General features: G+C 38.2%; 5 protein-coding genes and 5 pseudogenes across 5 annotated transcripts; 4 read left to right on the forward strand and 6 right to left on the reverse strand.

Moving 5' to 3' along the window:
• The first annotated feature begins 6,390 nt into the window (after positions 1 to 6,390).
• Positions 6,391 to 7,011, forward strand: LOC148932151 (uncharacterized). Its single transcript, XM_089065011.1, has one exon. It carries the CDS (start codon positions 6,391 to 6,393, stop codon positions 7,009 to 7,011), a length of 621 nt encoding a protein of 206 aa, XP_088921137.1.
• Positions 7,012 to 7,398: 387 nt separating this feature from the next.
• LOC148932153 (G-type lectin S-receptor-like serine/threonine-protein kinase LECRK2) lies at positions 7,399 to 8,543 on the reverse strand. The gene has a single exon (XM_089064414.1). It carries the CDS (start codon positions 8,541 to 8,543, stop codon positions 7,509 to 7,511), a length of 1,035 nt encoding a protein of 344 aa, XP_088920540.1. The 3' UTR covers positions 7,399 to 7,508.
• Positions 7,399 to 9,910, reverse strand: LOC148932152 (G-type lectin S-receptor-like serine/threonine-protein kinase LECRK3). The gene has a single exon (XM_089064413.1). The coding sequence runs from the start codon at positions 9,852 to 9,854 to the stop codon at positions 8,667 to 8,669; it is 1,188 nt and encodes a 395-aa protein (XP_088920539.1). The 5' UTR covers positions 9,855 to 9,910; the 3' UTR covers positions 7,399 to 8,666.
• A 4,824-nt stretch (positions 9,911 to 14,734) lies between these two features.
• Positions 14,735 to 15,744, reverse strand: LOC148932154 (G-type lectin S-receptor-like serine/threonine-protein kinase LECRK1). The gene is made up of 2 exons (XM_089065012.1): positions 15,076 to 15,744; positions 14,735 to 14,749 (listed from the first exon to the last, which is right to left on the reverse strand). The coding sequence occupies exons 1-2, from the start codon at positions 15,742 to 15,744 to the stop codon at positions 14,735 to 14,737; spliced, it is 684 nt and encodes a 227-aa protein (XP_088921138.1).
• A 2,857-nt stretch (positions 15,745 to 18,601) lies between these two features.
• On the reverse strand, positions 18,602 to 21,159 carry LOC148932155 (G-type lectin S-receptor-like serine/threonine-protein kinase LECRK3; annotated as a pseudogene).
• A 1,814-nt stretch (positions 21,160 to 22,973) lies between these two features.
• On the forward strand, positions 22,974 to 25,277 carry LOC148932156 (G-type lectin S-receptor-like serine/threonine-protein kinase LECRK2). Its single transcript, XM_089064599.1, has one exon. The coding sequence runs from the start codon at positions 24,468 to 24,470 to the stop codon at positions 25,170 to 25,172; it is 705 nt and encodes a 234-aa protein (XP_088920725.1). The 5' UTR covers positions 22,974 to 24,467; the 3' UTR covers positions 25,173 to 25,277.
• Positions 25,278 to 30,156: 4,879 nt separating this feature from the next.
• On the forward strand, positions 30,157 to 40,102 carry LOC125206203 (uncharacterized; annotated as a pseudogene).
• Positions 40,103 to 42,541: 2,439 nt separating this feature from the next.
• Positions 42,542 to 45,109, reverse strand: LOC125192393 (G-type lectin S-receptor-like serine/threonine-protein kinase LECRK2; annotated as a pseudogene).
• Positions 45,110 to 46,590: 1,481 nt separating this feature from the next.
• On the forward strand, positions 46,591 to 46,902 carry LOC148932157 (calcium/calmodulin-regulated receptor-like kinase 2 pseudogene; annotated as a pseudogene).
• A 1,586-nt stretch (positions 46,903 to 48,488) lies between these two features.
• On the reverse strand, positions 48,489 to 51,126 carry LOC125192401 (G-type lectin S-receptor-like serine/threonine-protein kinase LECRK3; annotated as a pseudogene).
• Positions 51,127 to 57,800: the final 6,674 nt, after the last annotated feature.

A 57,800-nucleotide genomic window follows, 5' to 3' on the forward strand; every position in this document is an offset into this window, starting at 1 on the left:
TAAATTTACGTAACTCTCTCAATTTAAATTATTTTTTCGCAAAAAATATATCAAATTAAAGATAATTTAATAAGGATTCCAACGAGATCTCAATTGCATATGTACCGACGATGTTCGGGTGATGAAATTTGATAAATTATATTTCAATTTTTGTGCATGATGATAAGCAGCTTTTATCAACAAATGCAACAAAAAATCTCAATATATTGTAGGCAAAATCTCAATATTATGCATGTTCAATCTCAATAAAAATGTATTGATATTTTCTTGTCCTTGTATTGATATTCTAATGTCATATTGTTGATATTTGTAATACACAATGTTGATATAAAAAAACACCCACGAAAATTATCATATGATAACATAATGACGATATTACCCTTTTGTTGATATTTTGTCTACTATTTATTGAGATTTGTGAGCTTTAATCTCATCCACTCATTTTAAAATCCAAGGGTGGAGATTTAGTCTTGATTTTGGATTAGGGTGCTATAAGCATTAGAATAGGACCCTATCTATTATTATGTTAATAAAATTTTAATACATAATTTATATATTTAAAATTGAAAGTTAACTTTTTAATAATTTATATTATAAAATAACCAATGAAGTGTCGAATTAGACTCAAACAAATAGAACGATAGAAATTTTATCAGGTTTTTCCGGCCAGTCCATCGGGTTTTCGGGTCTGGCCCTAACGAGCTGCGGGTTAATCGGGTGCGGGCTAATCGGGCTGTAATTTTTTAGGGCTAGAAATTTTCAGCCCTAACCTTTTATATTCAGCGGGCTATTCAAGCCCGTTCACGAATTATGGACTACATTGACATCTCTAGTCATTTTAGTACTTGAGAATGTTTTAATTCTTTATTCTCTGGGCTTAGTTTATTAAAACCATGAGCTGTTTAAACTGAAGTATTGGGCCTGACTTCTATTAATATCTATTGGATTGTGTTTTATTTTCCTTTTGACGATGTGCACAGAAAACCTTCAATCAAACTATCCAACATAACTGATTTCAGCGTTGATTTTCCTGCAAATTTAGATGGGATCTTTTGTCACTCGCAATCTGTAAAGACAAATTTCTTGGAAGATATTATGAAATTTGGAGAATCAAAAATGCAAAAAAATCTATGGAAGAAGATGAATAAATTGCCATGTATGGGAGAAAATTGGACACGAGGGGAGAAAAGAGGGAAATATCTTTAATGACTATATTTTGGAAGAGTTGAGTACAAATTACAATACATTGCGATATTATAAGCTAGAAAAAACAGCTAAACTAACTCCTAAACAATTAAATTTTGAAAACAAAGTTCTGTTGTAAGTGATTAATAATGTATCTCATGATTCTTATCTATAAATAAGGAATATCCTATTATCCTACTTGATCCAAACAAGCAAAACAAAGTCACGTAATCATATCTCAAAGAAGGGAAAAATGGTTTATACAATATCACAACCAAAATCACAACACCAAGCATCTCAAATATATCAAAAACTATACTATAGAATCAATTTCACCAATAAAATCCATTATAGCTAACAAAACAACAAAACATCAGTCAAAATTGAACAATTTGTAATAAACCCTAATTTACAAAATTGGGAGAAATCTACACAAAATATGCAGTAAATACCGAATTAAGGGATAAATATTGAAAGATTGAAGAAAACTTACTGTAATATGTTGGAAATCGGCGAGAATCGCCGGAAAAATCGCCTGCCCCTTTCTCTCCTGTGCATAGGGGTGTGCATTCGGGTTTCGGTTCGGTTTGGGCGAAAAACCGAACCGAACCCGAAAAACCGAATTTAGGGTAAAACTAAAACCGAACCGAAACCGAAAACCGAAAAACCGAAAACCGAACTTAAAAACCCGAATTAAACCGAAAAACCGAAATTGTTTTGAATTTCAACCAAAAACCGAAAAACCGAAATTGTATGGAAAAACCGAAAAAACCGAAAAAGAAAAGAAATCATCAAACCCTAACATAATTAACATCCATCAACCAAAATTAGCATCCATCAACCAATAAAATGTGAATATTTAAGTCATAACAACAAATACAACCAAAATAAAATTTCAAACCAAGTGTTCACTCTTTAATGGAGTAGTATCTTCCAAGTTTCAAATATTCTATCGGATAATTTAGAAAATAAGGATGGCTGGAAGGAGACGAGATGTCGGGTGGAGGGCGCCGGCGTGAAGACTCGGGTGGAGGGCGTCGGCGTCGGGTTTGGAGCACGGCTGGAGTGGAGGGGAGTCGGGCGAAGGGGCGCCGGCGTCGGATTTGGACTGTGGAGCACGATTGGAGGTCGGAGAAGATGGGTGGAGAAGAGATGGGCGACGGATGGAATTTGGAGATGGAGAAATCTGATTTTGGAGAAGAGGAGGCGTGATTTTGGAGAAGAGGATTAGGGTTGGAGCTTTAAATACCAAGTATTATATATATATTAAAATAAAATTCAGTTTTTCGGTTTTTCGGTTTGGTTTTTTACAAAACCGAACCGAACCGAAAAACCGAAATTTTTAAGATTTCAAAACCGAATCGAACCGAATTTCAAATTTCCGGTTTGGTTCGGTTCGGATATTCGGTTTTCGGTTTTTTTGCTCACCCCTACCTGTGCAGAATGAAGCTTCTGCCTCTGCTCGCGTCAGTTTAATTCGACGAAGAGACGCATGACGCTTATGCGTCTTCTAATTAAAAAAAAAATTCAAAAAAATTCAAAGACGCATGATCTCTATGCGTCTTACCCTAAAACGCATGACGCTCGTGCGTTTCATTAAAAGGAGACGCATGACAGTAATGCGTCTCTCCCAAACTCGAATTTAAAAAAAAGTACAGGACAAATATGGAATCTAAGTTTTACTCTAGAATTAAAAAAGAAATCTCCCATGGTTTTGGTCACTTCACATGTGACTGCCTGGGTGCGGAGGCTAGAGGCCGAAAAATCTACAATGGAGCTCAGATGAAGCAACAGGGAGGACGTAATAACTACCAGCCCCCTGTGGGCCAAGGAATGTCTCGCGAACTCCTGTAAACAATGCAGAGGATACCTTTGCAAATAACAAACCGACAGGCACACCGACGGGTCAGCGCCATGGCAAGACCCCCTTTGCTAGCAATCACGGCGGTGGTGCTAAGCCCGCCTCCAACATTGAAGTACATCCCTCACCAAACAGATTTGATGCCTTGAGGGATGAGGACCTGAAGGAGACGGAGGGAACCTCCAAGACGGAAATGGGTAGCCGTGTAGCTTCCAAAGGGGATAAACCTGAGACAAGTTGCTCTTTTGAAAACAGCTGAACATCGGGATCTTCATCCAGCAGCCGTGACTCTGAGACTGTTCAGGATAAACAAATCAAATCGCTCCAGAACGTGAGATTTACAGAGCTGCTACATGAAATGGAGACACATGTGGTGGACGATTGGGAAGCTCATGAAATCCCTGCAACCCCACCAAAGGAAACAACAAGTGGCAACTCTGAATCCTCCTCTAGTTCCTCTAACGGGTCTAGTTTTGTCTCTGACAGGAGCAAGGATGATAAGAAGACCTCAGAACCAGAGCATATAGTGACAACTGAACCACAGGCAGCTGAACCTCAGAAAGGCAAAGCTAAAGTGGATAAAAAGAAACAGGCGGGTCAAGCCATGAAGAAACCCAATAATGCGAAGGGCAATCACAGCTTCAAGAAAGCTGTCCCCTCACCACCAAATAAGAAGTGGAAGAAGAACGCCGGCGGACGTAAACCCAGATGATAGTCACAACCTGGAACGTTAGGGGTATGAAGTGCTAAAAAAGCAGCCTCCGGTTGTTGACTTCATAAAGAAAAACAAGATTGATGTTATAGGTCTGCTAGAAACAAAAATGGACCAGAGTAGCATGGATTCTTTCTTGCTTTCTTACTTCCCGGATTGGCACCATGCTAACAATCTAGCGGTTATCAACGGTAGGAGAATCTTTCTCATCTGGAATCCTCAAACAGCGGCAGTGAATGTTGCAAGTATAGAAGACCGAGTCATTCATACAAGGATCAGGTGCCTTCGTACTTTGAATGAATTTAATTTTTCTATTGTCTATGGCCTCTACACTAATGGCGATTGAGACTGTATTTGGGCCTCGGTCATTAAATTTTGTGGGCAGGTTGATCCTTTCCTCATTAGTGGAGATTTCAACTGTGTCATGGCGCCAGAAGAAAGAATAGGAGGCACTAGGCGTACTCCGAACAAGGAATCTAGAAATCTGGTCCAGATGTGCGCCCTCCTTGGTGTGAAGGACGTCATGGCGACTGGATGTGAGTTCACTTGGACAAATGGACGAGTCTTTAGCAAAATTGATCGAATCATAGTGAATGAGGGATGGCACAATGTGGGATATCTAATCAATGCCAAGTTTCCCCCTCCGGGAGCTAGGACAGACCATTCCCCTGCAATTGCCTCGCTGTTTGGCGAGCTAAGGTCCTTCCCTAAACCCTTAAAACTTTTCAATTATTGGCTAACAAATGCAGGGTTCGATCGTTTACTCAAAGAGAACTGGAGAATACCTGTAAGGGGGAGCATGCAATACGCGCTTATGGAGAGAGGCAAGGCTTTCAAGACCTCCCTCAAGGCTTTCAACTTCAAAGAATATAGTAATCTCTCCCACCAAGTCATGGACCTGACAAAGGAGCTGGAGGCTTTACAACTTGCAGCCGACAGAGACACCACCAACGTAGCTATTCAGAATCGTATCCGTGAGATCACACCTAAGTTGGTTCACTACAGTGACTCGGAGAAAGCTTTCTTTGCTCAGAAAGCAAGGCTCAAGCATAGGCTGCAAAGTGACAGAAATACGTCCTTCTTCCACTCTCTGGTGAAATGAAACAACACTAGAAACATGATAACTTTCCTATCTCGGGATGATGGGTCGATGAAAAAGGATCAGGTTGAGATCATTGAAAATTTCATCCAGTACTATAAAGGCCTTCTGGGAACGGAGAGTACTGTCCAGCCGCTGAGTGGAGATGTCTTTCATAGGGGATACTGCTTGAGCGACGCAGAGAATGAGGCCTTTTACATCAACATTGACAAGGCCCCGGGGCCAGATGGCTACACGTCGGCCTTTTACAGAAAGAATTGGGACTTCATTGGCCAAGACCTAGTAAATGCCGTCAAAGAATTCTTCAGGTCCGCCCAGCTTCTCAAAAGCATCAACTCTACCACTATCTCCCTCATTCCGAAAACAACTACTAATCCCAAAGTTAGTGACTACCGCCCGATAGCGTGCTGCAATGTGGCCTATAAAGTCATAATGAAGATTCTTTCCAAGAGAATGGAGCAGATTCTACCAAAATCCTTAGTCCTGCACAATCTGCCTTCACCAAAGGCAGGAGTATTATGGATTACATCTATCTGGCAGAAGAAATCATGCGGGGCTATGCAGTCAAGAGGGGCCAGCCGAGATGCACAGTGAAAATTGATCTTAGAAAGGCTTATGATACAGTAAATTGGAGCTTCCTCACGGACGTTCTGACTGGGCTTAATTTTCACCCAATTTTTGTACACTGGATTATGGAATGTGTTTCATCCCCGTCCTACACAGTAACTATTAATGGAAGCCACCACGGCTACTTCCGAGATAAGAGGGGACTTCGTCAAGGTGATCCTATTTCCCCCTCACTATTTAATCTCTGTATGGAATACCTTTCTCGCTTGCTTTCCATTCGTACTACCGGGGCCTATCATTTTCATAGTACATGCAATAGGTCTCGTATCACTCATCTTATTTTTGCAGATGACCTTATGCTTTTTGGCAGAGGAGATGTAGTTTCCACGCAGGCTTTAGTACAAGCCATGGCGGAGTTCTCAGCTTGCTCAGGATTGGAGGTCAACCAATCCAAATCTAACATGTTTATTGCAGGGGCGCTCCGTGTGCCAAAGGAAAATCTACTCCAGCTATTTGGTTTTCCCGAAGGGACACTGCCCATCAAGTACCTTGGAATCCCGCTCGCATCAAAGCGGCTTGTTGTGTCTGACTACGGAGTTCTTGTTGACAAGCTGACGGCGCTCGTCAAAAAATGGCCAGGTAAGACTCTGTCCTTTGCAGGCAGATTGGAATTAATTAGATCCGTTTTGCAGGGTGTTGAGTCCTTCTGGCTCCAAGCTTTTCCCGTCCCGCACACGGTCATCGACCTGGAGTGGCTCGGTCCTTCCTATGGGGAAATAAATATGCGCAAGTTGCTTGGAAAGAAGTGTGCCTACCAAAGGAGGAAGGAGGGCTCGTTCTCAGGGATCTTAAGACGTGGAATGTGACACGAAGAAGGACTCACTCTGGATAAGGTGGATACACGGAGAGTACTTACAAACAAGGACCCTTTGGGAGTGGACATCGCACAAGAACAATGACTCAACAATGATCAAGAAGCTGCTGAATATCCGTGACCAGCTGCTAGAAAATAATACAAGGCAGGAGATCATTCGGAAATGGGAAGTTTGGTTCGCTTCTAGTGGTGTCAGCGCAGCCTACGAGTTCTTTCGCCCAAAGGGGACTAGGCTGGCCTGGCCAACATATGTATGGAAAGACATTGTTCCGCCGAAACACTCCTTCATCACATGGTTGGCCCTACGTGGTCGTCTCACCACAAGAGACATATTGCTCTTCCTGAACTTGGATCGTACGTGTCAACTGTGTGGCTCCCTTGAAGAGTCAAATGAGCATCTCTTCTTCAAATGCACTAAGACATGGGCGGTTTGGGGCCAAATTATGCTCTGGCTGGGTACCGAGAGAAGATCTACAACAATTAAGAGCGTTTTTAAATGGGCAAGACGATACAAGAGAGGCTCGGCCATCATTCAGATCGCGAAACGGATAGCGCTAATGGCCAGGGTTTCTCATATCTGGAAATGGCGTAATGCTGTTATTTTTGATGGAAAAGCTTGGGACACGAACCGGGTGCTCTTTCAGATCAAAGAGGTTACGTATAGCTTGCTTTATTCTCGTTACAACCAAGCAGGTTGCTCTACATCTACGTGACCGAGGATTATGAAGACTCTCTTGGAATGTGTTCTTGTCTCCTTTAGATGGCGCATCACGAGTTACTCGTCAGGGTACTCTTTTTCCCCTTGGGGGGTTTTATCCCACGGGGTTTTTCCCTCAAGGGGTTTTAATGATGCCCGCCGCATTGGTTTAGATGGATAACTCATGGTGTTGTCGGTTTTCACACCTTCGGTGATGTACTAGCTTGTTATTGTTTTAGTTTGTCTTTTGACATGTTCCCTCGGGTATACCCGAGTATGTGATGTACAAAATCCTTTTGTTGATATATATTTGATTTAATTATCAAAAAAAAAAAAAAACAATTAAATTTTGATTCTCAATTTTAACAGACACCCACCCTCATTGCACTCACAACACATTACATTTCACTTATAATACATGACTCAATCAATTTATTAAAACTTGTTTCGAATCCAACAAGATCATTAGTTCATAAACAGAGAGAGCACACTCATAGTAAAGCTAGATTGAACTTAAGAAAAAGAAGTAAGACTAGGAGGTTCAGGAATGTCGACAATACCCTCCAACATTAGCAGAACGTTCTTCATTGTTGGACGTAGCGACGGCTCAGACTGCACACACCATATCCCTATCTTTGCCATCATCTCCACATCACTCTCATCCACCGTTTCATCCCCCACCAGACTCCCAATCTTCCCTTTTGCATAACAGTCGTAAACCCATTCCTCAAGAATTGCCTCATCCTCATTCTTGCTCGAATCAACACACTTCCTACAACATATGATCTCCAACAGCATCACTCCGAAGCTATACACATCAGCTTTCACTGTGATCGGCTGCTTTTGGAACCACTCTGGTGCAACATAGCCCTTAGTGCCTCTTATCCCAGTAATTGTATTAGTCTGATTTTGTTTCAGTAGCTTTGCCAGCCCAAAATCAGATATCTTTGCACGCCAGTTATCGTCCATTAGAATGTTCTGAGGTTTTATATCGCAGTGAATGATCTGCGTCTCGCACTCTTGGTGCAGATACAGTATCCCTCTCGATACATCTCGAGCGATATCCACCCGTTCCTCCCAGTTTGGTCGTTTCTCTTGATTGAAAAGTACGTTTGCAAGGGATCCGTTGCTCATATACTCAAACACCAATAGTTTGTTGTCTCCATCGAAGCAGTAACCTAAGAGCCGGACTAGGTTCCGGTGATACATCTTCCCAATCGTCTTCAGCTCAGTCTGGAACTCTATCTCTCCTTGTGCGAATTCCTTCTCCAACCTCTTCACCGCCACCATTTTCAGGCCATTCTGCATAACCCCTTTGAACACCGTGCCAGATGCTCCTCTCCCCACCTCTTCCTTGAAGCCGTTTGTTGCTTCGGACAGATGCTCGAATGTGAACACTTGCAGCGAAATGCCCTCGACAAAGCTAGCTCCATCTTCCTTACGGATCTTCATGTAGTCCTTCCGTCTCTGGCAAACAAAGATCACAGAAATTGACCACGCCAAGACGCCTATGGACATGAGAACAATTCCGATGATGAGGATGTCCATACGCCCCTCATTCTTGATGATTCTTTTACGGTCCGAATCGCCTCCAATGTCGGGTACCGTGTTTGTACCGAAGCGAATGAGAGCCGCCACGTTTGAGTCTTCTAGAGACCTTCTTCCATATCTTTACGGAAGCCTCTGCTTTTTGCATTGGCCGTCTTTATAGAAGGCTGCTTCACAGTTGCAGTCATCGAGGCATGCTTTGCTGCACTCTTCTTCACTCATGATCATTTGCAAGATCTCACACGTGCTATCCTCCCATACGGTGTTTTCGACTGTTCTCATATCGTACTTCAGTCTATTGTCTGTTTTGGAACATCCCTGCGCCGAGAAGTTTCTTTGACAGCCAGACTGAACAAAGACGAAACCAGGAAGACACTGACATTCTGGCGCACTATCTATCAGAATACAGAAGGCGTTGATTCCGCAGATACCTTTCGGAGCACACTCGTCCTCCGTGGAGGACCATCTCCTGGTCAAGTTGAGGTCAGCGAGGGAGAGAGAGTAGATGCGGAAGATTCCTCCAACGTCGAGCCTCATGAAATTGATGGATCCCTGCGTGAGTCCACCATTGGATATATTCTGCAGAGTCACTCTATCGTTGTGCAGCAGATAGAGTCGGCCGTCGCTGTCGAGGTTGAGAGAGACGTTACCATCCGTGTTTGTTTCTGATGCATAGTAACCGTAAGGCGTTGCGTCCGGCGTGTTGACAGGATACTGCACGAGGTTTCCATCATGTTGCATCTTCAGCCTGAAACTCCCTCTCCCATAGTCTGTCTCCGAGGCGCTGGAGACGATCTCTTCCCTCTCCAGGAGGCGCTGGCCGGGGAGGAGGGTGTCTGTCGGGTTGTCAAAGCTCTGCCAGATGATTCTGGACTCGGAATCATAGAGAACAAAGTTGCCATTGTCGAGCATTGATGCCGACGCGATGGTTGTGGAGGGGCTGATGACCTCTACATTTGGGCCTTGCCTCCGGCGCAATATTAGCGTGCCGTCGGTAGATAGTAGCAGGGAGATGACATCGTCAGGGACGGTTGGATTGGTGTCCCTATTTGCTGTCCAGACGACGGTTTTGTCGGGAAGAAAGATGCCGACAGCGTAGCCATTGACGTGTTGGGGGAAGAATCCGAAGGCGAAGACGCCGGAGGGGGAAAGCCAGGAGGAGTTGGAGGAGGGTGTGAGGGAAGAGCCTACGGTGATGTTGGATGATTTTCTTTGGGCTTCTGCTGCTGTAGAAACGAGGAGGAGAAACAAGATTGTGAGGGTGGACATTGCTGTTTTTCTGAGTATTGGTTTGAGGCTACTACTGACCATCTTATTTTAACCATTACTTTCATTTATGTATGAATAGTTATTATTGATTTTACTCTGAGAGTTGATTACTCAATGTCAATGCTTTATTTATGGGCTACACTCTCCCTCTGGTATATGTATGCCGTAGATCACGCGTTTTATTTGTATGATAGAAACATCCACTCTTGTGTCATGTCTATTACGTTGACTTAATTCTAATATGACAGAATAAGAGCTGTAAATTTCCATGAAAGCTTGGTCCTACTTATTCATGATAGTAGATGTCCACAACCGTATGAAATTGCATAGTAATTTAATTTTGGACATATCAAGATCTGAGTCAACTCCTCCAATACTGTCACCATCTAACGTAAGAGTATCTACCATAGCACAGACTGGCCAATAGCCCAGCACTAGCTAGGACTAACTAGAAACACATTATGTCACGTCACTATAACTTCCCACAGTCTGCCACGTCATTCGGATTTCCCACAGCCAAAGTGAGAATATGTGTAGTGTCAATAATGGTGTGGAATATGTCTCCCTCTCTCTCTATCGGGCTTAAACAAACACCCCCTCCCACGATTTTATTGGCAGGGGGTTCTACTATAATACCAGTGAATTTGTCCTTATAAAAATAGACTCTTTGTGCTATTTTGATTTACTCATGAAAAGCAATTCAATTTTATTTTAAAACACACATGTATAATTAATGGTGTGGGTCTCATTATCTACTAATTTAATTTATATTTTCCTTCCTTTTCTTAAAAATCTTGATATTCCCAAAATCTATTTTAAAACACACATCGTATAATTAATGGTGTGGGTCTCATTATCTACTAATTTAATTTATATTTTCCTTCCTTTTCTTAAAAACCTTGATATTCCCAAAATTTCTATTTTTATGGGACAAAGAAAAGTATATATATGTAATTGTGATTAATTGATAACTAAAAAATGAGAATTTAAGAACTTATTTCGCTAATTAATTAAAATTAATTGCTTTCAATATTATAAAATTCAACTGATATCTATGAATCAACGAATTATTATTACCAAGAAACTGGTATGTTTTGTGTTATCTAACTAGTAATATTTATAAATTAATAAACTGATAAGTTATCAAGAATTAATCACGATCCCTATATATAAAAATATATCATACTCTCTCTGTCAACGTAAAATAGAGCATATTTGCCATTTTTGGTTATCCACAAAAAATAGAGAATATTTAAAAAGGAAAGTTTTCAACAACTTCTTTCTTCCTTTTTTTCCTTCTCTCTTACTAATAATATGAACCACACATTCCACTAACACTACTTCTCTCTTACTTTACCAATTTCACATTAAAATCCATGTCATTCACGATGTGTCCTATTTTTCGTGGATGGAGGAAGTATGAAAAGTTACAAACGCAACACTTATAAACACATAAACATTTTACTAATCCAATACTTTTGAATTATTGAATTTACATAGATTACAAGAAAATTAAAATTATAGTGTAAGTGATGGTTTTTGCCGTGAAACCCTATAATTAGATTTTCTATTGGTTGCTCATTTTTAAATTTTGTGTACAATCCATAATTTCAAAATAAAGTTTACACTGCACATTTTTAAAGCAGCACTTTATTTAAAACAAAATGTTTTAAAATAGGAGCATATAAGTGAACAGGATCTCATTTTAAAGCTATCAACAAATTCACACATTACACATTTTACAAGTCGTAGTAGTAATAGGAGTGATTAATATTTGTTTTGAAAACGTTTTCTTCTTCCTCAACCACACGGTTGCTACATTTTCACCTTTGTTATTATCAATTCTTTAATTTCGTTTAGCCCCTCCTTCCCCTTTTAGTCATCTAAAACAATATCTTAGGGAGAATTGAAGATAATTTTTAGAATTTAAAAAAAAATTAAAAGTAGAAAAATCAAGAAAATGGAACTCTTCCCCCTCCTACTGCGTCCACCATTGGTAGTGTTTGTCATTAATCATTACATATCTTATTTAATTTTATTATATTAATAAATAGATTTCACATTCTATAAATTTATTTCAGTTATATATTACTCCCTCCGTCCCATTCAAAATGACCATCTTTCTCTTTTTGTTTGTCCTAATCAAGATGACTACTTTCCAATTTTGGAAATAACATCCTTTCTCTCCTCTCCTCATTAAGATATTCAACTACTTTTTTTCTCTCTACTTTATTCCACCTAACAACACTTCCTAAAATCTCGTACCACTCAATAATGTGGCCATCTTGAGTGGGACGAGGGAGTATTAAAAGATTAATAACTTTTCTGAATAAAGTTAGTCTTCTTTCACTTTTATAGCAATTTTTTTTGTTTTTATGAGGTTGATTTCTTTCTTTATTAACATTATTTTAATAATGTTATTGTTCTCATATTTTACCAATTTCGCATCAAATTTGTGTCGTCATCAAATTCTATATTTTTATAGCACGGAGAGAGTATATATAAAAACGAGACATTTTCTATTAACTTTTTTTACAACTACTACATTTTTGTGCATATTTTTATGGCACGGAGGGAGTATATATATTCGCTTGTGTATGAAAGAAACAAATGAATGCTTGGTATGATGGAATGGAACGAGGGTGGAATGGAATGGAGCTTGGAATGAAATGGAGGTTGGAATGAAATGTCCATTTCCTTGGATTTCCTTTGCATTTTCATCCATTCACTCATTCATTCCATCACACCAAGCAAATGAATAGAATGAAAGTAGGAATCACACTCTATTCCACCATTCCATTCCATCATACCAATAAACCCCTTTAAAGCTTAAGAACTTAAATTAAATTATGACTAAAAATGTAAAAGTGAAACAGAAGACCTTATTTGTCGCTCCCGTTGCGATAACCGTAATTGTACACCATTCTAGAGTTGTAGAATTTCTTGAATCTCGGTCGACTCTTTAAAAAGACATTTGTTTCACTTTAAAATCAAAGTATAATTAATAGACTAGAATGAATATATCTATCGGGGTGCGTTAAAATGACAATACTTCTTAAAGTAACACCATATCATCATTCCTAGCCAATTATTTGTGCACATGGACGTATAATCAGCTGGCATGTGGCAATCATAAAAAATGTTCAACGGTAAATTTTCTCGGCCAACAATATCCAATACGCTAGACAACAATTTTTCTCGGCCAGCAATATCCAATACGTTAGACAACAATCTATAGATTGCTGTCTAGCGTTTATACTATTAATGTTGTGTAGTGTTTAATATTGTTGGATACTTGGTGTCACAGTGTCATTTTAAGAGGTGTTGTCATTTTAACACATATCTATATCTATATCTATATATATATATAGGGATGTACTAGTATAACAACTAATTTAGTTCATTCCCCTATATAGTGTTCCCTTATATAGGGGAATGAACTAAAGACCGAACTAGAGTTCCCCTATATGGTGTTACTTTAGTTCATTCCCCTATATAGTGTTCCCCTATATATATAAATATATGGGTGTGATCAATTGTTAACTTTCTTAAATTGATAACTTGCTAACTTATCAATGCAATGTATTAAAAATGGCAACACGATCACATTAAAATGTCAACAACACATAATTTTGTTGAAACTTCAATATAATGTGTTGATATTATGTGTTGACATTTTGATGTCACCGTGTTGACATTTTGATGTCACCGTGTTGACATTTTTAATACACTGTATTGATAAGTTAGCAGAGTTAGCAACTTAAATAGTTAGCAATATAACGCACCCCCATACATAGGTGTGTGATCAAATACTAACTAAGTTATAGTAATACTCCCTCCGTCCCACAAAAGATGTCATACTTTCCTTTTTAGTTTGTCCCACAAAAGATGTCACATTTCCTTTTTGGAAAAAAATTCTCTCTCACATGAATATAAAAATAATATATTCTCTTTTCATTTAACTCACAAAATAAAACCTCCTAAAATCTCGTGTCCTCCCACAAGTGTGACATCTTTTGTGGGACGGAGGGAGTGACTAATAACTAATATCAATTTTGTATGTTAAAAATATCAACACAAAGACATAAATTTATCAATATATTTTTGTTGATAAACTTATGTGTTTGTGTTGATATTTAAATTTACATATTGTATTGATGTAATTATGACTTTGTGTTGATAATTTTAATACACAGAATTGAAAAGTATTAGTTATTACTGTAAATTAGTTAGTACACTAACGCAACCCCCCATACATATATATAGGGGAATGATTAATTACTAACTAATTAGCAATCCCAAACTAAGACTAAATCTTAGCCATTAGATTAGAAGATCTAGTGGTTGAAATAATGCCACATGGATTATATTTTTAATTAAGGAAATTAATAAATAAAATTAGAGGGTATTAATGTCAATTCCCTCTCATTAAAATCATCTTAAAACTTTAAATTTACGTAACTTTCTCGATTTAAATTATTTTTTCACAAAAAATATATCAAATTAAAGATAATTTTATAAGGATTCCAACGAGATCTCAATTGCATATGTTCCGACGACGTTCGGATGATGAAATTTGATATTTTTTATTTTAGTTTTCGTAAATGTTGATAACCAGATTTTTATAATCAAATATATCAAAAAATCTCAATAAAACCATGTAAAAATCTCAATAAATATGTGTTGATATTCTTATGTCATATTGTTGATATTTGTAATACACTATGTTGATATAAAAAAACATTCACAAAAATTATCATATGATAACATAATGACGATATTACCATTTTGTTGATATTTTGTCTACTATTTATTGAGATTTGTAAGATTTAATGTAACAGCCCGCCCTCCTAGGGTACAATAAATGCGGCGACTGCTACCAAAACGGATTTAAAAGAATTTAACATAGGTTAGGGTTTCATTTAAAGAGGCTTGACCTAAGTATTAAATGAACTATCAGAGTCGCAAGTCAATGGTTTAATCAAGGGAAATAATGAAGGATAAGTACTATAAAGTATGATCAAAACTTAAGGGTTCAACAAATCCCTATGATACCACAAGATGTCTCAAGATTCTAAAACGAAAGGAACAAGTGCAAAATATCCGAATAATACTAAAGTGTTTCAAAGAAAATTCAGCGGAAATGACCAAGAGAAAGTGCAGCTATGTATGAAGACACAACTACGCTTGAAGTTCAAAACATCCATCTTAATTAGTTAACATGCTCAGCACCCGCCACCGCTCGTCGTCGTCGCTGATAAACGTTGAGCTGATAAAGGCGGCCGTCGCTGTCGAGGTTGAGAGAGACGTTAACTGCTCCGTCTGGCTTTTGAACATAGTAAGCGTATGCATCTATGTCCGGTGTGTTGATAGGATACTGCACGAGGAATCCATCGGTCTGCATCTTCAGCCTGAAAATCCCTCTTCCGTATTCGGTCTCGGAGGCGCTGGAGAAGATCTCTTGCCCATTAGAGATGCGCTGGCCGGGGAGGAGGGTGCTGGTCGGGTTGTCGAAGCTTTGCCAGATGATTCTTGAATCGGAATCATAGAGAACAAAGTTGCCGTTGTCATGCATTGATGCCAAGGCGATGGTTGCGGATAGGCTGATGACGTTTATGTCTTGGCCTTGTCTCCGGCGGAGGACTAGCCGGCCCTCGGGGGATAGTAGAAGGGAGACGGTGTCATTGGGGATGGTTGGATTGGTGTCCCTATTCGCTGTCCAGACGACGGTTTTGTCGGGAAGAAAGATGCCAACAGCGTAGCTGTTGACTTGTTGGGGGAAGAATCCGAAGGCGTAGACGCCAGAAGGGGAAGGCCATGTGGAGTTGGAGGTGAGTGTGAGGTTAGAGCCTAAGGTGATGTTGGAGGATCTTCTTTGAGCTTCTGATGCTGTGGAAATGAGAAGGAGAAACAAGATTGTGAGGATGGACATTGTTGTTTGTTTGAGTATGGGTTTGATGATGCTACTTATCACTTTATAGAGGATATTGCATGAACTTGACCATCCTATATTAACCAGTACTTTTATTTATCTGTGAACATCATTGACATAATTATATATGCTTCCAAGTTCCATATACGCATATACCAGTATAACGTATAGATGTATTTTGGTGAATAATACTCCCTCCGTCCCGCTTAAGATGACATATTTTCCTTTTTAGTTTGTCCCAACTAAGATGACACATTTCCTTTTTTTTGGTAACTTTCTCTCTCCAATTAATACACTCAACTGCTTTTTCTCACTCCTATTAAAATATCCATCTTTCTTTATCTTTCTACTTTAATACTTGAACACACCTTCTCTCTCTAATTAAACACTTTAACCAATAACTCCAAAAATCTCGTGTTGGCTAAGCAATGTGTCATCTTAGCCGGGACGGAGAGAGTAGTTGTTTTCGTAATTAAATCGCTATTAGTTTTGCTCATTACTTTTGTTGAAATAAAACATTCTATTTCTTTTTGTCTTTATTTAGTAAATTATATCTTAATGCAATTCATTAATAGCGACTTAATTTTATTAATTTTTAGTATATGATATTAATCATGATGTAACATCATAATAAAGTGTATATTATTAAACAATTGTTTTCGTGATTATTTTTGTAGTCATTACAATAAATTGTATATATATTTAGTAACTTTGATAAGATTAAACCTTTTGTGATAATTATAATTATTTATAATTTTGAATGTAATTGCTACTTTTGTGGAAGTAATCAATTGTATTTTAACTTTATATTTTGCTATGTGAACATGAATTATATATAATCAAATTAATTTTTAGATCACCTTATTATAATTAACTTCTATACGTTATATGGAGTATTATACTATTAGTATGTGTATATACAAAGCCCAAAAATATACTTGGTCTTTTTCCAAAAATAATGAATGTCCTATTAGGTGAGACTATTTTAGGTATTCCTCTATTTTCACTTGTAAAAAAATATTAATATAATTGGTCATACTATGTCATAATACTATGTATTGACTGGCGAATATTTTCTTGTATTGATTACTCATTACTATATTCAATTAATTACATGCTTTATTTATGGGATCCACTCTCCCTCGTGTAAGTATAGGCCGTAGTTAACGCGTTTTATTTGTAGGACATGAATTTAGAAACTAAAAATGGCGTATAGTTGGGTCATGTTAAGGTCTTGTTATAAATTTTCTAATATTCACTCATTACGTAGACTTTGATTTCGAAGTCAAGCTACGAGATTCCAATATGATATGATTAGAGCTGTGAATTACTGAAAGCTTAGTCCACAACTCTCTCTACTTTGATTATAATTTAATTTATGTATTATAACTCTTAAAAAATTCATTCTCTTTAAATTTTGAATTTGGATATTCGATCACTTTTAAAAATTCTATCACCGAAATTGAAAATTGGAAAATCTCAAAAGAATCTTCGAAAATTCTTAAAAATTCGAAGTTCAAAATTTAATTTATTAAAAATACGCACCAACTCGCATCACTTTATACTGAATACTTTTATATGTAAGTATATATCGTAAAAATAAATAATTGATTATTATCAATAATTGAAAATTTAAAATGAATACAATGAAATATGATCGATAGCTAACTCAACTTATTCTATCCCCATTTAACTAAACTCAAATTCATAATTAATAATAATAAATTTAATTCTACCTATTCTCTCCACCATAAATGGTATCGAAAGTTAATTTGCACTAGCTGCTTTAATTTTTAATACTGAACTCTCTAGATCTTGTAGTGTCTTCATCCATAAAACTCTACCAGATGCTGGGAGCCGTCATTCTTACATAGATTTATACTTTGTCATCGCAAAAATAACATAAGTATCTTCATGTCATTACTCTCTTCAGTTAATAAAGAGAGAATGGCAATTTAAAAAAAATTCACATCTTATTAGTAAATTCCATTTGTTGAACGGGATAGAGAGAAATTAATAAAAAAAATTATAAATACAGTCAGTGATATATGGATTGGATCCATTACTGAACGAAATTAAATTTATGCATTTTTTGTGCTCATCTTCAGCATAAAAGAAAGATGCACAAGGAGATGAGTTCGATGAGATGTGTTCTCAAGTCGAGCAAGAGAAAGATAATCTGAAAGAACGCAACAAAGACATCGCATAAGAAAGGGGGGAAAGAGACGCTAAAAAAGTAATGTAAATGATAAAATATAGTAACAAACTGAGAAGAAAAGAAAATTAAGCATAGAGACTAAAAATTATTAACTACTACTACTCCTATTATATACTATGAGATGATTATGGTCGCTCAAAAAGTATCAGCCATATATATACGATGGGGTAGGAGTAGAGATTTAATTTGATAATTTGATGAGATATTAATTTATGAATAAAGTCTGTTTTAAGATTTCAGATATAATGAGGGGCAATTAGTAAATAAACAATGCAATTAATAACAAAACCGGTTTAAATAAAGCTGGTTCTGTCCGGTTTGAATGGCGCGAACGAGAGCTATGTTTGAGTTTTCATAGACCTTCTGCCGAATTTGAATGGAAGCTTCTGCTTTCTGCATTGGCTGTCTTTAAAGAAGGCTGCTTCGCAGTTGCAGTCATCGAGGCATGTGGTTGCAACTTATTTGTGCATGATCATGAGTTGCTGCTGCGGCAACATGAATATTGCCCACTATACAGGACTCATCACATCTTAACCGTATAAGTTTAATCTGCGATGCGAATCACCAATGTATCTGCTTTGTTACGTTCCGTTCCGTCACATCTTAACATGGACGATTGTGTTGGAGCTTACACAATAGTCAATAAAAGTGGGATTCTTATTTCACACACAACACATTAAACTATACATATGCAATTTTAAAATACAATAGAAATGAGAGCTCATTCCCCACACAAACAAGCTTGAAGATCCCTTTGGGAAAACAAGAAGGCAACGATTAATAAACTAGAGGTAGGAAATGAGAGCTGCAGCCTGAACACACTCAAAACAATTTATTAAAACTCGTATTAAAACCAACGAGTAAAACTAGATAGAACTTAAGAAAGAGCTCGGACTTGGAGGTATCGGAATCTCAACAGTTCCCTCCAACATTAGCAGAACTTTCTTCATTGTTGGACGCAACGACGGATCATATTGCACACACCAAATGCCTATCTTCACCATCCTCTCCACTTTCCTCTCCTCCACCATCTCATCCCCCACCAGACACCCAATCTTCCCCGTTGCATAACAGTCGTAAACCCATTCCTCAAGAATCGCCTCATCATCACTCCGACTCCAATCAACGCACTTCCTACAGCATATGATCTCCAGCAGCATCACTCCAAAGCTATATACATCTGCTTTTACCGTAATCGCCTGCTTTTGGTACCACTCTGGTGCAACATAGCCCTTAGTACCTCTTATCCCAGTAATTGTATTAGTTTGATCTTGTTTTAGGTGCTTTGCCAGCCCAAAGTCTGATATCTTAGTGCACCAATTCTCATCCATGAGTATGTTCTGAGGCTTTATGTCGCAGTGAATGATATGCGTCTCACACTCATGGTGCAGATACAATATCCCCCTTGATATATCTCGAGCGATTTCAATCCGTTCCTCCCAGCTCAGCCGTTTCTCTTGATTGAAAAGTATGTCCGCGAGTGATCCGTTGCTCATGTACTCAAACACCAATAGTTTGTTGTCTCCGTCGAAGCAGTAACCTAGGAGCTGGACTAGGTTCCGGTGATACATTTTCCCAATCGTCTTCAACTCTGTCTGGAACTCCATCTCTCCATGGGCGAATTCCTTCTCCAACCTCTTCACTGCCACCATTTTCTGCTGCAGAACCCCTTTGAAAACTGTGCCAGATGCTCCTCTCCCCAACTCTTCCTTGAATCCGTTTGTTGCTTCGGACAGATGCTTGAATGTGAAAACTTGCAGTGAAATTCCCTCGATAAAGTTAACTCCATTTTCATTACCGATCTTGCTGTAGTCCTTCCGTTTGTGGCGAACAAAGATAACAGAAATTGACAACACCAAGATGCCTATAGACATGAGAACAATGCCAATGATGAGGATGTCCATACGCCGCTCTTTCTTGATGACAATTTTATGCTCTGGATTGCCTCCCAAGTCGGGTACCGTGGCTGTACTAACGCGAACGAAAGCCACGTTTGATTTTCCTAGAGTCCTCCTGCCAAATCTTATGGGAATCCTCTGTTTTCTGCATTCGCTGCCTACATACAAGGCTGCTTCGCAGTTGCAGTCATCTAGGCATGATTTGCTGCACTGTTCTTCAGTCATGACCGCATTCTCATACGAGTTTTCTTACCATTCGGTATTTGCAACTCTTAACATTTCGGACTTCAATCTATCGTCAATTTTGGAACAGCCCTGGAGCGAGAAGTCTCTAGAACAGGGGGCTGTATTGTTGCCGTACTGAATGGACACGAAACCGGGAAGACACTGGCATACCGGTGCACTATCCCTCAGAGTGCAGTAGGCATTGAATCCGCAGAAACCTTTGGGAGCACACTCGTCGACCACGGAGGACCATCTCCTGGTCGTGGTCATATTACTGAGAGAAAAAGAGTAGATGCGGAAGATTCCTCCGACGTCGAGCCTCATGAAATTGATGTATCCTTCCGTAGGGAGTCGACCATTGGATATATTCCGCAGAGGCAAGCTGCCGTTGAGCTGATAAAGGCGTCCGTCGCTGTCGAAGTTAAGAGAGATTTTAACTGCTCCGTCTGGCTTTTCAGCATAGTAAGCGTAAGTCGCTGTGTCCGGCGTGTTGACAGGATACTGCACGAGGAATCCATCGTTCTGCATCTTCAGCCTGAAATTCCCTTTTCTATAGTCGGTCTCGGAGGCACTGGAGAAGATCTCTTGCCCGGGAGAGAGGCGCTGGCCGGGGAGGAGGGTGCTGGTCTGGTTGTCGAAGCTCTGCCAGATTATTCTTGCATTTGAATCGTAGAGAACGAAGTTTCCGTTGTCATGCATTGATGCCAAGGCGATGGTTGCGGAGGGGCTGATGACGTCTTCGTCCTGGCCTTGTGTCCGGCGGAGGACGAGCCGGCCCTCGGGGGTTAGTAGGAGGGAGACGACGTCGTTGGGGACGGTCGGATCGCTGTCTCTATTCGCAGTCCAGACGACGGTTTTGTCGGGTAGGAAGATGCCGACAGCGTAGTTGTTGACGTGTTGGGGAAAGAATCCGAAGGCGAAGATGCCGGAGGGGGAAGGCCAAGAGAAGTTGGAGGAGGGAGTGAGGGAAGAGCCTAAGGTAATGTTGGAGAATCTTCTTTGAGCTTCTGCTGCTGTAGAAGTAAGGAGGAGAAATAAAATTGTGAGGATGGACATTTTTGTTTATCTTAGTATTGGTTTGAATGTTTGATGATGCTACTTACCACTTTAAAGGGGATATTGCATTGACTTGATCTTCCTCTATTAACCAGTACTTTTATTTATCTTTGAATAGTTAGTATTGATTCTAGTGCGTGTTGATTGGATATGTCATTATTTCATCATATTATTCTTGAATTTCATTTTACTTTTTGGTAATGCTCACTCATTTCTTAAAAAAATAGTACTACTATTGATGGACAATCTGCATGTTAATACTACAAAATAACAGAAGAGAAAGAGAGAAAATGTATATAAGGTAGTAAAGAAAAAGATAAAAATCTATAATAACCTTTTCATATTAATTAATAATAAAATAGGAGAGAAATAGAGAAAATGTAAATAAGGTAGTAAAGAAAATGATAAAAAAGTGTATAATGAATTGGAAGTAACTTTTTATTTTTAATACTCCCTTCTTCCCTGATTAAGAGTTTCACTTTTTCATTTTGGTCAGTCGTCAATTATGAGTCACATTTCATTTTTATCATAAATGGTAAGTAGGTCCCACATTCCACTAACTCACTCAACTCACATTTTATTATAAAATCAATATAAAAAAGTGGGTCCCACATTCCACTCTTTTTTTCAATCAACTTTTCTTTACATTTCTTAAAACTCGTGTCCGGTCAAAGTATGACTTTTAATCGAGGACGGATGGAGTACTATGAGACAAATTGATGGATGGATGAAAATGAAAATATGTGACTATTTGTTGTGAATAGTAGATGATATATTTCTTATAATTTCCAATTGTGTACTACTCCCTCCGTCCCGGCTAAGATGACACATTGCTTAGCCGGCACGGGGTTTTAGGAGTTATTGGTTAAAGTGTTTAATTGGAGAAAGAGAAGGTGAGTGTAAGTATTAAAGTAGAGAGATAAAGAAAGATGAATATTTTAATAGGAGTGAGAAAAAGTGGTTGAGTGTATTAATTGGAGAGAGAAAGTTACCAAAAAAAGGAAATGTGTCATCTTAGTTGGGACAAACTAAAAAGGAAAACGGTTCATCTTAAGCGGGACGGAGGGAGTATTATTTATATAATTAAATGATACTTTCTCAGTCTCCTAATATTTGTCCACTTTAATTCTGACATGAGTTTTAAGAAATGTAAAGAAAAGTAGGTTGAAAAAGTTGATGGAATATGAGTCTCACTTTTACTAAAATATTAGTTTTTTAAAATAATGTGAATGAAATGAGTTAGTGGAATGTGAGACATATTTACCAATTAATGAGGAACAGATAAAAATGATAAAAATGGACAATTACTGGGGACAAAGGGAGTAAATGATAAATGAATATTTGAAAAATACAAAATATTTTTTTAAAAAAAGGTTACCTAATAAAAATATAAATATAAAAAAAGATTAACTATATTTTGGAATCATGAATTTTCTTCTAAGTTGTGAGAAATTGAAGTACATGCGATTTATTTACGCAGGACTAATACGTTGACTTTTGTTAGGAAATTTGAAATTTGACTAATTCGCAACGCTACGACATTGATATTTGACAAATCTATAGTAGTAAATATCATTGAAAGCTTGGTTCATGACCATAGCTATACATAATAAGTAAAAATGTGACACGTAGTAATAAGCGACTCAGTCCACTCTTGAAAATTAAAGTGGGAGACATTTTTTTCCAAATTCGGGTCCAACAAAGAAAACCATATCGATATTTAATGAAATTAATTATAAATGACTCAGTCTGAATATAAAATGATTTAAGTAGTAATAATAAGTCTCACGTCTCATACTTAAATTTTTCATTATAAGATAACCAAACCTAATTAGCATTCATTATTAGTATGACAAAAATGACCATCCTAACAATCTTGTTTCTCCTCCTCACTTCTACCACTTTTACATCAGCAGAAGCTCAAAGAAGATCATCCAACATCACCTTAGGCTCTTCCCTCACACTCACCTCCAACTCCACATGGCCTTCCCCTTCCGGCCTCTACGCCTTTGGATTCTTCCCCTAACGCGTCAACAGCTACGCTGTCGGGAGCTTTCTTCGTGACAAAACCGTTGTCTGGACAGCAAATAGAGACAGCGATCCAACCGTCCCCGACGATGTCGTCTCCCTTCTACTATCCCCTGAGGGCCGGCTAGTCCTCCGCCGAAGGCAAGGCCAAGACGTTGACGTCATCAGCCTCAACGCAACCATCGTGTCGGCGTCAATGCATGATAACGGCAACTTCGTTCTCTATGATTCAAATTCAAGAATTATCTGGCAGAGCTTCGACCACCCGACCAACACGCTCCCCGGCCAGCGCCTCCCGCCGGGGAAAGAGATCTTCTCCAGTGCCTCAGAGACCGACTACGGGAGAGGGATTTTCAGCTGAAGATGCAGAACGATGGAAACCTCGTGCAATATCCTATCAACACGCCTGACTCAGCGCCTAACTCTTACTATTCATCATTTACAGACAGAGCAGGTAGTAACATTAACAACTCTCTCAACCTCGACAGCGACGGCCGGCTTTATCTGCTCAACGGCACCTTGCCTCTGAAGAATATATACGATGGTGGATTCCCTACGCAGGGATACATCAATCTCATGAGGCTCGACGTCGGAGGAATCTTCCGCATCTACTCTCTCTCTCTCAGTAATCTCACCATGGCTAGGAGTTGGTCATCTACGGAAGACGTCTGTGTTCCCAAAGGTATCTGCGGAGCCAACGCCTTCTGTATTTTTCAGGATAGTGCGCCGGAATGTCAGTGCCTTCCCGGTTTTGTTTCCGTTCAGCCCGGTAACAATACAGAGGCTTCCGTTAAGATACGGCAGGCGGAATTTTGGAAACTCAATCGTGGCTTTCGTTAAGATACGGCAGGCGGAATTTTGGAAACTCAAACGTGGCTTTCGTTCGCAGCTCTGCAGACACGGTACCAGACTTGGGAGGCGATTCCGACCGTAAAGTGATCATAAAAAAAGAGCGGCGTACAGACATTATCATCATCGGCATTGTGCTCATGTCCATAGGTGTCTTGGCCTTGTCCATTTCTGTGATCTTTGTTCACCAGAAACGGAAGGTCTACATGAAGATCAGTAAGGAAGATGGAGCTAACTTTGTTGAGGGCATTTCGCTTCAAGATTTCACATTTGAGCATTTGTTCTAAGCAACAAACGGCTTCAAGGAAGAGGTGGGGAGGGGAGCATCTGGCACGGTGTTCAAAGGGGTTCTGCAGAATGGCCAGAAAACGGTGGCGGTGAAGAGGTTGGAGAAGGAATTTGCACAAGGAGAGATAGAGTTTGAAACAGAGCTGAAGACAATTGGGAAAATGTATCACCGGAACCTAGTTCGGCTCCTAGGCTATTGCTTTGATGGCAACAACAAATTGCTAGTGTTTGAGTACATGAGCAATGGATCCCTCGCAGACATACTTTTCAATCCAGAGAAACGGCTGAGATGGGAGGAACGGATGGAGATTGCTCGTGATATATCGAGGGGGATACTGTATCTGCACCAAGAATGTGAGACGCAGATCATTCACTGCGATATAAAGCCTCAGAACATACTCATGGACAATAATTGGCGTGCCAAGATATCAGATTTTGGGGTGGCGAAGCTCATGAAGCAAGATCAAACTAATACATATACAGGGATAAGAGGCACTAAGGGCTATGTTGCACCTGAGTGGTGCCAGAAGCAGGCGATCACAGTGAAAGCAAATGTGTATAGCTTCGGAGTGATGCTATTGGAGATCATATGTTGTAGGAAGTGTGTTGATTATAGCAGGATTGAGGATGAGGCGATTCTTAAGGAATGGGTTTACGACTGTTATTCATCGAGGAAGATTGGGAGTTTGGTCGGGGATGAGATGGTGGAGGAGAGAAAAGTTGAGAGGATGGTGAAGATCGGGATATGGTGCGTGCAATATGATCCATCACTGCGTCCAACAATGAAGAAAGTTCTGCTAATGTTGGAGGGCACTGTGGAGATTCCCATACCTCCAAGACCTACTTCTTTCTTAAGTTCCATCTAGTTTTAATCGAAAGTGTGATTCTTTTCTTTTTTTTGATAATGTCTTGTAACTTGCATGTCATAATGCATGTCTTATTATTTCTCTAAAATCAAATATCATTAACTTTGAAATATCAATTCTAGCGATGCATATATATGTATAGTATATATAAGAACGATTATGTGTTCCATTAGTTATTTTCTTTGAATTTAATCAGTAACTATTCATGTTATATATAATTTTATTCTTGCAGTTATAGTTTTTCTTCCCCAACACCAAATTAGTTTGAAGGATTCAGAGCATGACATCTCCTCCATCCGCCACTGGAGTTTCAAGGGCGAAGGATTCTGAGGTTGACCTCTCCTCCGACGAATAAGTGTTGGGTCGATTCATAGATTGAATCGACAGTTCGGCAGAAATAATCAACCATGTAGCACAACAAAGGTAGTAGAACCAGATTTGCAGAGATTTTGGTAAATAATCCAAAGTTTGGGAATAGTCGATTAATAGGAGGGGGCGGGTAATTTTGGTGGTTGGTGGTGTAGTAAATGGTGGCGTTTTATCTTTCATGATGGCAATTTTGGTAAAAAAGATGGATATATAAGGGTGTGTTCGGGAACACGAATTTGAGCTATGGAATTGGAATTAGAGGCTCCTCCAATTCTAATTCCATTGTTTGGTATCATAAAAATGTACTCCCTCTGTCCCGCTTAAGATGATACGTTTTCCTTTTTAGTTTGTCCCAATTAAGATGACACATTTTCTTTTTTGGAAACTCTCTCTCACCAATTAATACACTCAATCATTTTTTCTCACTCCTATTAAAATATTCATGTTTCTTTCTCTCTCTAATTTAATACTTATATTCACCTTTTCTCTATCAAATTAAACACTTTAATCAATAGGGATGTTATCAAATGAAAACTCTAAATATTGTACAAACTCAAAACTATGATCTGGACCATTGAAAAATGTCAACAGATCACAAAAAAACATAATATCAACAGAATTTCAACGGTAGTCAATGATTGATGTTGTGTTGATATTGTGTTGATACTGTGTTAACTTTAAAATCTTGAAGTCTTACACTATGTTGATATTGTATTAAAACTGTGTTAAAGTTGTGTTGAAGAGTTTTGAGTTTGTATAATATATAAGTTTGCATTTTATCACTACCCTTAATCAATAACTCATAAAATCCCATCCCGGCTAAGGAATGTGTCATCTTAGCCCCAACAGAGGGGGTATAAAATTGGAATTGAATTATAATTCTGATTTTTTCAATTTTATGATTTGAATTCTATATCAAAGTAAGAATATTGTAATTCCAAATAGTCATAAAATTAGATAGCTTCACTACACACTACACACATTTTACATACACTGCACTCATTTCACACACTTCACACACTACACACATTTCATACACACACATTTCACACACTACACACATTTCACACACTACACAAATTTTACACATTTCCCGCACTACTCACATTTCACACACTATACGAATTTCACACATTACACACATTTCACACACTACACAAATTTCACACATTTCCCGCACTACTCACATTGCACACACAATACGAATTTCACACATTACACACATTTCACACACTACACACATTTCACACACTACACAAATTTCACACATTTCAAACTATACACACACTACACAAAATACACACGCTATATATACTACACAAAATACACATACTGTTGGGGTTTGTATACTAAAAGATGCTTCGAGCGTACATGCCTTTATATAGTCAACTCATGAACGTATACAAGAAACGCCACATCCACTTATTTACCTAATTATGAGAATAAATAATATAATATAATAGTTTATTATTGAAATATAATAAACAAGTCTAAGGCTTCTTACTAAGAATGTGTTCACCAGTAGGAGACTTGACCAGATCTAGTAAGAAGAAAAACGTATTCGCAACCTAGATAGACCTTGGCTACCTATTAGTATGGTTACGGTGTTTGTGATAATTCTCTCTTACCTAAGAAGAGATTAGTAACACCGGTGTGGTAAAACACTGAAGGATCTAATACGAAATGTATTCTTTATTGGTATTTACTGTAAGAATATATTTCAGAAAGTTTAGTATTTTCTAGTTTATGAAATTAATATCAATATTGTTTATTTAATCAAACGCCACTTTGACTTATCAATATGGGAGAGTTTGTACGTAACTCAAACATGATATTTTGGATGGTAGTAATTGAATAACAAGAAGGTATTGGAATATTATTTCATAGAATTCGCGTGCCCAGTGTGGTATGATTAAATCCCTAAGGAGTGATTCCAAAAGAGGTGTTTGAAAAAGAAATTTATTATTAAGAAATCTGCGCAGTTGGAATTTATTCTACGAATTATAAATAAAGTTTCAAACTAGAAAACTATTCGGATAATTAATTTAATTTAAGTCACATAGCAGACAAAAGAATTAAATTGATGGATCAAGATAATCTTAAACGCTGGAAATATTGTAAAATAAAATGGACCCAAGTTATTTGTAATTTGGTGATTTAGATGGGAGTGCAATATTAGAATTTAGTGGAACAAAATAATATCCCATTGATAATACATTAAATCATGGATCATTTGATTTAATTAGAAATTTATCTAATGGGTGAGCCCAACATCTAAGTCATTCCATGGATCCCCATCCTAGCCCAATAAAGTCCAAGCTTATAAATAGTGTAGAGATGGGAAACCCTAGAAAGCACACAACACAAGACAACACACTCTAAATCCTAATCCTAGCCGCCAAGTCGGCACCTCTCTCTCTTCCTCTTGGTCTCGATTTTTGTGCCTAGCACGTGGGAGAATTAGGGTTTTGATCTTCGTTCTTGTTCTATCCTAATTCATAGGATTAGATCAAGACAATCTCGTGTTTGTGATTGGTTTTCCCTAGATCTCATATCACTTTTATTTGGTTATTCAAGATCTGCCCACACGGATGAATAATCAAGGACAAGGGAATAGGTTGGAAGATTCGTGGTCGATAAACCAAGGATCTCCGGGTGATGCTGCAAGCAACGTCAATCCTTTGATGGATCAAGATGTAACAATCGAATCTACATCAAGTTAGCATGTATATGTGTTTATTTGATGTGTTAAATCTATAGATCTAGTTTATTGCATCGAATTGGAATCGAATGCATAATCATCTAAATAGATCCGTTAAGGACCTGTTTGATTTCCTTGTCTTCCGTTGCGGTAGTCCCAACACATACTACACACATTACACACACGACACAAATTTTACACAAAATACACACACTATACCTAAAATACACACACTATTCACAAACCAAAATTTCAAATTTGGTTCAGTTTAAACTTTTGAAAATTTTCAGTTTTTTTTATTCAGGTCGGAAAAAAAATCTAAAACTGAACAAAAAAAATTACAAAAATCGAATGCTTGAAATGTGTAAAATGTGTGTAAAAAGTGTGTAAAAAGTGTGAAAGTGTGTGAAATTTGTGTAGTGTGTGAAATATGTGTAGTGGGGAAATGTGTGAAATTTGTGTAGCGTGTATAGTGTGTGAAATTTGTGTAGTGTGTGTGTATAGTATGTGTATTTTGTGTGAAGTGTGTGTGGGTTTGTATTTTGTGTATAATGTGTGTATAGTGTGCGCAAAAATTATTCAAATTCAATTTCATATCAATTACTTCACTTTACAAAACATAAGATTTGGAATTGAACTAGAATCCAATTTCTTCGAATTCAATTCCATAGAATTCTAATTCTGATTTTATTCAAATTCCGTGTACCAAACGGAGCTAAGGCTGCGTTTGGTACACGGAATTGGAGGTGTGGAATTGGAATTGAAGCCTTCAATTCCAAATCCAGTGTTTGGTATTACAAAAATTCTTGGATTTGGAATTGAATTAAATCTTCCAATTCCACAATTTGAATTTCATATCAAAACACTACAAAAAAAAGGCGTTGGTTGCTACCAAATATTTGCTAGCACCAGGCTGTGCTCGCAAAATTCGAAATATTTTCTAGCACATTTGCGAGCATAAATGGAGAAAACAACCATTTTTCGAAATATTGAGTGGTATTTCTAGCACTGGTATGTGCTAGCAAAACTTTTTTCATGTAAAAAGGAAATATAATCATTTTCCATAGACTATTTTGCGAGGGGGAGTAAAAGTGCTAGCAACTTTGCGAGTGGGAGTAAATGTGCTAGCAAATTTGCGAGTGAAAGTAAATGTGCTAGCAAAATTGTGAGAACCAAACGCTAGCAAATTAACCAACTAGTCAACTTTCCTTCAGTTTGCGAGCACTAGTATGTGCTAGCAAAATTTTTTACATGTAAAAAGGAAATATAATCATTTTCCACCAATTGTTTTGTAAGTGGAATTAAATGTGCTAGCAAATTTGCGAGCACACGTACAGGTGCTAGCAAATGTTTTAGTCTTATCCAGATCTGTTTTCTTCATTCTCATTCTTCTCCATTTCCAAATTTTCGTTCTTCTATTTTCTTGCATGCTATTTGGAGGTGTTTTTGTTGCCCATGGTCAGCCCAACTTCACATTTTTCAATTATTTGAAGGTATAAGTTTATTTATTAGCTATTCTTTCAAATTCTCATTTCCCCATATTTCAAAAATTTTGAACTTTCATTTTTCTTGCTTAGGATTTCTGCGATTTGGAGGTGTTTTTGTTGCCCATGGTTAGCCCAACTTCACATTTTCCAATTATTTGAAGGTATAAGTTTATTTATTAGCTATTCTTCCAAATTCTCATTTTCCCACATTTTAAAAATTTTGAACTTTCACTTTTCTTGTCTAGGATTTCTGCGATTTGGAGGTATTTTAGCTGCCCATGGTCAGCTCAACTTGACATTTTTTCCAATTATTTAAAGGTACAACTTTTTTTTGTTAACTATTCTTCAAAATTTGTGGCTAATTAATTCTAAATATTTTTATACTTGATTTGATTTATATTATTATATTTGTGTGATAGATAGTGAAATGAATAAAATTCCGGGAAGAGAATGGATGTATGAGAGAAAATTTTCTAGTGGAGAATTGAATCTGGAATTTATTGATGGATTAGATAAGTTTATAAGTTTTGCTATGCAACATCCCTCGAGAATGGATGGTTTGAAAATTAGATGTCCATGCTTACGCTGTAATAACAAAAATTTTTATCATCCGGACACGGTGAAGGAGCATCTTGTGAAAAAGGGATTTACTCGAAATTATTATGATTGGAGATTTCATTGTGATTTTGAAGCGTCATCTTATGATGTTGAAGCGTCCTCCAGCTCAGGAGATAGAATCCATGCATTGTGATCCTCCATTGAATTCTTACCAACATATGGTGCACAATGCATGGGGACAATCAAGTGCGTATGAGCATTGGCAACATGTTCCGCCTACATACATGCCAGAGCCCCCCATAAATGAGTCGCTGCATTTCTACAATTTGTTGGAAGCGTCTAAGTCTGATTTGTGGGCAGGATGTGATTATTCTGAGTTGTCAACAAATGCTCGAATAATGACTATGAAGGCCGAACATCGAATGTCTCAACGAGCTGTTGACGAATTGTGTCAGTTTATGGAGGAGCGTCTGCCAAAACCAAATCGTATGCCTAACAGTTTCTACAAGTGCAAGAAACAAATGCAGACTTTAGATATGCCTCATCTGAAGATACATTGTTGCATGAAAGGGTGTATGATCTATTGGGGAGAAGACGAGAATAGGACCGAATGCAAAGTTTGTGGTCAGGCTAGATTCAAGGACAATGGTAGCAGTCCATTCAAGGAGATGTATTATTTTCCTCTGGGCCCAAGATTAAGACGATTGTATGCGTCTGAAGTTACAGCTCAATCCATGCGATGGCACGCAGAGCACGCCTAGACTCCAGGAGAGATGCGTCATCCGGCAGATTCTTTAGCCTGGAAAACTTTTGACAAGACACATCCATTATTTGCTTCTGAATCAAGAAATGTCAGGTTGGCACTTAGCACAGATGGATTTCAACCATTCGGGCAAAGTGGTTCACAATACTCATTATGGCCAGTAATTTTAACCCCATACAATTTGCCACCGTGGATGTGCATGAAAAATCCATACATGTTCCTCACTGTGATAGTGCCAGGTCCGAAGAATCCCAAACAGAATATTGATGTGTTTCTACAACCCCTGATCGCAGAGCTCAACGATTTGTGGACTGAAGGAATTCCAGCATATGATATATCAAGAAAACAAAATTTTCAGCTACACGCAGCGTTGATGTGGACTACCAGTGACTTCCCTGCATATTCAATGTTGTCGGGGTGGAGCACATCTGGACATCGTGCATGTCCATATTGTATGGAGGACTCACAAGCTTTCTCCTTGAAGCATGGACGAAAAACCACTTGGTTTGATTGTCATAGGAGGTTTCTCAATAGAAATCATCGGTTTCGTAGAGACAAAAAGAATTTTATAAAGAACAGAACCGAACATTCTGGTCCTCCTTCGATCTTAAGCGGAGAGGAGATACTTGATAACTTGGAACAGTTTGAATTCAAGAGAGTGTTTGATGAAGGTGCAGAAACATCAAATTCTGAGTTGAGCAAGATTTTTGGATGGAATAAACGAAGCATATTTTGGGATCTTCCATATTGGAAGACAAATTTGATTCGTCATAATCTAGATGTGATGCACATAGAAAAAAATGTTTTTGACAATATCTTCAATACCATCATGAATGTGGAAGGCAAGACGAAAGATAATCCTAATGCAAGAAGAGATTTGGAAGAGCTTGGGATACGACCTGAACTTTGGCCATATGAAGGGAAATATCATAAGGCAAATTTCACACTTGACAAAAAAAGCATGAAATTATTGCTCAAGTGGCTCAACATTTTGAAATTCCCAGATGGTTATGTTTCTAACCTGTCAAGATGCATTGATATGAAGAAACACAAGTTGTATGGTATGAAAAGCCACGACTGTCATGTGTTTATGCAAAGATTGCTACCGATTGGACTTCGTGAGTTACTTCCACACGCTATATGGGAACCTCTGACAGAGTTGAGCAATTTCTTTAGAGATCTCACTGCTACAGTGATAAGAGATGTTGATATGGAAAAGTACAGTGAGTCGATTGTAGTTACCTTATGCAAGCTCGAGATGATATTTCACCCGTCTTTTTTTGACTCCATGGAGCATCTTCCGGTCCACTTAGCATATGAGGCATTGATCGCAGGACCGGTGCATTTCCGATGGATGTATCCGTTTGAACGGTATATGCGCAGGTTGAAGTTGAGTGTAAAGAATAAGGCTGCTGTGGAAGCATCGATATGTAATGCATATTTGGCTGAGGAATCATCTCATTTTTGCACTCATTACTTCGAGTCACATGTCCGTTGCCGCAGTAGAGATGTTCCTCGTAATGACGACGGAGGGAGATCTACTCACCCTAAAGATATGCTTCAGATTTTTACATATGATACCAGATGTGTTGGAAAGGGACGGACACGATTCTTGTCAGAAATCGAGTACAAAGCTGCACATACTTACATATTGCTTAAAACACAGGAAGCAAAGGAGTTTGAGTTGTAAGTTTGATTTCCTTAATTATCAATTATTGAACTACCTATATACTACTTAGTTAATGATTTTTTAATATAACAGCATGTTCGTTGTTCGTTGAGCAATTGCGCGAGTGTTTTCCAGGAATAACACTGCCCCAGATAGATCAAGAATTAGAAAATCACTATGCATCATGGTTTAATGAATATGTAAGTATTATATATATTTTATTTTGTACATGTTAAATTGTCAAAAAGATGTTAATTTACTCACTACTTAGTGTTCGGTATACAGGGCCAAAATAACTTGCCTCGCGATAGTCATATGTACTATTTGTCACAGGGACCATTGATCCGGGTCACAAGTTATAATGCTTGTATTGTCAATGGATATAAATTCCACACGGACTCTTATGTAAAGAGCAAATCCACCGTCAACAGTGGGGTGTGCATGACTTCTACGGCATTTTAAAAGAAGTTTTGGAGGTGGAATACCGTGCGAGACCAATAAAGAAAGTTATCTTATTCAATTGTGTATGGTATAATCCGGCTCCACCTCCACGCGGTGGTACAATTATTCATCCGAAGTACAAAATTACAGAAGTGAATATTATGAAAGAGTACCCGAAATATGATCCCTTCGTCTTAGCCAAACAAGCATCTCAAGTTTATTTTGTACCTTTTCCAAGCAAGACAAAAGACAAAGCGAACTGGCGAGCAGTGTTCAAGGTTCGAGCAAAGAAATTTGATTCTAGTTACACCACCATGAAAGAGGCAGCAGAAGATACGGCTTTCCAAGAAGATGAAGTGGAAGTTCACGAAATTTCTGATGATGTGCAATTCATCGATCTTTCACATCGTGATCCTAGTGGTGCAATGATTCCAATTTTAAGAGAGAAGAAGAAGAAGAAGAAGAAGAAGAAGAAGATGATGATGATAATGATGGTGATGATGGTGATTATGTAGATTATGATGATGATGATGAGGAGGAGTGACGATTCCAATTTTAAGAGAGGTTTGTGATTTTATGAATAATTTGGTTAATATTTGTTGCTTTGTTGAATTTAACCCATCATTTTTATTTAGGGATATGATATCTGTATGATCTGATTTTAATTAGGGATGTAGACTTTGTGTATTAGAAAAAGATGAATGGTCCTAATTCTCATTTATAGAGATGTTAATTTGCCGCCTAATCACTTAATCACTAATTTTCATTTATAGAGATGTTAATTTGCCGCCTAATCACTTAATCACTAATTTTCATTTATAGAAAGATGAATTAGGATTATCTTTTATAATTTTTTATACATTTTTATAATTTCTGAAATTATAAAATAATTTCCAGCAGATTAGCTACTTCTCACTTAATTACTTTTCACTTTTCACTTTTCACTTTTGTAGAACCGACCTAAATTCTCGCCGCCTGTGAGCACAGCCTCCAGCCACCGATCAGCCGCCGACCAATTCTCTCCGCCGCCAACCACCAGCCAGTCTCTCTCTCTCTCAAGATCGCTAGAAGTAAGATCGCTAAAAAGCTATGTTTTCCTCTTCCTTTTTTTCTGAAATTTTTGTTCGATTGTATCACAGTTGAGCAATGAATGCTATATTTTAGTTCATCTAGCAATGCATGCTATTGTTTTAATCATCGGACTGATTTGCATACTTAGGTGTTTAATTTTACTTTTTCAATTTTACTTGTTTCAATTTTACTGTTTCAATTTTAATCATCTCCTTCACCTCCGAGTGTGTGTTTCTGTGTGATAAATGGCGTCGACTACAGCTCAACTTGCCAAGTCTATGCCGATTTCTTGCTCCATATGTAATCTCTTCGCCGAAATGTGCTTTTTCTTAGATATGTTATTTTTTTCTCTTTCTGTGTGCGTGCTTTCGACTACAGCACACTGCCACTGATTCTCATTTCTCCCCTAATTCTCAGTGGAGGTACTTATTGTTGCTTATAAACTAGTAGTAATATGTGATGCTTAAAGCATTCCTTACTCCACAAATTAACACGGATGGAATTATCGATAGATTTTAGCCGCTCGAGTTTTCATTTTTCTTTGCTTTCATATTCACATAAAGCATGTCTGTGTTTGAATTAGATCTTATGCATCAATTTTGTGTATTTGTATTTTCTCGGATTTCTAATTTTGTTTTGGATGATTACTGATTTTGCAGGTAAGAAGGATCGATCGTTTCTCTATGGGGCTTGCAGTGGAGTGGTAATTATCACTTTACGTACTCTAGACGTTTGTGTATTTGCATTCTGATCGCTCCTATTTCTTGCTCCTATTTCTAATCTGAAGTATGCTTGGTGAGAAACAGAAAGTTAAATCTGATAAATTGATGGAATATAGTAACTATTTATGTATGCAAAAATATGTTTTAAGGTATGCTAATACGATGAATATACTTGTTCCAGCCCTTAACAATATTCCTACAGCTTGCAACTCTTGAAAGCTTGCTAATGTTTGTGCGATGGTGATGAGACTCGAAAATAACAAATAACATGATTTGGTGTAGGTTTATAGAATTTGACGTTGAATCTTTAATATGAAAATGATATATCATCTAAGTTTTGCTAAAGTTAACTCATCCATTGCATTTGCTTGGCAGCACATATTCTGACTTGAGTTTGTCTGCCAAAGAAGATAGCCCACAGCCTGCAGGGGAGCAGTTCTTACATCTGCACCCTCAGCCCGGTTGCATCATCGGTTGCAGGTCATACATATCTTATAAAAGGTGTTGGCCATATTCCAAGGTAGCATTGTTTGTTTGTATTGGTTTGGTGGCTTTGTAAGTTGAATGATGGCAGATGTATGATTTAGCATCTTGTTTAAGGTAGGAGCTTAACTTTTCTAGTTTATTTCGCCCATTGACAAGAAATTAATCATGGAAAGGAATGAATTTCCTTCCTAGGGTAGATGACTGTGGTGATTATGTGCTGAATTGTTGAATAGTTTAATAAGTTGTGATCTTAATTAAATGTGTGACTTCTTGTTTATTTTTTTAGCAGCTCTGCATTGTGCCTTCTTGTTTATTTTTTAGGGTAGGCTAAAATGTCTTATTTAATTGCATAATTAGAGCAGGGAAAGTGATTCTTTTCATGCCCATGAATCACTTCTCGTATGTCAGTTTTTCCACTAGTATTTGATAGCTCGATGTACACATATTATCATTTTTCAATGGAGAGCCTAGAGATAGTATAACTAAAGTTAACTCATCCATTGCATTTACTTAGCAGCACATGTTCTGAGTTGAGTTTGTCTGCCAAAGAAGATAGCCTATAGCCTGCAGTGGAGCAGTTCTTATATCTGCACCCTCAGCCCAGTTGCATCATCGGCTCCCTCTCCAGTTTAAAAGACAAATACAGGTAACCAACCTATTATAGTCCTTGAAACCTTTGTTAAGAATACTGCAGCAGCAGCCCCGGTATTACTTGAACAACTTCAACCGAATGAAACTGCATTCTTAGATAATAGAGCACCTGCTGGAGCTAAAAATTTTGATTGGTGTGATTTATTAGATGATTGATATTTTGTCTTGGTTTGAGAGAAACATACTCACATGATATAGATTACTTCTTTCCTTGATGGTAACCTGATCAACTTGATCAGATTTTTCTATCTTGTAGGCGTGTTGGTGGTGAAAATGCCCCGTGGAGGATTTACAGGACGCAAAGCCTCAGCCTCCATTGGCCCTCCAGCTCGGGTAGGGAACACGACTCAGCTACATGAAACGTTGGGTCTTTTCGATGTTGAGCTACAGGATGCAGGGCCTCAAACCCTATTGAATTTATTTGATGATGATGAGGAAGAAAATAATGTCGAAGGGGAAGAAGGGGAGAGAAATAATACAATGAGGGATCATGCTTCACCTACACATGATCAAGAGGGTCGTGTATACATACAACTCAGGGATGGAGAGTAAGTGGTTAGCTAATTTTATACATTTTTTATAATTTTTTGAAGTTACTAAACCTATAGTGATTTGCAGTTTGATCCCTTCGAGATTTGTGGCAAACGTATTACACGATTGTTTTCAGAATATAGTACTCCCACATGCGTTCTATCAAAGCAAACGTATTACACGAGAGTTGGCTACCCTTTTCTGCAACTTAGAAGCTTTTCTTTTGCAGCAAAGCAAAGGAATAAAATTAGTAGCACACTCTATCCTATTAGTACTATATATAGGTGGCCATCAACCTACACAGTAAGCTTGTTGGTTTTGCACACAAATTTAAAGGCTTTGATGAACTTTTGATGGCTGCCTTTTTATGCAAGTTTGATGTGCTACACCTACATTCTTCTAAGTTAATTCAATTTGTATTATTCCATGCCCCTTTGCTTTGATCATGATGCTTCACTCCCTTCAATGTCAAACTCAACCTACTTTACTCAACATGAATTTATCATATTCCATGATATTCTTTATTTATTTCTCCTCTATTATTGTAGGAAGTCTTATGCATTTCTAGTTCAGATTTTGTTGGCAGTGTTGGACTTTGATACTGTCTAAATTGATTTGTTTGCTTGTTTAAAGGGGAGAGTTAGTGTAACACTCCGAATTTCCGAACCCTAATTTTAGATCCCTAGAATTTATTATTGATGACGTGGAAGATGTGAATTATTTGATAAGTGAATTTATTGCATGAGTTTCTTTGACCGGGAAGTTTGAAAAGTCAAATTTGTTGACTATGTGATGTGGCATGTGATTTATTAAATTATGAGTTGAATTAATTGTTTAAGGGTGAGTGAGAATATTGGAGAAAATTTCCATAAATACTAGCCAATCAATTCTTGAGATTTTCGACCCCCTTGACTTTTGAAGAAGAAATTCTATTTTTCCGGATTTAATTTAATTCTTGGGATATTTATCCAAATTAAATCCAAGACCCAATTATTCCTTATTTTAATGGGAAAATCGACACCCCCTTATTTAATAGTGATTTTCGAAAATCACCATGTTAGGAAGGAAATAATATTTTGCTTATTTTATTGATTCCTTATTTGATCTCCTTCCATACCTAGAATTTAAAATATTCTATCAAATCTTTTCATACCTCAAGAGATCTTGCCATACCTTATTTTAGTTATTATTATAAAATCCATTCCCTTATTTAAGAGGCTAAATACACGCCTAGTTCCATTCTCCAATGGGAGGATTCTTTAATTTTATTTTGCTCCGTGATATTTTATTCTACTCCGTAAAATATACCAAAACAAAATCTTGGCTAAATAATTAGCCTAATTTTCGAAAATATCATGAATTATGCCTTGGAGTCTATTTTTGTTATTCCTTCTTCCCTACTCCACAATATTGTTTTATTGTGTAGATTAAAATCTTACCAAATATTCTATTCTATTTACCTAAAGATCTTGTTGAGCACTATAAATAACAGGACTCCTAAACCCTAGCCCCCATATTTTCGTCCCCTCCCTCTCAACTCTCTCCTTCAATTTTCTTCTACTTTACTCCATTAATCCTTCATCCTTTGAGAAGAAATTGAAGTTTGATCTAAGAATTTTCGAAGAACCAAGTCTTTACTTACTTTCTACCGATCGTTTTTCTCAAAAAGGTATTCTTATATTAATCTTCTTCCTTCTACTGGATTCCTCCTCTTTCTAACCGATTAATCGGTCTTCTTGAACCCTCATGCATCTTGGTTGAGTGAAAGTGGGATAAAAGGGATATGGGAATAATACTACATGTGTGTGGCGTGTGTATGTGTGGCGTGCGCGTGTGTGTGCGTGTTGTGTGTGTGTGTTGTGTTGGTGTAGTGTGTGTTTGATGGCTAAATATCCTTGTGTGACATATGTTGATCTAGAGTTGAGATGCGAATGGAACTTGTTTGATAAACATAATCTTGATTGATTAGTAATGTTAAGAAAAATCGATGGGAAAAGGGAAAGGTATTGAGACATGCATGAGTAAGAGTTGTGTTGGACCTAATTTGTGATATGTGTCTATGTGATTAAAAAGGTGAAACCTCGGTTGCGAAACCGGATAACGGAAAGGTGAAACTACTTGAAATCTAAGCAGTCGAGGTGGGCTTTATTCTTAAACTCTTTTACTTCTTGCAAAAATATTTATTGGTGTTATAAGGGTGGTTTAATTGTTATGCAATGCCTATGTTTGTTTTATTGTGATATTGTGCGCTTGAAGCCTAGTTTGTGAGTTCGCTCCATTGGGCTAAGGCTGTGGATATGTTATACGAATTCGGGTCTGAGTACGGGCCGCAAACCCTACCAGGCTGTGTACACGAGGGGATCGTGAGCCGTCCTTGCTAGTCGGCCGGTCTCGTGGGCGAAAAGTGTGGCCGCACTTTCGTCGCACCATGGATATGATTGAGATTGTGGAATTTGATGAGAAAATGGGAGATCTTTGATTGGCCAATCTATGAAAATATTTTTTGATACTCGATGATATTTTTGTTTTGATAAAATTTAAAACTCGAGTACACTTGGTAAGGGTGGCATAACTTATAAAATGTTTTGGCAACGAGCTCACTGAGTATTTCAAAATACTCAGCCCTGCATGTGTTTTCCTTATGTGCAGGTTGAATGGCGACGAGCGGTGGCGGGTGTTGACCTCATTAATTAACTAAGACGGTTGTTCTGAACACTGAGTGTAGTCGTGTCTCCATACATGGCTCCACTACTCTTGGTCTTTTCCGCTGAATTCTTGACACATTCTAGTACTCTTTGATTACTTTGAGTTTGCCCCTTTTGAGTTAGAAGTTTGAGACTTGTTGTGGTTCTGTTGACTCATGTTGAACCCCTTCTGATTTCGATCACGTTTTATGATATTTATCCTTCATTTATTCCTCTTGACTAAATCGTTGACTTAGGGCTTGTTAGTTCGTTTAATGCCTTAGTCGAACCTCTTTTATTGAAACCCTAGGCTTTATTCTCAGTGCTTTGAAGTCCGTTTTGGTAGCAGCCCCCGTATTTATTGTACCATAGAATTCTGGGCTGTTACAGTTAGTGCAAGGGCAGCTGTATTACGGGCCAACGGGATGGAAGTTCCAGATTTAGATGTCATTTACTTTGAGCTGTTTGGGAAGCTAAACAAGAGAAAACAAATTTCTGGAGCCGGACAAGCAACAAGAATCTATTTCCCTAATGCTGGCAGTTCGTCCATTGGTGGCTCAGTTGGAGTTAGCGCGGAAGAGGTGCAGCGACAGGTACAAGAAATGCGAGAGCAAGTCACTATCGAGGTGCGCGAGGACATGGAGAAAAAATACGAGGCGTCGGTCGAGGACTTGGAGAAGAAACATGAGGCTTTGGTCGCTGATATAGAAAGGAAAAATGCGGCGAAACATGCCGAGTTAGTGAGGAAATGCGCTCGGATTTTGAGAGAAAGAATGAGAGGGTGTTACAACAAATGATGCGCCTTAGTGAACAAGTTAAGCAAATGAGAAGTGAAAAATAGGTATAGTCTTGTAAATTATAGTCTAAGACACTATTATTACTTTTATGAAACTTCTGAGTTTTGTTACTTTTTATTTCATTTTATTATGTTTTATTTAATAAATTATCCAGGTAATAATTTGTAAAAAAAATAATATTAGTATTTATAATAAAATACTGATTGCTAGCACTTTTTGTGCTAGCAAATATGTCGAAATTCCTAAATGCAGACCGCAAATTTTCTAGCACCTTGAAGATTTGCAAATTTTCTAGCACAATGGAGGTTTCCCCGAATTTCTAGCACAATGGAGGCACTCACAACTTTGCTAGCACAATGAAGGTTTCCCCAATTTTCTAGCACAATGGAGGCACTCACAACTTTGCTAGCACAATGGAGGCACTCGCAAATTTGCGAGCACAATGTAGCAAGGCCGGACTTCGCCTTATTTCTAGCACAATGGTGCTCGCAAATAAACAGTGCTCGCAAAAGTCGTCACAAATTTGCGACGAGGGGTATATCTAGCACACGAGGTGCTCGAAAAGTGCTAGCAAGATGAGCTGTTGCTAGCACAATTGTAAGCTGTTTGCGAGCACAATGGTGCTAGCAAATGAGCGCATTTTTTTAGTGAAAGTAGTGGAATTCCAAATATTCACACTTCACACATGACACACGTTTCACACACGACACATATTTCACACACTACACACATTTCGCACACTACACACAATTTCACACACTATACACATTTCACACAATTTCACACACTATACACATTTCACACACTACACACATTTCACGCACTACACACACTACATGTATTTCACACGTTTCACACATTTCATACACCACACAATTTCACACACTACACATTTCTCATACTTCACACACTTCATACACTACACACACTACACATATTTCACACACTACACACACTAGTGTGTGAAATTTGTGTAGTGTGTGTAGTGAGTGAAGTGTGTGTAGTCAGTGTGTGTAGTGTGTGAAATGTAAAATTTGTGTAGTGTGTGTAGTGAGTGAAGTGTGGGTAGTCAATAGTGTGTGAAGTGTGTGAAGTGTGTGTAGTGTGTGAAGTGTGTGTAGTGTGTGAAATGTGTGTAGTATGTGAAATGTGTAATGTCTGAAGTGTGTAGTGTGTGAAGTGTGTGTAGTGTATGAAATGTGTGTGTGTATGAAATACGTGAAATATGTGTAATGTGTGGAGTGTGTGTTGTGTGAAATATGTGAAATGTGTGTAGTGTGTGAAATGTGTGAAATATGTGAAATGTGTGTAGTGTGTGAAATTGTGTAGTGTATGTAATACGTGAAATGTGTGGAGTGTGTGAAATGTGTGGAGTGTCTGTAGTGTGTGAAATTGTGTGAAATGCGTGTAATGTGTGAAGTTGTGCAGTGTGTGAAGTGTGTGTAGTGTGTGAAATATGTGAAATGTGTGTGAAGTATGTTAAATGTGTGTAGTGTGTGAAATATGTGTAAAATGTGTGTAGTGTGTGAAATAAGTGGAATGTGTGAAGTGTGTGTATATTTATCAAACATGTCAATTCAATTTCATATCAATTCTCATTTTATCAAACATAGGATTTGGAATTTAATTATAATTCAATTCCTTCCAATTCAGTTCCATAGAATTCTAATTTCAATTCAATTCCAATTTCGTGTACCTAGCGGAGCCGGTTTTTGAGCGGTTTAATTTTTGGCAAATTTTAAATGGGACAAACTTTTGGATACAGATGAAAATGGAAAAATAGGACAGAGTTCCAAGGGCTTCCAAGGGCAAATGGACTAGTTCCGTTTCGCCCAGCTCGGTCGTTTCCCTGGATTAAAGAATATGTCTGCAAGGGTTCCATTGCTCATGTACTCAAACACCAACAGTTTGCTGTCTCCGTTGAAGCAGTAACCTAGGAGCCGGACTAGGTGCCTACAATACATCTTCCCAATCGTCGTCAACTCTGTCTTGAAGGCATTTGTTGACTCAGACAAATGCTTGAATGTGAACACTTGCAATGATATGCCCTCGACAAAGTTGTCTCCTTTTTCCTTACCAATCTTGTTGTAATCCTTTTTGGCGAACAAAGATCACAGAAATTGACAACGCCAAGACACCTATAGACATGAGAACAATACTGGTGATGAGGATGTTAAAACGCCGCTCTTTCTTGATGATGATTTTCAGTTCGAAGTTTCTGCCGAATCTTATGGGAAGCCTCTGCTTTCTGCATTCGTTGTATGCATACATGGCTGCTTCGCAGTTGCAGTCGTTGAGGCATGATTTATTGTGAAATTTGGAGAATAAAAAATGCAAAAAAAATCTGTGGAAGAAGATGAAGAAACTGCCATGGACGGGAGAAAACCAGACCAGAGGAGGAAAACAGAGAAATATCTTTATTGACTATATTTTGGAAAAGTTGAATATAAATTACATTACATTGACATATATATAAGCTAGAAAAAACTGCTAAACTAGACAATTAATTTTTTTTTTCAATTTTAAGAGACATCCTCATTGCACTCACAACAGATTCAAACAATTTATTACTAATATACATTCCGCTTACAACACACTAAAGCTGAATCAAATCCTACAAGATAATTAATTCATTAACGGAGAGAGCTAGATGGCTTAAGAAAAAGAACCAAGAATAGGAGGTTCAGGAATGTCGACAATACCCTACAACATTAGCATAACGTTCTTCATTGTTGGACGAAGCGACGGCTCAAACTGCACACACCATATCCCTATCTTTACCATCCTCTTCACTTCACTCTCATCCACCGTTTCATCCCCCACGAGACTCGCAATCTTCCCCGTTGCATAACAGTCGTAAACCCATTCCTCAAGAATCGCCTCATTCTCATTCTTGCTGTAATCAACACACTTCCTACAACATATGATCTCCAGCAGCATCACCCCGAAGCTATACACATCTGCTTTCACCGTGATCGCCTGCTTTTGGAACCACTCTGGTGCAACATAGCCCTTAGTGCCTCTTATCCCAGTTATTGTATTAGTCTGATCTTGTTTCAGTAGCTTTGCCAACCCAAAATCTGATATCTTTGCACGCCAGTTATCGTCCATGAGTATGTTTTGAGGCTTTATATCGCAATGAATGATCTGCGTCTCACACTCTTGGTGCAGATACAGTATCCCTCTCGATACATCACGAGCGATCTCCATCCATTCCTCCCATTTCAGCTGTTTCTCTTGATTGAAAAGTATGTCTGCAAGGGATCCGTTGCTCATGTACTCAAGCACCAATAGTTTGTTGTCTCCATCAAAGCAGTAACCTAGGAGCCGGACTAGGTTCCTGTGATACATCTTCCCAATTGTCTTCAGCTCTGTCTGGAACTCTATCTCTCCTTGTGTGAATTCCTTCTCCAACCTCTTCACCGCCACCATTTTCTGGCCATTCTGCAAAACCCCTTTGAAAACCGTGCCAGATGCACCTCTCCCCAACTCTTCCTTGAAGCCGTTTGTCGCTTCGAACAAATGCTCGAATGTGAACACTTTCAGAGAAATGCCAACCACAAAGTTAGCTCCATCTTCGTTACTGATCTTGTTGTAGTTCTTCCTATTCTTGTGAACGAAGATCACAGAAATTAACAAGGCCAAGGAGCCTATTGACATAAGCACAATGCCGATGATTAGGAGGTCTATGCGCCGCTCTTTCTTTATGATACTTTTACGGTCGGAATCGCCTCCAGTGTCGGGTACCTCTGTATTTGTACTGAAGCGAATGAGAGCGATGTTTGAGTTTCCCTGAAACCTTCTCCCAAATCTTAACGGAAGCCTCTGCTTTCGGCATTGGTTATCTTTGAAGAATGCTGCTTCACAGTGGCCGTCATCGAGGCATGCTTTGCTGCACTCTTTTTCGCTTGACATCTTATCCAAAATCTCATATGAGCTATCCTCCCAGTCGGTGTTATCAACTCTTCTCATTTCGTACTTCAATCTATCATTAATTGTGGGACAGCCCTGCGCCGAGAAGGATCTAGAACAGCCGGCTGGGCTGTTGCCGGCCTGGACAGAGACGAAACCGGGAATACACTGACATACCGGCGCAGTATCCATGAGAATGCAGAAGGCATTGAGTCCGCATAAACCAAGGGGAGCACACTCGTCGTCCGTGGAGGACCATCTCCTGATGGTGGTGAGATTACCGAGAGAGAGAGAGTAGATGCGGAAGATTCCTCCGATGTCGAGCCTCATGAGATTGATGTATCCCTGCGTAGGGAATCCACCATTGGATATATTCTTCAGAGGCAAGCTACCGTTGAGCAGATAAAGGCGGCCGTCGCTGTCGAGGTTGAGAAAGACATTACCACCTGCTCCGTATGTGTCTGATTCATAGTAAGCGTAAGGCGCTGTGCTCGGTGTGTTGACAGTATACTGCACAAGGTTTCCGTCGTCCTGCATCTTCAGCCTGAAAATCCCTCTCCCGTAGTCGGTCTCTGAGGTGCTGGAGAAGATCTCTTCCCCGGGCGAGAGGCGCTGGCCGGGGAGGAGGGTGTTTGTCGGATGGTCGAAGCTCTGCCAGATTATTCTTGAATTTGAATCGTAGAGAACAAAGTTACCGTTGTCTAGCATTGACGCTGACGCAATGGTTAAGGAGGGGTTGATGACGTCTATGTCTTGGCCTTGCCTCCGGCGGAGGACCAGCCGGCCCTCAGGGGATAGTATAAGGGAGACGACGTCGTTGGGGACGGTCGGATCGCTGTCCCTATTTGCTGTCCAGAGGACGGTTTTGTCGGGTAGGAAGATGCCGACGGCGTAGTTGTTGACGTGTTGGGAGAAGAATCCGAAGGCGAAGATGCCGGAGGGGGAAGGCCAAGAGGAGTTGGAGGAGAGAGTGAGGGAAGAGCCTAAGGTGATGTTGGAGGATCTTATTTGAGCTTCTGCTGCTGTTGAAGCAAGAAGGAGAATCAAAATTGTGAGGATGTACATTTTTGTTTGTCAAAGTATTGGTTTGATGAAGCTACTTACCAATATAAATTGGATATTGCATTGACTTGGCCTTCCTACATTAACTAAAATGGTAAATTTAGACATTTTATAATCTATGAATAGTTATTATTGATTTAAAAAGTCAATAATTAGTTGGGGGCTTGGGGCTAATCTTTCATGTTTATTACTTAAAAGACTAATTATGGGGGAGAGATGGAAATGGAAAGATTTGAGACTTTTTTTTGACAAAGGAAGTATATTTCTTATAATTTTCAATTGTGTACATTTGGATGAATAAATGATACTATGTGAATATTTGAAAAAATAAAAATACTACTATTAAAATTGCAGAAAAGTTTACCCAATAAAAATAAAAATGTAAACGAAAACTACAACTATAAATCTAAAATAACAAATTTTTTTCTAGACTAGTGAGTAATTGAAGTATATATGCTGTATCATGCATTTGCAGGACCTGAATTTATAATAAAAATGAGCCGAATTAGTCTTGTTATACATTTAATATTCATTCATGTTTATTACGTAGACTTTGATGAGGAAGACAAGCTACGGCGTTAAAAGTTTGACAAATCTATAGTTGAATTTCCATGAAACCTTGTCCACTACTATAAATAATGTACTCCCTCCGTCCTACGTAGTTTGATCTAGTATTCCATTTTAGGTCGTCCCACATAATTTGACACACTTCATTTTTACCAGTTTTGGTAGTGGACCTCATATTCCACTAACTCATTCCTACTCACATTTTATTATAAAATTAATACTTTAAAAATAAGACTCACCTTTCACTAACTTTTTCTACTCACTTTCCATTAGATTTCTTAAAATTCGTACCGAGTCAAAGTGTCCCGAATTATGTGGGACGGAGGGAGTAATTGTTAAATACTCCCTTCCTCCGGGCCGGCACTTAAATTTTGTCGCATTTATATGTATTTTCCGAACTTTTATGTAAATGAATTAATGACACACAAGCTTATAAAATAGCTCTAGAATAGCAAGTAATCATCTAACAACCACGTAGATTTATATTATACAAATCCATCTCCACTTTTGCTTTGCCTATGAAAAAATAATTACTCATTTTGATAATTGATCCATCCCCAATTCCAAAAAACACAAAAAGTTTCGCAAAAACCATATCACAATCACCACGATTTTACGTAGAAAAGTAATCCCCACCGACAAAAACACAACATTTATAAACCACCAAAACCTAACACACTAACTCACCATTAATCCAAATTAATGAATTTCATCACACTATCTCTGCTCTCTCTCCTCTTCCTCCAAACACATGCAATAATCTTCACCATCCAAAACAAAACAAGTGCCCCTACACCCTCTGGCCCTCCTCATCCCGGGCGGGGGCCGCCGCCTCGACTCCGGCCAGACGTGGACCCTCGGCCTCCCCAACGGCTTCAAACGGCTTCAAGGAAGAGTTGGGGAGAGGAGCATCTGGCACAGTTTACAAAGGGGTTTTACAGCAGAAAATGGTGGCGGTGAAGAGATTGGAGAAGGAATTCGCACAAGGAGAGATAGAGTTCCAAACAGAGCTGAAGACGATTGGGAAAATGTATCATAGGAACCTAGTCCGGCTTCCAGGTTACTGCTTTGATAGCAACAACAAATTGCTAGTGTTTGAGTACATGAGCAATGGATCCCTCGCAGACATACTTTTCAATCAAGAGCAACGGCTGAGCTGGGAGGAACGGATTGAGATTGCTCGTGATATATCGAGGGGGATACTGTATCTGCACCAAGAATGTGAGACGCAGATCATTCACTGCGATATAAAGCCTTAGAACATACTCATGGACGATAAATTGGCACGCCAAGATATCAGATTTTGGGGTAGCAAAGCTCCTGAAGCAAGATCAGACTAATACTTATCCTGGGATAAGAGGCACTAAGGGCTATGTTGCCACAGGCGATTACAGTGAAAGCAGATGTTTATAGCTTCGGTGTGATGCTGTTGGAGATCATATGTTGTAGGAAGTGTGTTGATTCGGGCAAGAGTGAGGATGAGGCCATTCTTGAGGAATGGGTTTACGACTATTATTCATCGAGGAAGATTTGGAGTCTGGTGAGGGATGAAATAGTGGAGGAGTGGAAAGTGGAGAGGATGGTGAAGATAGGGATATAGTGCGTGCAATATGATCCTTCACTGCGCCCAACTATGAAGAAAGTTCTGCTAATGATGGAGGGCACTGTCGAGATTACCATACCTCCAAGGCCTACTTTCTTTAGTACCATCTAATTTATCACGAGAGTGATCTCATGTATCTTTTTCCTTTATGTTTCGAACAATGTCTCGTATCTTGCTAGCTAGTATTAATCGAGTGTGTTCTTTTGTAATTTTTTCCTTTTTGTTTCGAACAAAGTTCCGTATCTTGCTAGTCTTAATCGAGTATATTTTTCCTTTTAGTTTCGAATAATGTCTTGTGATAAATAAATTACTTCCCATAAATAAAACCGGCGTAAAACATGATTTTCACTTTTCAGTAAATACCTTAACCTCTGGCAAGTTTAGTCTTCATTTTTTATAGTAGTATCAAAATTACGGATTACCGAGGGTATACCTTGTTTCCTACTATAGAAAGTAGCGTAAAGCATGATTTTATCCTTAATTAGTCCTTTTAGTACTTGAGAATGTTTTAAATCTTTTTTCTCTGGGCTTAGTTGATTAAAACTATAAGCTATTTAAACGGAAGTATTGGGCCTGACTTCTATTAATATCTATTGGATTGTGTCTTATTTTCATTTTGGTGATGTGCAAAGAAAACCTTCAATCAAACTAGAGGTGCCCACGATTTAGGAATCGACGGTTACGGTTCGGAACCGCCGGTTCCGGTTTTGGAAATTGCCGAACCGGAACCGACCGCGAGAGTGTTTTGCGGTTCCGGTTCCAAAACCGCCGATTTCGGTTTCGGTTCTGAATCGGCGGTTTTTCAGAGGGTTTTTACGGTTTTTCACGGTTCTGAACCACCGGTTTTTGCGGTTCCGGCTTGGATTCATGGTTTTCCGGCGGTTTTTTGCGGTTCTGGCACGGTTTCGGTTCGAAAATTTTTGAACCTGAACCGAACCATGGTTCAAAAATAGACGGTTTCGGTTCGGGTAAGTTCTCACGGTTTCGGTTCGAAATTGTAACCGACGGTTACATTTTTGGTTTTAACTGCCGGTTCGGTAAACCTTGGGTAGGTCTAAATCAAACCATCCAACACAACTGATTTCAGCGTTGATTGGCCTCCAAATTTAGATGGGATCTATTGTCACTCTCAATCTGGTAAGACAAATTTCTTGAAGGTATTATGAAATTTGGAGAATCAAAAATGCAAAAAATATATGGAAGAAGATGAAGAAATTGCCATATATGGGAGAAAACTGGACATGAAGGGAGAAAAGAGGGAAATATCTTTAATGACTATATTTTGGGAGAGTACAAATTACAATACATTGCGATATTAAAGCTAGAAAAAACAGCTAAACTAACTCCTAAACAATTAAATTTTGATTCTCAATTTTAACAGACACCCACCCTCATTGCACTCACAACACATTACATTTAACTTTCAATACATGACTCAATCAATTTATTAAAACTTGTTTCAAATCAACCAAGGTCATTAGTTCATGAATAGAGAGAGCACACTCATAGTAAAGCTAGATGGAACTTAAGAAAAAGAAGTAAGACTAGGAGGTTCAGGAATGTAGACAATACCCTCCAACATTAGCAAAATGTTCTTCATTTTTGGACGTAGCGACGGCTCAGACTGCACACACACCATATCCATATCTTTGCCATCCTCTCCACTTCACTCTCATCCACCGTTTCATCCCCCACCAGACTCCGAATCTTCCCTGTTGCATAACAGTCGTAAACCCATTCCTCAAGAATTGCCTCATCCTCATTCTTGCTCGAATCAACACACTTCCTACAACATATGATCTCCAATAGCATCACTCCGAAGCTATACACATCAGCTTTCACTGTGATCGGCTGCTTTTGGAACCACTCTGGTGCAACATAGCCCTTAGTGCCTCTTATCCCAGTAATTGTATTAGTCTGATCTTGTTTCAGTAGCTTTGCCAGCCCAAAATCAGATATCTTTGCACGCCAGTTATTGTCCATTAGTATGTTCTGAGGTTTTATATCGCAGTGAATGATCTGCGTCTCGCACTCTTGGTGCAGATACAGTATCCCTCTCGATACATCTCGAGCGATATCCATCCGTTCCTCCCAGTTTGGTCGTTTCTCTTGATTGAAAAGTATGTTTGCAAGGGATCCGTTGTTGTCTCCATATACTCAAACACCAGTAGTTTGTTGTCTCCATCAAAGCAGTAACCTAAGAGCTGGACTAGGTTCCAGTGATACATCTTTCCAATCGTCTTCAACTCTGTCTGGAACTCTCTTTCTCCTTGTGCGAATTCCTTCTCCAACCTCTTCACCGCCACCATTTTCAGGCCATTCTGCATAACCCCTTTGAACACCGTGCCAGATGCTCCTCTCCCCACCTCTTCCTTGAAGCCGTTTGTTGCTTCGGACAGATGCTCGAATGTGACACTTGCAGCGAAATGCCCTCGACAAAGCTATCTCCAGCTTCCTTACTAATCTTCATGTAGTCCTTCCGTCTCTGGCGTACAAATATCACAGAAATTGACAAAGTCAAGACGCCTATGGACATGAGAACAATTCCGATGATGAGGATGTCCATACGCCCCTCATTCTTGATGATTCTTTTACGGTCCGAATCGCCTCCAATGTCAGGTACTGTGTTTGTACCGAAGCGAATGAGAGCAGCTACGTCTGAGTCTTCTAGATACCTTCTTCCATATCTTAACGGAAGCCTCTGCTTTTTGCATTGGCCGTCTTTATAGAAGGCTGCTTCACAGTTGCAGTCATCGAGGCATGCTTTGCTGCACTCTTCTTCATTCATCATCATTTGCAAGATCTCATACGAGCTATCCTCCCATACGGTGTTTTCGACTGTTCTCATATCGTACATAAGTCTATTGTCCGTTTTGGAACAGCCCTGCACCGAGAAGTTTCTTGAACAGCCGGACTGAACAAAGACGAAACCGGGAAGACACTGACATTCTGGCGCACTATCTATCAGAATACAGAAGGCGTTGATTCCGCAGATACCTTTGGGAGCACACTCGTCCTCCGTGGAGGACCATCTCCTGGTCAAGTTGAGATCACCGAGGGAGAGAGAATAGATGCGGAAGATTCCTCCGACATCGAGCCTCATAAAATTGATGGATCCCTGCGTAGGCAGTCCACCATTGGATATATTCAGCAGAGTCACTCTATCGTTGTGCAACACATAGAGTCGGCCGTCCCTGTCGAGGTTGAGAGAGACGTTACCATCTGTGTTTGTTTTTGATCCATAGTAAGCGTAAGCTGGTGCGTCCGGCGTGTTGACAGGATACTGCACGAGGTTTCCATCACGTTGCATCTTCAGCCTGAACTCCCTCTCCCGTAGTCTGTCTCCGAGGCGCTGGAGACGATCTCTTCCCTCTCCAGGAGGCGCTGTCCGGGGAGCAGGGTGTCTGTCGGGTTGTCGAAGCTCTGCCAGATGATTCTGGACTCGGAATCATAGAGAACAAAGTTGCCATTGTCGAGCATTGATGCTGACGCGATGGTTGTGGAGGGGCTGATGACCTCTACATCTGGGCCTTGCCTCCGGCGCAATATTAGCCTGCCGTCGGTAGATAGTAGCAGGGAGATGACATCGTCAGGGACGGTCGGGTTGGTGTCCCTATTTGCTGTCCAGACGACGGTTTTGTCGGGAAGAAAGATGCCGACAGCGTAGCCATTGACGTGTTGGGGGAAGAATCCGAAGGTGAAGACGCCGGAGGGGGAAAGCCAGGAGGAGTTGGAGGTGGGTGTGAGGGAAGAGCCTAAGGTGATGTTGGATGATCCTGTTTGGGCTTCTGCTGCTGTAGAAACGAGGAGGAGAAAACAAGATTGTGTGGTTGGACATTGCTGTTTTTCTGAGTATTGGTTTGAGGCTACTACTGACCATCTTATTTTAACCATTACTTTCCCTTATGTATGAATAGTTATTATTGATTTTACTCTGGACGAGAGAGTGGATTACTCATAGTCAATGCTTTACTTATGGGCTCCTCTCTCCCTCTGGTAAATATATGCCGTAGATCACGCGTTTTATTTGTAGGATAGAAACACCCACTCTTGTGCCATGTCTATTACGTTGACTTAATTCTAATATGACAGAATAAGAGCTGTAAATTTCCATGAAAGCTTGGTCCACAACTGTACTTATTCATGATAGTAGATGTCCACAACCGTATGAAATTGCATAGTAATTTAATTTTGGACATATCAAGATCTGAGTCAACTCCTCCAATACTGTCACCATCAACGTAAGAGTATCTACAATAGCACGGACTAGCTAATAGTCTAGCACTAGGACTAACCAGAAACACATTATGTCACGTCACAAGAACTTCTCACAATCTTGCCACGTCATTCGGACTTCCCACAGCCAAGTAATAGGCTAACATTAGGACTAGCCGACGCCCTAGCCAAGCAAATAAATTGAAAAATACTATTAATTCATTTTAATTGTTGGTGTTTATCAAATATTAAAAAAGTAAAGTGCAATAAGTTGTAAATATAAGTATAAATAAAAAATAATTAAAAAAATCGGTGTCCGCGCACGGATGAGAGCCCGTCCTACTTCGGGACGTCCGTCGCGTTAGCCTAACGCAATAGTGGACGTCCCCACACCCTAACTGCTAGTCCGTGCTCTAGTCCGCTATTGCTGATGCTCTAACGATCGATTGTGTAAAATACAGTGAAACTATTAAATTCACCTCTGGCCGTGGCAATAATGGTGTGGAATATGTCTCCCTCTCTCTCTATCGGGCTTAAACAAACACCCCCTCCCGCCATTATGTGTAGTGTCCAGTGGCAGACGTCAGAAATGTACTATAATACCAGTGAATTTGTCCTTATAAAATGGACTCTTTGTGCTATTTTGATTTACTCATGAAAAGCAATTCAATTTTATTTTAAAACACACATCGTATAATTAATGGTGTAGGTCTCATTATTTACTAATGTTAATTTATATTTCCCTTCCTTTTCTTAAAAACCTTGATATTCTCAAAATTTCTATTTTTATGGGACAAGGAAAGTATATATATGTAATTGTGATTAATTGATAACTTTAACAATGAGAATTTAAGAACTTATTTCGCTAATTAATTAAAATTAATTGCTTTCAATATTATAAAATTCAACTGATATCTATGAATCAACGAATTATTATTACCAAGAAACAACGAATTATTATTACCAAGAAACTGGTAGGTTTTGTGCTATCTAACTAGTAATATTTATAAATTAATAAACTGATAAGTTATCAAGAATTAATCACGATCCCTATATATAAAAATATATCATACTCCCTCCGTCCACGTAAAATAAAGCATATTTGCCATTTTTGGTTATCCACGAAAAATAGAGCACATTTAAAAAGGAAAGTTTTCAACAACTTTTCTCTTACTTTTTTCCTTCTCTCTTACTAATAATATGAACCACACATTCCACTAACACTACTTCTCTCTTATTTTACCAATTCCACATTAAAACTCATGTCATTCACGATGTGTCCTATTTTTCATGGATGGAGGAAGTATGAAAAAGTTACAAACGCTACACTTATAAACACACATAAACATTTTACTAATCCAATACTTTTGAATTATTGAATTTACATAGATTACAAGAAAATTAAAATTATAGTGTAAATGATGGTTTTTGCCGTGAAACCCTATAATTAGATTTTCTATTGGTTGCTCATTATTAAATTTTGTGTACAATCCATAATTTCAAAATAAAGTTTACATTGCACATTTTTAAAGCAGCACTTTATTTAAAACAAAATGTTTTAAAATAGGAGCATATAACTGAACAGGATCTCATTTTAAAGCAATCAACATATTCACACATTACACATTTTACAAGTCGTAGTAGAAATAGGAGTGATTAATATTTGTTTTGAAAACGTTTTCTTCTTCCTCAACCACACGGCATCCTTTGTTGCTACATTTTCATCTTTGTTATTATCAATTCTTTAATTTCGTTCAGCCCCTCCTTCCCCTTTTAGTCATCTAAAACAATATCTTAGGGAGAATTGAAGATAATTTTTAGAATTTTTAAAAAATTTAAAAGTAGAAAAATCAAGAAAATGGAACTCTTCCCCCTTCTACTGCGTCCACCATTGGTAGTGTTTGTCATTAGTCATTACATATCTTATTTAATTTTATTATATTAATAAATAGATTTCACATTCTATTAATTTATTTCAGTTATATATTACTCCCTTCGTCCCATTCAAAATGACCACCTTTCCTTTTTTTTTTTTTTCCCAATCAAGATGGCAACTTTCCAATTTTGGAAATAACATCCTTTCTCCTCTCTCCTCATTAAGATATTCAACTACTTTTTTTCTTTCTACTTTATTCCACCTAACAACACTTCCTAAAATCTCATGCCACTCAATAATGTGGTCATCTTGAGTGGGACGGAGGGAGTATTAAAAGGTAAATAACTTTTCTGAATAAAATTAGTCTTCTTTAACTTTTATAGCATTTTTTTTTGTTTTTATGAGGTTGATTTCTTTCTTTATTAACATTATTTTAATAATGTTATTATTCTCATATTATACCAATTTCACATCAAATTTGTGTCGTCATCAAATTTTATATTTTTATAGCACGGAGGGAGTATATATAAAAACAAGACATTTTCTATTAACTTTTTTACAACTACTACATTTTTGTGCATATTTTTATGGCATGGAGGGAGTATATATATATTTGCTTGTGTACGAAAGAAACAAATGAATGCTTGGTATGATGGAATGGAACGGAATGAGGGTGAAATGGAATGGAGCTAGGAATGGAATGGAGGTTGGAATGAAATGTCCATTTCCTTGGATTTTCTTTGCATTTTCATCCATTCACTCATTCATTCCATCACACCAAGCAAATGAATAGAATGGAAGTAGGAATCACATTCCATTCCATCATACCAAGAAGCCCCTTTAAAGCCTAAGAATTTAAATTAAATTATGATTAAAAATGTAAAAGTGGAACAGAAGACTACACCATTCTAGAGTTGTAGAATTTCTTGAATAATTAATAGAATAGAATGAATATATCTTTCGGGGTGCGTTAAAATGACAATACTTCTTAAAGTAACACCATATCACCATTCCTAACCAATTATTTGTACACGTGGACGAATAATCAGCTGCCATGTGGCAATCATAAAAATGCTCAACGGTAAATTTTCTCGGCCAACAATATCCAATATGCTAGACAACAATTTTTCTCGGCCAGCAATATCCAATACGCGTTTATACTATTGCTGTGTAGTGTTTAATATTGCTGAATACTTGGTGTCACAGTGTCATTTTAAGAGGTGTTGTCATTTTAGCACAAATCTATATATATAATGATAACTCATATTTATGTGATAACCTAATAACCCTATCATTTTATGGGTCAAAAGTATCATTTTTACTAAAAATGATATTTATACATGATAAAATGATTTTTTTAAAATGATACTTTTGACCCATAAAATGATAGGGTTATTAGGTTATCACATAAATATGAGTTATCATTATAACGCACTCATATATATATATATATATATATATATATCATTTTTATTAAAAATGATATTTATACACGATAAAATGATATTTTTTCTGCATGCATAAAATGATACTTTTAATCCACAAAATGATATTTTTCGTCCACAAAATGAGGGTTATTAGGTTATCACCATAAATATAGGTTATGATATGATCACATCCCTATATATATATGTCCATAAGTGATATTCTGTCAAAAATCAAAGCAAATCTCAGCCATTGGATCCTGTAATGTAACCGTTAGATTAATGTCACGTGTCACCTAATAATGTAGATTGTGTAGTCTAATAATGTAGCTTGGCTAATAATGTAACAACTGTAGTCTAATAATGTAGATTGTGCAGTCTAATAATGTAGATTGTGCAGTCTAATAATGTAGCCTAGTTAATAATGTAACGCTTTTAGTGTAATAATGTATCTCGGGTATTATGATCACAACCATCTAATCTGAGGATCCAAGGGCTGAGATTTGCTTAGATTTTTGACAGAATTTGACTTATGGACCATAGTGCGCCCCTATATATATATATATATATATATATATATATAGGGATGTATTCATATCCTTCTTCCATATAATGTTCTATTCTCCTTTTTAATCTTGGCCATCTATTTTCTACATCTAATGGACGAAATTAGATGTTGATTTATACTTTTTAATTAATTAAAAAAACTGATAAGGGCTTTTAGGGTAATCACAATGCAAACGGTTATGGTAAGTGCTTGATTATCTCAATCCAAAGATTCTACAAAATATTTTTTCTCTTCTTCCGGTATTCTTCAATCCTTCTCCATTGCAGAAAATTATACAGATTGCAGCGGTTTTATTTCTCGTGGTCGCCATATTCGAGCAGCCCCGTATCGTGCTCGCTATATTATCGTTTTCGTGTTCTTGAACAATGGAATAAGGTAATTTTAGACGAATTTATTTTGTGATTAAACTGATTCAGCGTGACTTGAAAACCCTTTGTTTGGTTTTTTTGTTAAATCAATAAGCAATAAGGTTTTCGCATGGTTTCAGCATTAGTTTCGAGTTCTTCTAGGGTTGAGTGTTTATTTTTTTTCGCAAGGTTTAAGCATTAGTTTTGACTTCTTCTCGTCGTCGCCATATTGGAGCAGCCCCGTATCACGCCATATTATTGTTTTCGTGTTCTTCTAGGGTTTGTTGTTTATTTTGTTTTATGTGCTGCTGTGTTGTAATTCTGGATTTATATAATATAGTACCGTATAATGCATTCTTTCTTATATTTAATGTATGGTTCATATCATATAATGAAACTAAATTCTAATATGCTTGTTGTCTTGATTTTATCTATAGTGTTTGTTATACTTGAATGTTCTCCACAATTGAAGCCTATGGTTGGTCAGAAGTTCCAATCCCTTGATTTTGCTTTTGCGTTTTATGATGTGTACGTCCGCACCGTCGGTTTTGATACGCGAAAACAAGGAATGAGGAAGGCGGCGGACGGTGTAACTACTTGGTATTCTGTCGTATGCAACAGGGAGGATAGCAAGAGGTCCATCCTCCGGATGTTGTAAAGACCAAGGGTCATGCTAGCAGCTCCGCGAGCCAACTGATTTCAAAGAGAGAAAAGGCTGTAAAGGAGGCTAGTAGGCCTCTTAGACGTTGTAAGGAGTGCGATGTGTTGGGACATCACGACTCTAGAAACTGTCCAATGCTTAATGAGATGGCGAAGGAGAAAGAGTTTAGTAAAGGCAAGAGGAAAGCTTGATGTGTTTTGTACCTAAAAAATTAGTTTTCGTCTTGTATTCAGTTTTATTATTTGTTTCGTTGTCTTAGTTTTATTATTTCTAGCGTTGTGAACATTTTATGCATAATAAATTTGCATTTTTCGGGAGTTAATGTGCATTATCGAACAATAGCCTTGCATTAATAATGATTTTCTGTGCATTACTCCCTTTATTTATACCATTATTCCATTACTTTGTTAACGTGCATTATCGAACAATAGTCTTGCATTAATAATGATTTTCTGTACATTACTCCATTTATTTAAGTACGGAAAGTTAAGTGCTTGTAGACAATAATGTACAACTTCGTTACTAATAATGTACATTAACAGACTAAAAATGAATAATTATTATGCATAAATTGTTGACAGTGGTAGGATTAATAACACATTCGAAACGAAATGATAACTAAGACTAAACCGAAAACTAGAACTAATAATGTTTTTAGGTACAAGATACATCAAGATTTCCTCTTGCCCTTATGAAGCTCTTTCTCCTTCGCCATCTCTTTAAACATTGGACAGTTTCTAGAGTCGTGATGTCCCATCTCATCGCAAGCCTTGCACCGTCTAAGAGGCATAGTAGCCTCCTTTATAGCCTTTTCCCTCTTGGAAATCAGACGGGAGGCAATAGGACCTTTGCTGCTCAACCAACCTCTCCCTGAACTTTTGCGAAATCGCAAGTGGAAGAACATCATCTACCGCTTCGTCAATATCTAACCAAGGCTGCTTCGCCGCTGCCCGAAAATCAATAATGTATCGCATTAATGCACAATACTCACTGTATAATGTACAAAAGTAAGCAAATAATGCACCAATGAATATTACATTCTATCAACCATTGGCCTTTTATAAAACCGAAGCATTTAAAGTAAAACAAAAAAACATAATGTACACCACTCCATACAATAATTTACACTCCCTACAATAATGTACAAATGGCAACAAATAATGCAAATATGAATACAAATTTCACTCAATTTTAAGGCATTTTATCAAACCGACTGATGTAGATTCAAACAAAAAAGTAATGCACACCACTACCTACAATAATGTACACATTGCATCAAATAATGCACGACTGAATATAAAGGCAAATGCAAGACAAACCAAAAATCAACCCAGATACGATTTCATCTACCAAATCGCCCAATACACAATTGGAAACCAGTCATTCACTACAAACTTCAATAATGGACAGAACCCTATAAAAAATGAACACGATTTTACGATTTACAGTGGGTATTACGAAAA

This window comes from Salvia hispanica, chromosome 2 (genome assembly GCF_029641045.1).
Source record: "Salvia hispanica isolate PSC_SH4W2 chromosome 2, Shi_PSC_v1, whole genome shotgun sequence".
Lineage (NCBI taxonomy): Eukaryota > Viridiplantae > Streptophyta > Magnoliopsida > Lamiales > Lamiaceae > Salvia > Salvia hispanica.

Bases quoted from the DNA above. Each gene is read 5' to 3' on its own strand.
- LOC148932151 (XM_089065011.1), top strand. From the start codon at position 6,391: ATGATCAAGAAGCTGCTGAATATCCGTGACCAGCTGCTAGAAAATAAT.
- LOC148932153 (XM_089064414.1), bottom strand. From the start codon at position 8,543: ATGGACATCCTCATCATCGGAATTGTTCTCATGTCCATAGGCGTCTTG.
- LOC148932152 (XM_089064413.1), bottom strand. From the start codon at position 9,854: ATGGTCAGTAGTAGCCTCAAACCAATACTCAGAAAAACAGCAATGTCC.
- LOC148932154 (XM_089065012.1), bottom strand. From the start codon at position 15,744: ATGTCCATCCTCACAATCTTGTTTCTCCTTCTCATTTCCACAGCATCA.
- LOC148932156 (XM_089064599.1), top strand. From the start codon at position 24,468: ATGTATCACCGGAACCTAGTTCGGCTCCTAGGCTATTGCTTTGATGGC.